At 40.2% G+C, this 72,089-nt stretch overlaps 3 non-coding genes across 3 annotated transcripts; all 3 read right to left on the bottom strand.

The window, feature by feature from the left end:
- Positions 1-35,999: 35,999 nt before the first annotated feature.
- On the bottom strand, positions 36,000-36,103 carry LOC112760226 (small nucleolar RNA R71). The gene has a single exon (XR_003180676.1). It is a non-coding gene; the product is annotated as a small nucleolar RNA R71 (small nucleolar RNA).
- Positions 36,104-42,553: 6,450 nt separating this feature from the next.
- Positions 42,554-42,661, bottom strand: LOC112760965 (small nucleolar RNA R71). Its single transcript, XR_003181377.1, has one exon. It is a non-coding gene; the product is annotated as a small nucleolar RNA R71 (small nucleolar RNA).
- Positions 42,662-50,715: 8,054 nt separating this feature from the next.
- LOC112760596 (small nucleolar RNA R71) lies at positions 50,716-50,823 on the bottom strand. Its single transcript, XR_003181029.1, has one exon. It is a non-coding gene; the product is annotated as a small nucleolar RNA R71 (small nucleolar RNA).
- Positions 50,824-72,089: the final 21,266 nt, after the last annotated feature.

The raw sequence follows: 72,089 nt of genomic DNA, 5'->3' as shown, positions 1-72,089 counted from the left end.
CTCAAAGAATCAACAGGTTGAGAGCTGAGGTACAAACCTTCAGGCAACAAGATGGTAAAATTCTCTATGAAGCATGGGAGAGGTTTAAGGACTTGACAAGAAGGTGCCCGCCAGATATGTTCAATGAATGGGTGTAGTTACACATTTTCTATGAAGGTCTTTCTTATGAATCAAAGAAGGCAGTAGACCACTCATCCGGGGGATCTCTGAACAAGAAGAAGATTATTGAAGAAGCCATAGATGTCATTGAGACTGTAGCTGAGAATGACTACTTCTATGCTTCTGAAAGAGGCAACACTAGAAGAGTGATGGAGCTAAGCAACGTGGATGCACTACTGGCTTAAAACAAGATGATCACCAAGCAGCTGGCTGACCTTACCAAGAAGATGGAAAGGAACCAAGTAGCAGTAATCACCACCTCATCAGCAGCTCAAGAAAGAGTGAATGCAGAGGCAGAGGGTGATCAAGAACAAGCCAACTACATTGGAAACTCACCTAGGCAGACCCATGATCCATACTCCAAAACTTATAATCCTGGTTGGAGGAACCACCTAAACTTTGGGTGGGGAAATCAACAAGATAAAGGCCAAGATCAGAGACGTCACAACCCTAACAACAATGCAGCTCACCAACATTCCACACAGAGATCATATCAGCACCCACCTAACAACACCCCTTAACATCCATATCAAAACCAAAATGGCCCTTCTCATCCCTCCAACCCCAACTCATTATCATCCGAAGATAGACTTTCAAGGATTGAGACTCTACTTGAACGTATATGCAAAGAAGTTCAAGACAGTAAAATGTTCCGAGAGGAAGTGCGGTCCAATATGCAGAATCAAGATGCTGCCATCAAAAAACTTGAGACACAAATTGGCTACCTATTTAAGCAAATTCCTAGCCATAACCTATGCAGCAACACTGATCCAAACCCAAGGGAGGAATGTTAGGCTATCACCCTCAGAAGTGGCAAGGAATTGAAGGAAACTTCCAAGAAACCACTAGAGAAGAACTCAAATGAAGGGGAAGAGGAACAAGATGAAGTTTAAGTTCCCACTCCTCATTCACATCAAAAAGGAGAAATGTCGAGGCCAGATGTTCCAAAAGCTCCATATCCCCAGCAATTGAAAAAGAAGGGGGATGACAACCAATTCTCAAGATTTTTGGAAATCCTCAAAAATCTACATATTAACATACCCTTTGCTGAAGCAATGGAGCAAATGCCACTCTATGCCAAGTTCTTGAAGGAATTAATGACCAAGAACAGAAGCTGGAAGAGCAACGAGACTGTTATACTAATCGAAGAATGCAGTGCCATCATTCAGCACAAACTACCCCAGAAATTGAAGGATCCTGGTAGCTTCCAGATTTCTTGTATTATAGGGGAAATCATAGTGAAAAAGGCCCTATGTGATTTAGGAGCCAGCATCAATCTGATGTCCGTAGCTATGATGAGAAAAATGGCCCTACAACTGGCAGACTGATGAGCGAATATTTTATACGCTTTTTGGGGTTAATTTCATGTAGTTTTTAGGATGTTTTAGTTACGTTTTTAGTATATTTTCATTAGTTTCTAGGAAAAATTCATATCTCTGGACTTTACTATGAGTTTGTGTGTTGTTCTGTAATTTCAGGTATTTTCTGGCTGAAATTGAGGGAGCTGAGCAAAAATCTGATTCGGGCTGAAAAAGGACTATTGATGCTGATGGATTTTGACCTCTCTGCACTCGAAATGGATTTTCTGGAGCAACAGGAGTCCAATTGGCGCGCTTCCAATTGCATTGGAAAGTAGACATCCAGGGCTTTCCAGTAATATATAATAGTTCATACTTTGCTCAAGGATAGATGACGTAAACTGGCATTCAACGCCTGTTCCATGTTGCAGTCTGGCGTCCAGCGCGAGAAACAGGTTACAAGTTGGAGTACAACGCCAGAAACAGGTTACAACCTAGAGTTGAACGCCCAAAACAGCCCAGGCACGTGAGAAGCTTAAGTCTCAGCCCCAGCACACACCAAGTGGGCCCCAAAAGTGGATTTCTGCACTATCTATCATAGTTTACTCATTTTCTGTAAACCTAGGTTACTGGTTTAGTATTTAAACAACTTTTAGAGATTTATTTTGTATCTCTCATGACATTTTAGATCTGAAATTTGTACCTTTTGGCAGCATGAGTCTCTAAACCCCATTGTTCGGGGTGAGGAGCTTTGCAGCGTCTCGATGAATTAATGCAAGTATTTCTATTTTCGATTCAAACATGCGTGTTCCTATCTAAGATATTCGTTCACGCTTAATTATGGAGAAGGTGATGATCCGTGACACTCATCACCTTCCTCAACCCATGAACGTGTGCATGACAACCACCTCCGTTCTATATTAGATTGAATGAATATCTCTTAGATTCCATAATCAGAATCTTCGTGGTATAAGCTAGAATTGATGGCGTCATTCAGGAGAATCCGGAAAATCTAAACCTTGTCTGTGGTATTCCGAGTAGGATTCTGGAATTGGATGACTGTGACGGGCTTTAAACTCGTGAATGCTGGGCGTAGTGACAGACGCAAAAGGATAGTAAATCCTATTCCAGTATGATCGAGAACCTCTAGATGATTAGCCGTGCTATGACAGAGCATTTGGACCATTTTCACTGAGGGGATAGGAAGTAGCCATTGACAACGGTGACACCTTACATAGAGCTTGTCATGGAAGGAACTTTGCACATTTGCATGCATGAGGGAATTACTTGGACGACCCAGTGCACTTGCTGGTTAGTTGTGCGGAATTACTTAGTGTGAAGTAATTTTCGTGCACCAAGTTTTTGGCGCCGTTGCCAGGGATTGTTCGAGTTTGGACAACTGACGGTTTATTTTGTTGCTTAGATTAGGAAAAAAAATTTCTTTTAAAATTTTCGAAATTTGTGTTCTTTTCTCTTCCTTCATCTTCAAGTTGTTCTTGTTTATTTTTCTTGTTTGATCTTTAGTTTTTCCTGTTCTGTTTCTTTTCCTGTTTTTCATGTGCCTTTTCAAAATATTAGTTTTCAAAAAAAATTTTATTCTTAGTTATTAAAAATACTTCTTCAAAACAAGTGTTACATTTACTCCCCAATTGGCTAGAGCATTGGTCTATGTTCTTGGTAATTGGGTATCTTCTTTTTAAATTCTTTTTTCAAAAATAATTTTTCTATTAAATCTTGTGCCAAACTTTAAGTTTGGTGTTTTCTTGTTGATTTCTCTTTGGTTTTCAAAAATTTTATTTTGGTTTTCTGAAAATTTTAAGTTTGGTGTTCTACCTTCATGTTCTTGTTGTTCTTATGATTCTTCAAGGTGTTCTTGAGTCTTTCTTGTGTTTTGATCTTAAAATTTTTAAGTTTGGTGTTCCTTGGTGTTTTCCCTCCAAAAAATTTCGAAAACAAGGAGCTTTAGATTTAAAAATTTTAAGTTGTGTGTCTCTTTTGTGTTTTTCTCTTTCATCATAAAATTCAAAAATAAAAAAAATATATTTTCTTCATTCCACTCATAAATTTCGAAAAAATTAGCATTAAATTAGTCATCAAATTTAAAAATCATATCTTTTTCAAATCATATCTTTTCCAATCAAATCCTTTCAATCATATCTTTTTCAAAACTTCCCAACCATAATTTTTTTCTTTCTCTCCCTTCACTTTTCGAAAATCTTCACCCATTTTATATTTATTTTATTTTAATTTATTTTATTTTCAAAATAAATAAATAAATAAATAAATAAATAAAAATATTTTTTCTATTTTATATCATCTCCCTTTCTCCATCATGAATCTAAGTGGAAATGAACAGTCCAGAAGGACTCTGGGGTCATATGCTAAACCCACTACTGCTTCATATGGGAGTAGTATCAGTATACCCTCCATTGGAGTCAGTAGCTTTGAGTTGAATCCTCAGCTCATTATCATGATGCAGCAAAGTTGCCAGTATTCCGGTCTTCCACAGGAAGAACCTACAGAGTTTCTGGCACAGTTTTTACAGATTGCTGACACAGTACATGACAAGGAAGTAGATCAGGATGTCTACAGACTATTACTGTTTCCATTTGCTGTAAAAGATCAAGCTAAGAGGTAGTTAAATAACCAACCTAAAGCTAGCATAAAGACATGGACGCAGCTGTCAGAAATATTCCTGAATCAATACTTCCCTCCCAAGGCTTTAAACAAGGAGATAATGAATCTCTTTATGATGCTTGAGAGAGATACAGAGAGATGCTAAGAAAATGCCCCTCTGAAATGTTTTCAGAATGGGTGCAGTTAGACATCTTCTATTATGGGCTTATAGAGAGAGCTCAGACTTCTCTAGACCACTCAGCCGGTGGGTCTATACATATGAGAAAGACAATTGAAGAAGCTCAAGAGCTCATTGATACAGTTGCCAAAAATCAGCATCTGTACCTAAGCGGTGAACCTTCTATGAAAGAAGAGGCTAGAATAGTGACTGCTGAACTGAGTTATGCAGAACAAGCAACTGAATTCAATCAGCAATTGGATTTTCTAACAAAACAATTAGCCGAATTCAAGGAGAGACTACAAGAGACAAGAATGGCTAATATAAATATGGAAGTACAATTAAAGCAAACAAAGCAGCAGCTGTCAAAACAAATAATAGAAGAGTGCCAAGTAGTTCAATTGAGAAGTGGGAAAACATTAGATGCCCCACCTCAAGGTAGCAGGAAGCCAAGAAATGAGCAAACTACCCAAAATCCATCTGAGGACAGTAAGAGCCCGGAGAGGAATAATTCTGGCAATCAAACGCCAAAAATTGGGTGGAAAGTTGGCGTTGAACGCCCAAACCATGCTCAGTCCTGGCATTCAACGCCAGAAACAAGCAAGGAAATGGCGTTGAACGCCCAAAAGAAGCACAGTTCTGGCGTTCAAATGCCAGGAACAAGTAAGGAGTTGGCATCCAACGCCACTCTAGCTTCTGACTCTGGCAATCAAATGCCAGTGAGGGATTAGACACACACCAATGCTGATAACAACCCCTCTAAAAAGGCTTCTCCAAGCACCTCTGTAGGAAGTAAACCTGCAGGAACTAAGGTTGAGGAATATAAAGCCAAGATGCCTTATCCTCAAAAACTCCACAAAGAGGAGCAGGATAAGCAATTTGCTCGCTTTGCAGACTATCTTCAGACTCTTGAAATAAAAATTCCGTTTGCAGAGGCACTTGAGCAAATACTTTCTTATGCCAAGTTTGTGAAAGAAATCTTGAGTCATAAGAAGGATTGGAGAGAAACTGAAAGAGTTCTCCTCACTGAAGAATGTAGTGCAGTCATTCTGAAAAGCTTTCCAGAAAAGCTTAAGGATCCCAGGAGCTTTCTGATACCATGCACACTAGAGGGTAATTGCACCAAGACAACTTTATGTGATCTTGGAGCAAGCATCAATCTAATACCTGCATCCACTATCAGAAAGCTTGGTTTAACTGAAGAAGTCAAACCAACCCGGATATATCTCCAACTTGCTGATGGCTCCATTAAATATCCATCAGGCGTGATTGAGGACATGATTGTCAGGGTTGGGCCATTCGCCTTTCCCACTGACTTTGTAGTGCTGAAAATGGAGGAGCACAAGAGTGCTACTCTCATTGATGTCCAAAAGGGGAAAGTCACCCTGAGAGTCAATGAGGATGAGTTTAAGTTGAATGCTGTCAATGCCATGCAGTATCTAGACACACCAAAAGACTGCATGAAAGTTGATCTTATTGACTCTTTGGTAGAGGAGGTCAACATGGCTGAGAGTCTCGAATCAGAGTTGGAGGATATCTTTAAAGATGTTTAGCCTAATTTTGAGGATTCAGAGGAATTGAAAGAGCCTCTGAAATTTCCTCAGGAAGAGGAAATACCTCCTAAACCTGAGCTCAAACCATTACCACTATCCCTGAAATATGTATTTTTGGGAGAAGGTGACACTTTTCCAGTGATCATAAGCTCTGCTTTAAATCCACAGGAAGAGGAAGCACTAATTCTAGTGCTAAGGACACACAAGACAGCTCTTGGGTGGTCCATAGGTGACCTTAAGGGCATAAGCCCAGCTAGATGCATGCACAAGATCTTATTGGAGGACAATGCTAAGCCAGTGGTTCAACCACAGAGGCGGCTAAATCCAGCCATGAAGGAAGTGGCGCAGAAAGAGGTCACCAAATTACTGGAGGCTCGGATTATTTATCCTATTTCAGATAGCCCCTGGGTGAGCCCTGTCCAAGTTGTCCCCAAAAAGGGAGGCATGGCAGTGGTTCATAATGAAAAAAATGAACTGGTTCCTACAAGAACTGTTACAGGGTGGCGCATGTGTATTGACTACAGAAGGCTCAATACAGCCACCAGAAAGGATCATTTTCCTTTACCATTCATAGACCAAGGAATTGGAATCCAATCACTTAAGATTGCCAAGGAGATCAATGAATGCATTGATTGAGGAAGATATGAGAATGAACTTGATCCGGAGAATACGACATCTCCTTAGCCCGATGAATCCCCCATTTCTAATCTTACCCATTCTCTTTACTTTTTGCCATTTACTTTCATGTTCATTTCCCCAATTCCCCATTTAAGATTCTGCAATTTACTTTCCGCCATTTACATTTCGCTCTTTATTTCCAACAATTACACTTTCTGTTATTTACTTTCCCACCATTTACGTTTCTGCAAATATCAACTCAATTTCTGCCTAGCTCAACTAGAATATTCCTCTAATTAAAGTTGCTTGACCAATCAATCCCTGTGGGATTCGACCTCACTCTATTGTGAGTTTTTACTTGACGACAATTCGGTATACTTGCCGAGGGAAATTTGTTGAGAGACAACTTTCCGTGCATCAAGTTCCAAGCCCACCTTATTAGGGTTCGGACCAACTAGCCAATAAAAGGCATTCTACAAAAAATAGATTTATCAGGAAGAATCTTACAATGGGAAGTCGAGTTGTCCGAATTCAACCTTCAATATGAAGCTCAAACAGCAATCAAATCGCAATATTTGGCCGATTTCATTGCAGAATTTACAGACACCCCAGAAATCCCTACAGAATGGAATTTCTATGTAGACGGTTTCTCAAACAAAACTGGTAGTGGCGCGGGTGTGATAATTGAAAGCGACCAGAGAACCCAAATCAAACTTTCCCTCAAATTCGGGTTCCCTGCCTTAAACAACCAAGCTGAGTATGAGGCTCTACTAGCTGGTTTGAAGCTGGCTAAGGAGGTTGGAGCTCAAAAGCTCATCATTTTCAGCGACTCACAAGTGGTCACTTCACAAATAGCATGGAGTTACCAAGCCAAGGATCCCACCATGAAAAAGTACTTGGACAAAACCAAGGAACAACTCAGACAACTCGGGGAATATGAGGTCCGCCACATACCACGAGAACAGAATGCCCGAGCTGATGCACTCTCAAAACTAGCTAGCACCAAACCAGGGGGCAACAATAGAAGCCTCATCTAAGAGATCTGCAGAACCCGTCAATCTCGGAAGAAGAAAAGGTCCTAGCCATAACAGGTCTGGATCAAGGATGGATGACTCCTATAATTAATTACCTCAAAACAGAAATACTCTCTACAGATAAAAAGGAGGTAAAGAGGTTAAAACGGGAAGCACAATACTACACCATCCTAAATAATACTCTATACAAGAGAGGGATTTCAATACCACTATTAAAATGCGTGCCAACTTCCAATACAAAGGAAGTTTTAGAAGAAGTACACAGTGGCATCTGTGGCAACCATCTCGGGGCACAAGCACTCACCAAGAAAGTACTCCGAGCTGGATTTTATTGGGCGGCGTTACAAAAAAAAGCAACAGAATTCATGAAGACATGTCCACCATGTCAGAAACATGCCAACTTTCACATCGCTCCGCTAGAAGAGCTCATCAGCGTAACCTCACCCTGGCCATTCGCAATGGGGACTCGATCTTCTTGGACCCTTCCCTCAAGGATCAGGACAAGTCAAATTCCTCATAGTGGGGATAGACTATTTCACTAAATGGATCGAGGCAGAACCCCTAGTTAACGCCATTGCTCAAAGAAGTTGAAAATTCCTATATAGAAACATTGCCGCAAGGTTTGGGGTTCCATACTCTATAACCACATACAATGGCACTCAATTTACAGATGCAGGCTTCAGAAAGCTGGTGGCCGATCTAAACATAAAACACCAATTCACATCCGTAGAACACCCCAGGCCAATGGACAAGCAGAAGCTGCTAACAAAGTCATATTAGCCTGGCTAAAATGGAGATTACAAGATGCAAAGGGAGCCTGGGCCGAAGAGCTTCCACAAGTCCTATGGGCATATCGGACAACTCCACACTACACCACAAAGGAGTCACCCGTCCGATTAGCTTACAGAATGGATGCAATGATCCCAGTGGAGGTAGAAGAAGGGTCGCCCAGAGTAATCCACTACAACAAAGAGGCCAACTCCCAACTTCAAAGGGAAGAACTCGACCTACTCCCAGAAATCCGAGAAAGAGCCCGGATCAGGAAAGAGGCATTAAAACGTCAAATGGCTTCAAGATACAATCAAAAGATAGTGCCGTGCGGTTTTGCCGAGAACGACCTCATCCTAATCTGAAATGATATCGGAACAACTCGACCTGGAGAAGGAAAGCTGGCAGCAAACTGGAAAAGACCCTACCAAGTCATAGAAGTACTTGGAAAGGGCTACTACAGGTTGTCCGAACTCGAAGGCCGAGAGCTTCCAAGGTCATGGCACGCCTGCAACCTACGAAGATATTATAGTTAGAGGTAATAAGGATCTTAGGATAAGGTGCACTCTTTTTCCTGAAAAGGTTTTTTAACGAGGCACTAAGCCAAGATCTACAAACCGCCCCGACTTAAAGGGAAAGACACCCACATGTATATATTTGCATATTTCCTATCTTGAAAAAAAAATTTTCAGATTCTCTACAAATCCTTTTTTATAAGACACATTAATCTGAAAACGCAAAAATTCATTGCCCGATTATAAAGCTACAGATCAGCAGAAATTGAAAATCAAATTCACTGCACGATCAAAATAAAGACCAACAAAGATGAAAACCAAATTCATCAAAAGGTCAACCAAACGGGGATCAAACCCAATTTCTACGAAATTGGCAAAGATGAAAAAGTGACAAAAACAGAATAATGCAAGAAGTTATCAAAAGTGATCCATAGAAAGGACCTGACGAGGTCTTAATAAAATGGGTCGCTATAAATAACTTAAAAGATAGGCTGATGTAAAGAAGTCAGACCATTCGACCATAATAACCAAAGTTATAAAAAGTAAATCCCTGGAAAGAGGCCTGGCCAGCCCTAATAAAAGAGGATTACTAAAAATAACTTAGAAGGGACAGACGTAAAGAAGTCGGCCCAGCATAAAAAGTTATAAAAAGTAATCCCTGAAAGAGACCTAAACAAGGTTCAAAAAAGAGGATTACTAAAAATAACTTAGAACGGCCCGACAAGATGAAGTCGGCCCAGTATAAAAAGTTATAAAAAGTAATCCCTGAAAGAGACCTGAACAAGGTCCAAAAAAGAGGATTACTAAAAATAACTTAGAAAGACCCGACATGATGAAGTCGGCCCAGCATAAAAAGTTATAAAAAGTAATCTCTAAAAGAGACCTGACAAAGGTCCACAAAAGAGGATTAATAAAAATAACTTAGAGGGGCCCGACATGATGAAGTCGGCCCAGCATAAAAAGTTATAAAAAGTAATCCCTGAAAGAGACCTGAACAATGTCCAAAAAAGAGGATTACTAAAAATAACTTAGAAGGGCCCGACATGATGAAGTCGGCCCAGCACAAAAAGTTATAAAAAGTAATCCCTGAAAGAGACCTGAACAAGGTCCAAAAAGAGGATTGCTAGAAATAACTTAGAAGGGACCAACATGATGAAGTCATCCCAACAAAGCCATAAAATTATAAAAGAAATCCATAAAAAGAGATCAGACAAAAGATCCAAAAACGTATTGCTAGAAGTAACTCAGAAGAGGCCGACGCAACAAAGTCGACTCGGCAAGCTAAAACACGACCAAATCTAAGAAGTCGGACAATAGATGGCAAGCACTATAAGGGACCCAAGTCGGATCCAGAAAGCCATGACTTCACAAAATCAAATTACTGGCATCATATCAAAAAGCGTAAAAGAAGACTAGTTGCACAAGGTTAGCTTCAACCCAGATGGAAAACAAAACACAAAGGCAATTGATGAGCGGATAATTTATACGCTTTTTGGCATTGTTTTTAGGTAGTTTTTAGTATGATTTAGTTAGTTTTTACTATGTTTTTATTAGTTTTTATGCAAAATTCACATTTCTGGACTTTTCTATGAGTTTGTGTATTTTTCTGTGATTTCAGGTATTTTCTGGCTGAAATTGAGGGACCTGAGCAAAAATCTGATTCAGAGGCTGAAAAAGGACTGCAGATGCTGTTGGATTCTGACCTCCCTGCACTCGAAATGGATTTTCTGGAGTTACAGAAGCCCAATTTGTGCGCTCTTAATTGCGTTGGAAAGTAGACATCCAGGGCTTTCCAGAAATATATAATAGTCCATTCTTTGCCCAAGTTTTCATGACGCAAATTGGCATTTAACGCCAAGTCTTTACCCTATTCTGGCGTTAAACGCCAAAACTGGCATAAAAACTGGAGTTAAACGCCAGAAACAGGCAGCAACTTGGCGTTTAACTCCAAGAAAATTCTCTACACATGGAAGCTTCAATGCTCAGCCCAAGCACACACCAAGTGGCCCCCAGAAGTGGATTTCTGCACTATCTATCTTAGTTTACCCATTTTCTGTAAACCTAGGTTATTACTTTAGTATAAAAGCTACTTTTAGAGATTTATTTTGTACCTTATGACATTTTTACACGTTTCATATTGTATTTTTGATGGCATGAGTCTCTAAACCCCATGGTTGGGGGTGAGGAGCTCTGCTGTGTCTCGATGAATTAATGCAATTACTTATGTTTTCCATTCAAACACACTTGTTTCTGTTATAAGATATTCACTCGTACTTAACCATGATGAATGTGATGATCCGTGACACTCATCACCATTCTTAACCTATGAACACGTGCCTGACAACCACTTTTGTTCTACCTTAGATTGAGTGTGTATCTCTTAGCCTCCTGGTTCATGATCAGAGTCTTCGTGGTATAGGCTAGATTATCGGCGGCCATTCCTGAGATCTGGAAAGTCTAAACCTTGTCTGTGGTATTCTGAGTAGGATCTAGGAAGGGATGACTGTGATGAGCTTTAAACTCGCGAGTGTTGGGCGTAGTGACAGACGCAAAAGAATCAACGGATTCTATTCCAACATGAGTGAGAACCGACAGATGATTAGCCGTGCGGTGACAGCGCATTTGGACCATTTTCACTGAGAGGATGGATGGTAGCCATTGACAACGGTGATCCACCAACATACAGCTTGCCATGGAAGGAGCCTTGCGTGCGTGAAGAAGAAGACAGTAGGAAAGTAGAGATTCAGAAGACAGAGCATCTCCAATACCTCAACCTGTTCTCCATTTCTGCATAACAAGTATTATGTAATCCATGTTCTTTTACTCATTCCTATTAAAACTGAGAATTATTGTTGATATCCTGACTAAGAATTACAAAATAACCATAGCTTGCTTCAAGCTGACAATCTCCGTGGGATCGACCCTTACTCACGTAAGGTATTAGTTGGACGACCCAGTGCACTTGCTAGTTAGTGGTACGAGTTGTGAAAAGTGTGATTCACAATTCGTGCACCAAGTTTTTGGCACCGTTGCCGGGGATTGTTCGAGTTTGGACAACTGACGGTTTATTTTGTTGCATAGATTAGGAAAAATTTATCTTTTCTGTTTAGAGTCACTAAAATTTCGTCTTCTATTATTGTTTTTGGTTGAAACTTTTTTTTTCAGAATCCTTATTTTCTTTTTTATTTTTTCCGAAAAATTTTATAAACTAATAATTGAGTTTAATTTCATATTTTAAGTTTGGTGTCAATTGCATGATTTTATTTGTCTTTCATTTTTTTGGAATTATTAGTGCTCAGAATATAAAAATTTTTAAGTTTTGTGTCCTTTGTGTTTCTGTTTTCTAAAAATTTTTTCAGAAGTTATTCTTAGCGTTCATCGGGATATTCAAAGTTTTCCTATTTATTTCCTTTATTTTGATCTAAAAATTTAAGTTTGGTGTCATTTTTACTGTTTTTTCTTTCTTCATTAAATTCAAAAATATCTTTTCTCTTTATTTTAATTAATTTTCGAATTTTCCTTTAAAAAATTCAGATTTTTATTTTTAAACTTTCTATTCTATCTTATTTTAGTTTTGAAATTTCAAAATTCAAAATCTTTTCAAAAATCAAATCCAAAATTTTTCAAATCTTCTTAATTAAGTAATTATTTTCGTTTTCAAATTTATTTTTCTCTTAGTTTTCGAAATTTACATTTTAATTTCTAATTATTTTATTTTATCTTATTATTTTTATTTATTCTTAATAATTCGGTTTGTTTCTACTTAAATAAAATAAAAACAAAAATATATTTTGTTTGCAATTCATATCAATTCCATTTTATCGATCATGGACCTAAATGGAAATGAACAGTCCAGAAGGATTCTGGGGTCATATGCTAACCCCATTACTACTGCATATGGGAGTAGCATCTGTATACTTCCCATCAAAGCAAGCAGTTTTGAGCTAAATCCTCAGCTCATTGTCATGGTGCAGCAAAATTGTCAGTATTTAGGTCTTCCATAGGAAGAACCTACTGAGTTTTTGGCGCAGTTCTTACAAATTGCTGACACAGTGCGTGACAAGGAGGTAGATCAGGATGTATACAGGCTGTTATTGTTTCTGTTTGCTGTAAAAGATCAAGCTAAGAGGTGGTTATATAACCAACCCATAGCAAGCATAAGAACATGGAAACAGTTATCAGACAAATTCCTGAATCAATATTTCCCTCCAAAAAGGATGACACAGCTAAGGCTGGACATCCAAGGCTTTAAACAAGAGGATGATGAATCCCTTTATAACGCCTGGGAGAGGTACAGAGGGATGCTAAGGAAATGTCCCTCTGAAATGTTTTCAGAGTGGGTGCAATTAGACATCTTCTACTATGGGTTTACAGAAAAAGCTCAGATATCTCTAGACCACTCAGCTGGTGGATCTATACACATGAGAAAGACTATTGAAGAGGCTCAGGAGCTTATTGATATAGTTGCTAGAAATCTGCATCTGTACATAAGTAATGAGTCCTCCATGAAAGAAGAAGCTAAGGCAGTATCAACTGACTTTAGTCCTCAGGAACAAGTTGCTGAACTCAATCAACAACTATCTTCTATAACAAGGCAGTTAGCAGAATATAAGGAGATGCTACAAGAAACCAAAATTGCTAACAAGGATATGGAATTACAATTGAATCAGACAAAATAGAAGTTATCAAAATAGATAACAGAGGAGTGTCAAGCAGTTCAATTAAGAAGTGGAAAAACGTTAAATACCTCAACTCAAAGCAGCAGAAAGCTAAGAAAAGAACAGCTGATAGAGGATGAGCAACCTGCTACCCAAAATTCCTCTGAGGACAGTAAGAGCCCAGAGAGGAACAAGTCTGGCGTTCAAACGCCAGAAAAGGGTGAAAAATTGGTGTTAAACGCCCAATCCATGTCCAGTTCTGGCGTTCACACGCCAGAAAAGGATAGGAATCTGGCGTTAAACGGCCAATCCATGTCCAGTTCTGGCATTCAAACGCCAGTGAGGGATCAGACACCTGCAAGTGTTGATAATAACTCCCTCAAGAAGGCTTCTCAACCTGCCTCTGTAAGAAATAAACCTGCAGCAACTAAGGTTGAAGAATATAAAGCCAAAATGCCTTATTCTCAGAAACTTCACCAAGCGGAACAGGATAAACAATTTGCCAGCTTTGTAGACTATCTCAGGACTCTTGAAATAAAGATTCTATTTGCAGAAGCACTTGAGCAAATACCCTCTTATGCTAAGTTCATGAAAGAGATCTTAAGTCATAAGAAGGATTGGAGAGAAACAGAAAAAGTTTTTCTCACTGAAGAATGCAGTGCAGTCATCCTAACAAGCTTACTAGAAAAGCTTAAGGATCCGGAAGCTTTATGATACCATGCACATTAGAGGGTACTTGTACCAAGACAGCTCTATGTGACCTTGGGGCAAGTATCAATCTAATCCCTGCATCCATTATCAGAAAGCTTGGCTTGACTGAAGAGGTCAAACCAACCCGGATATGCCTTCAACTTGCTGATGGCTGCATTAAATATCCATCAGGCATAATTGAGGACATGATTGTCAAGGTTGGGCCATTTGCCTTTCCCACTGACTTTGTAGTGCTAGAGATGGAGGAGCACAACAGTGCAACTCTCATTCTAGGAAGACCCTTCCTAGCAACTGGACGAACCTTCATTGATGTCCAAACAGGGGAAGTGACCATGAGAGTCAATAAGGATGAGTTTAGGCTGAATGCTGTTGAGGCAATGAAGCATCCAGACACATCAAAAGAATGCATGCGTGTTGATATTATTGACTCCCTAGTAGAGGAGATCAACATCGCTGAGAGTCTCGAATCAGAGCTAGAAGACATCTTTAAAGATGTTCAGCCTGATATGGAGGAATCAGAGGAAATAAAAAGCCTCTGAAAATTCCTTAGGAAGAGGAGAAACCTCCTAAACCCGAGCTCAAACCACTACCACCATCCCTGAAATATGCATTTCTAAGAGAAGGTGACACTTTTCCGGTGATCATAAGCTCTGCTTTAAATCCACAGGAAGAGAAAGCACTACTTCAAGTGCTAAGGACACACAAGGTAGCTCTTGGGTCCTCCATAAGTGATCTTAAGGGCATCAGCCCAACAAGATGCATGCACAAGATCCTGTTAGAGGATGATGCTAAGCCAGTGGTTCAACCATAGAGGCGGCTAAATCCAGCCATGAAGGAGGTGGTGCAGAAAGAGGTCACCAAGTTACTGGAGGCTGAGATTATTTATCCTATTTCTGATAGCCCCTCGGTGAGTCCTGTCCAAGTTATCCCCAAGAAGGGAGGCATGACAGTGGTTCATAATGAAAAGAATGAACTGGTCCCTACAAGAACAGTTACAGGGTGGCGTATGTGTATTGATTACAGAAGGCTCAATACAGCCACTAGGAAGGATCACTTTCCTTTACCATTCATAGACTAGATGCTAGAAAGATTAGCAGGTCATGAATACTACTGCTTTTTGGATGGCTATTCAGGTTACAACCAAATTGCAGTAGATCCTCAGGACCAAGAGAAAACAGCATTCACATGTCCTTCTAGAGTGTTTGCCTATAGAAGGATGCCTTTTGGTCTGTGCAATGCACCTGCAACCTTTCAGAGGTGCATGCTCTCTATCTTCTCTGATATGGTAGAAAAATTTCTAGAAGTCTTCATGGATGACTTTTCAGTATTTGGATACTCATTCAGCTCCTGGCTTGACCATTTAGCATTTGATTTGAAAAGATGCCAATAGACCAACCTAGTTTTAAACTGGGAAAAATGTCACTTTATGGTGACTGAAGGGATTGTCCTTGGGCATAAAATTTCAAACAAGGGAATAGAGGTGGATAAAGCTAAAGTGGAAGTAATTGAAAAATTACCACCACCTGCCAATGTTAAGGCAATCAGAAGCTTTCTGGGGCATGCAGGATTCTATATGAGGTTTATAAAGGATTTTTTAAAAACTGCAAAACCTCTGAGCAATCTGCTGGCTGTTGACATGCCATTTGTGTTTGACACAGAGTGTCTGTAGGCGTTTGAAACTTTGAAAGCTAAACTGGTCACAGCACCAGTTATTTCTGCACCAGATTGGAATTACCATTCGAACTGATGTGTGATGCCAGTGACCATGCCATTGGTGCAGTATTGGGACAGAGGCATAACAAGCTTTTGCATGTCATTTATTATGCTAGCCGCATTTTAAATGATGCACAGAAAAATTACACAACCACAGAAAAAGAGCTGCTTGTAGTGGTTTATGCCATTGACAAGTTTAGATCATACTTAGTAGGATCAAAAGTGATTGTGTACACTGACCATGCTGCTCTTAAATATCTACTTACAAAGCAGGATTCAAAACCCAGGCTCATAAGATGGGTGTTGCTTCTGCAAGAGTTTGATATAGAAATAAGAGATAGAAAAGGGACGGAGAACCAAGTGGCTGATCATCTGTCTCGGATAGAACCAGTAGAAGGGGCGTCCTTTCCCTTTATTGAGATCTTTGAAACCTTTCCGGATGAGCAATTATTTGCCATTCAGGAAACACCATGGTTTGCAGACATTGCAAACTATAAAGCTGCAAGATTCATACCCAAGGAGTACAGCAGGAAACAAACAAAAAAGTTAATTACTTATGCAAAGTACTACTTGTGGGATGAACCATATCTCTTTAAGAGATGTGCAGACGGAATAATCCGTAGGTGTGTGCCAAGAAAAGAAGCACAGAAGATCCTATGGCATTGTCATGGATCACAATATGGAGGACATTTTGGAGGTGAGCGAACAGCCACAAAAGTCCTCCAATGTGGCTTCTACTGGCCTACTTGATAAACCCATGATTTGTGTGTTATGTTGTATATTTTATGTTGTATTTTGTGCACAATTCAAGTGATTTATTCAATCCCTCACCCACTTATTCATGTAAATTGCATGATTTTACCTTCCCTTCCTTATTATGTGATATATGAGAAAAACATGTTTCCCATGCTTTAAAAATATTAATTTTAATTACCCTTTATTACCATTCGATGCTGTGATTTGTGTGTTAATTATTTTTAGATCTCCTAAGGCAGGAATGGCTTAGAAGACAGAAAGGAAACATACAAAATTGGAAGGAAAGCACAAAAATGGAGTTTTGAAGAAAAAGGCAGCGACGCGAACGCGTGACTGACGCGGACGCGTGCCTTGAGCAGAACGGAATTGACGTGTACGCGTGATCGAAGCGAACGCGTGACAAGAAAAACTCCCAGATGACGCGACCGCGTGACCCACGCGGACGCGTAACTGACGCCACGTGCAGAAACTGCAGAAAACGCCCCCAGCGATTTCTGAAACCCTTTTTGGCCCAGATCCAAGTCCAGAAAACATAGATTAGAGGTTATAAAGTGGGAGAATACATCCGTTCAAAGGGATGTCTTCTATTATTCACTTTTCATAATTTTAGATGTAGTTTTTAGAGAGAGGTTCTCTCCTCTCTCTTAGAATTAGGATTTCTATTAGGAGTAGGATTTCATCTTCTTCAATTACAGGTTTAATATTCCTTTTATTTATTTTCTCAATTTAGTTTATGAACTCTTTATGTTTAAATTGATTCCTTTTATTAATGCAATTTGAGGTATTTTAGATCTATGATTTTTATTTAGCTTTTTATATTCTTAGTTTTAATTGATTAATTGGAGAATCTTGAGTTATCAAACTCATCGTGATTGATAATTGTTATATTTGCTAATTGAATTGAATTCCAATAACTCTAGCCCTTTCTTAGGAATTGGCTAGGACCTGAGGATCAAACTAATTAGTCTATTTGACCTTCCTTTACTTTAGTAAAGGTTAACTAAGTGGGATTAGAACTCAATTCTCATCACCATCGATAAGGATAACTAGGATAGGACTTCCAAATTTTCATACCTTGCCAAGACTTTTATTATTATTATTTTATTTTTCTTGTCATTTAAATTACCTGTTCCTCATTTTAAAAACCTCCCAATTTATAAGACTCATAATCAATAATAAGAACACCTTCCTGCAATTCCTTGAGAAGACGACCCGAGGTTTAAATACTTCGGTTTATAAATTTTATTAGGTTTGTTACTTGTGACAACCAAAACTTTTGTAAGAAAGGATTTTCTGTTGGTTTAGAAGCTATACTTGCAACGCAATAATAGATTTGTGAATTTCTTTACCGATAGGAAATCCGGTTCTTCAAAATGGCGCCGTTGCCGGTGAATTGCAAACGTGTGCCTTATTATTGGTTATTCTAAATATTTTTCTTTTGCTTGTTTATTTGTTTCTATTTTCATTTTTAATTTTTATTAGCTACCATGAGTTCTCACCCCTCTCGCTTTGAGTTTGGTTCTAATATTGTTGAAGGGAATGAAAGCTATAGCAGGAATATGCATCAAGGTCAGAGCAATCAAGGATGGATGGAGCCACGAGGACTTGATCAACCCTTTAGGCAATAACACCCTCCACAGTATCACAGACGATGACCATTCTACAATGCATACCAAGTTGATAGATATGGTGGACCCCCTTGTAGTTACCAACAAGTTCCACCCTATGCTTATGAACCACCCTCTCAACATAGCTTTGAACCACCACACTCACAAGTTCCTTTTCACCATTCACCACCATATGACCCTTACCCACCATAATTCCAATCCAATTACTCCCAAGAACCACCACATTCTTATTATGAACCCTCTTCCCCAACCAATGAACCCTCATATCCACACCAATCTCCAATGGATGACAAATTTCGTGTTCTTCTTCAAGGACAAGTGAAGATGCCAAGGGACGTACTGGAACTCACTACTGCCTTAACCAAGGTGGTAAATAAATTAGCTTCCCAACATCTGAGCACTCAGAGTACTCCCATGGCTACATGTGGAGAATCAAAAGAAGAGCGTAGTATGAAGGAGACACTAGAAACTTCGATGGACAATGAGGAGCATGGCTTTGTATTGGAACAAATGGAGGAAGCCATAAAAGTTGTAGAGGAAGAAGTGGTTGAAGATTTAGGAGATGCTGAACCTCCATGGAAATCGAGAACTGTAAAGGATTCCGCTGATAAGTTCGAATTTGATGCCAAGGAGGATAGTGCACAACCTCCAAAGCATATATCTTGTGAAAAATTGGACGGAACAGACCAAGAAATTGATTCTTTAGGCAGTGATGATCATGAATCAACCTCTCTTAGTCATGAACTTGCATCTGCAACTGAACTCCTTGAGCCTGAAGAACTTTACCCAAGTGAATACAAAGATGATGTCGAAGTAGATTTCTCTCAACCTCCAACTTATGATTTGAGTGACGAGGAAGACATTGAAGACTTTGATCAAGATGCAGTTGCAGTTGAAGAATTTTGCAAAGAAGTAGAGGAATTCACCAAAGAATACAAGGGAGTAAAGCTTACAGAACCACTGGAAACACCTATCCCAAGGCCATTACCACCTAACACAAGCTTCAAGTAGGTACAATCCTTAACCTTTGTCTTTAATTTTCCACTTGAATATGGTTTTCTTGAAATAGATGGCCAGCTTAGAGCTCTCTGCGGCTTTAAGAGTAAGAAGGAAATGGCTCGTACTCAGAGCTGGTGTGCAAGATTCAATAAGGTTCCACACTTCAATTCGAAGTGCAAGGATTGGTATCAAGTTCAATTGAATGGGTCTCGGAAGGTGTTTGGTCATCTTGGTGAGAATACAATTTCTAAACAGCCCGGATGGAAGAATATAGATCAAGACAAAGGCGGATTTAAAAGAAAAGTTTGGGATCCTGGAATCTATTATGACATTCGTCACCCCGGGAGCCTGAGAATCTGTTTGAAGCTGCTCAAAAGCTTTACATGCCTAGTCTGGGACCCCGGAGGCTGCTGGCATTCTAAACACTAGTGGAGATTTCTGGATGAATTTAAGCACAAGCCACCATAACAGGAAGCTCATCAAATGTCCAACTTAAGGACTTTAACTAAAAGTGCTAGGTGGGAGACAACCCACCATGGTATGATCGTTTCTTTTTCAATTTTATTTCGTGTTGTTTGTTTTTATTCTATTTTATTTTCATTGAACTTGGAAGTATTCATAGCATCTACATTAGCACTGCATATTGCATACTACATAATTGCATAAAAAAAAAATTTCACCCCACGCGAGCGCGCAGGCCATGCGTGGGCGTGGGAAGGAAATCGGCGTAAAGATCCAATGCCTAGAAAGTTGGGCTGGAATCGTGCGGCTGGTGTGCGTTTAGCATGAAATGGCCCACGCGTTCGCGTCCCTGATGCGAACGCGTCCCTTGTAAAACACTCATCCCACGCAAAAGCGTGAGCGACGCGTCCGCGTCGCGTGGATATTATGGCCCCCTAAATGGAGACAGAGAGTTGCGCTGAAACGATGGTGGAAGTGTGCGTCTAGCACGATTTTCAGCGATGCGGTTGCGTGCCTCATGTGTCCGCGCCACCCATCTTTTACCCAACCCATGCGATTGCGTTAATCACGCGACCGCGTCGAAACCATTTCACCCTAGTCACCCGATCGCGTGCTCTACGCGTTCGCGTGGATTCAAAAATACTAACCCCCTTCACGCGAAACCCTACCCGTCGCGCCCCCATACCCCCCCTTCTCCTTCTCTTATCTGCAACCCCCTCCCTCCTCAACCACCCAACCACCACCACTCCCAGCCACCACCGCCGACCACCGCGCCAAGCCACCACCGCATCCCACCACCGAAACCCACCCTCTCTCTTTCTCTTCTTTCTCTTTTCCCCCCATCACTCTCCTCCACCCCTCTCACCCACTGCTGCCCTCCTCCGCCACTGCCCCCCCACTGCGGCCAACCTCAGACCGTCGCCACCACCGACCACCACCACAGCAACACCGCCCTCGCCCCCTTCTTCCTTCCTTCACCCCTCACCCAACCCTAATCCAACACCTCGCCCCTGCCACCGAACCACCACCACCGCGCCGCCGTGCTCCCTCCCAGCACCACATTGTCACCACCACCATCTCTCTACCCTCACCTCTGTTCATACACATACCAGGTTCCGCCATACTGCGATTCCTCTTTTCGATTCCCTAGTTAGTTTTTCAATTTTTGTTCAGAATATGATAGTTAGAAATGCATGTTTGTAGTGGATTTTAGGTGGTTAGGTAGCTAGGATGTGGTTAGTGGATTTAGGCCTGATAATTGTGCTGTTCTTGTTACCTGTTTTACCTATTTTGCAATTTTGCTCTGGCTGTGATGTTCATACTGTTCATATGCTATTCCTTAATGTTTAACGATGATATTGGACTATTCTTTACTGTTCCTACTGTTTGTGACTCTTTGCAGCACTCTTTTATCTCATACGAACTGTTTTTCTTGCTGTTTATTACTCGGGAACATCCAATTTTAGCCGGAATGCTGCCCAATTTTCTACAAATTGTTTTCATGTATTGAGTTTGGAAACTTACTATTTTTCCTTACTTAGCTATAACCAAACCAATTCATGAATGCACAGGCTAGCATTCTTATTCCTTTTGATCCCCTAGTTAATAACCTGCACTATTGATGATTTCATGTTAGTTTTACAACTTTTATATCCTTCTGAATTATCATCAATACCCTGAAATTTTTGCTTGAATATGAGTTGACTATTCTTAAAATTTCTGAATCTCTTGTTACAATAGAAACCATTAATCATGCCACTTACTTTAACCTTCTTTCTACTAACTCACTGCTTTCACTTTCTAATTTCCTTTTCACCTAATACCCACTTTTAACTTTCTAACTTCTCTTTTTGCTTTTTAACTAACTACTTTCACTCTCTAACTCAAGGCATGATTATTGTTTTTCCTAATTAACATGTATTCTACTTATAATATATTCTGGATTGTGATTTTTCATCTCAAATTTTTAACTCAAATACAATCCATAATGCACATATATTTAACTCATTTCATAATTCTATTGCTCTTTTGCCACTATGTGCCTATATTGCTATTATTCTATTTGCCTACTTGTTTTCCTGCTTTTATTCTTCAATTATATCCTGGAATTTCTACTTTTCAGGATGTCTGACGCTCAACGAAAAGGAAAAGGCAAAGCAACCACTGGTAAAAGGAAAAGAGGCGCATCCTTTAGGTCCATCCTGGAAATTTTGCATGATGACTCCTGGCAGGAAAAGCACTTTACCCCGCAGGAGAAGGCTGACCAGCTCCTCATTGCCACAGATCCAGTTAAATTTAAAAACAGATACTGTGAGCTGAAGTATCCGGTGTTTGCCACTTCCAGAAACCTGTACCTGGAAAGAACTCTAAAAATTCCAGAAGAACTACAGCAATACACCTCCGAATAGATAAAACAGAGAGGCTGGTTCATCTTGGAAAGAAACTTGACAGAGGTCAATGCTTCCTGGGTCAGAGAGTTTTACTGCAACTATTTCAAGACTTTTCTGGATGCAGTGCACCTTAGAGGGAAACAGATTTTGTTCATTGAGAAAGCTATTGAGGACATCCTCCACCTTCAGCCTAAATCAGATCTGCCTGACGGTTACCAACAGGCTGAAGAGGATATGCAATTTATGAGATTTGACTGGGATGCTGTCAAGCAGAGGATAGCCCTTGATCCTACTATCCCATGGGTCATGGGAAAGAACACAGTGATGCCTAAGGGTATCAAGCTGATTTACCTGAATGATGAGGCTCAGTTCTGGCACCAGATTCTGAGCAACTATGTGATGCCGAGCACTCATGAGACAGAGCTGCCCACTGCTATGATCACCCTTATCTGGTGTGTGCTGGAGGGTAAGGACCTGTATCTTCCACGTTTCATCAGGCATTACATGGCCAGGGTCCATGCTAGAGGCACTCTCCCTTTCTCTTATCTGATCACCCAGCTAGGCCGCCGAGCTGATGTGCCTTGGGAGCTGGCTGCTACGAAGCCGACTGCTGTAGACTGCAAGAAGATCATTCCTCACAGCAGGAAGTTTCAGGCTTTAGGTTACAGACCTCCATTCCTCACCGCTTCTGATGAGATAGCCACACCTTCAGCTGCCCCTTCTTCATCCACTGCTGCACCAGCTACCACCACTGCACCCCCGCTTGCCTCAGAGCCCATCTACCACTTTGTACACCGCCTATTTCAGCAACTAGACCAGATAGAGCGCCGTAACCAGCGGCGTTATGAGAGATCTAAGCGTCGCAACAAGCGGCGCTATGAGCACCTTAAGTTGATGATCCGATCCGGCAGTGACATCCCCTCTGAGTCTGACACACCATCTGAGCCATCTGAGGAGGAGGCAGACGAGCATGAGGAGGAGACACATGCACAGAGAGAGGCTGAGCAGGCAGGACCAGAGCAGGCTGCGCCGCATCATGAGGAGCACCACTAGCTACAGGCCGCAGACCCAGAGATTCTGATACAGTCAGAGCCTCCACTGCAGCAGACAGATCCTCCTACACTTATCCAGTCTGCAGACCCTCAGACCACCACAGAGACACCAACAGCCTATCCTTCCGGTGATGACACTTCTTCACACCTAGCTTGAGTGAGCATCGAGGATGATGCTATATTTTAAGTGTGGGGAGGTCACCATCCCTGGCTTATCTTTTTGGTGAACCACTACAGACTCTTCTATCTTATTTTGCTTATTTTTCTGTATTTTTATATTTATTTTTATTCTTCAGTTTTTGCACATTGTTCTTTTGTTGTATTTTTTTACCTTATTTCCGCATTTTGCACTTTAGTTTATATCTTAGACATTTAGTTCAGTTTGCAATTCTAAACTTATTAGTTATAGAATATGTGGATTAATTAGTATAGTTTACCCTTTTAGCATATATTAGTTTGGTTTAATTGAAAATAAAAAGGAGTAAACTAGAAACTTTAGTAAATTAAAACAATCCACACACCTTGTATATATAGCATTACATGTTAGTTAGTTAACAACATTTTATCAAGGAGGAACACTAAGATTTTAAAAGCCACCCAAATATTTACATTGAGAATAATGGGAACTCTTGATTTCTACTTGCATGACATACATAACTGATATATGATTTTTTGAGCTGGAGAACACACAGCCTGTGAGTTTTGAGCTTAATTGTATGGTTACATTCAAACCATAAATTTTATTCCTATGTGTTTCGCCCTTCTTTTTCATTCTGATGTTCTTTACTTTGTTTTAATCTATATATCCAATATAGAATATAGATACATACCAAGAGATGATTGAGGCCATCATTTGATTTTTCCTTTACTTACCCTAAATTTAGCCTACCTTTTACATCACCCTTGTTAGCCTCCTTGAGCTTTTTAATCCCCTCTTGTTCTATAACCACATTACTAGCCTTAAGTAGAAAAATAAAATAAAAATCCCAAGTTGAATCCTTGGTTACCTTAGGATAGATATTGTGTACAATTTAAGTGTGGGGAATTTTATGGGAACATGGGATGATAGAAACAAAGTAGGGATTTGAAATGAATAAAGTTATTTCAGAATTTTGGGAAGCATGCTCATGTGAAATCAAAATAATTAAATTACCATGTGCATTCAAAAAAAAATTTTCAGTATTTAAATAAGGGGATACAAAAATTCTCCAATTGCAAAAAAAAAAAAATCAATGCACATGGGACAAAATTTCAAAATTGAAACTAATGGATGAGCTTGTAATACAAAGTGGGAAAATTTGGGTAAATAGGTAAAAGAACTTTAAATTCTATAAAGTATGTATGTTAGGTGAGACCTTAGACTAATCAAGGATTCACTTTGTAGCCTTATACATATACCCTTACCTTTACCTTAGCCCCATTTACAACCATGAAAAAGACCTCATAATTTTTGTATGTCTATATTCCATAGTTGTTGATTGGTTAGATGAAGAACAAAGTTTTAGAAAGCAAGGATAAAAAGAAGAATAGAGTGATTAACCCAATAAACACTGAGTGACTAGAGAGTAAACACATAATCCAGTAAGGGTTCAATAGCTCATCACCATATATCTATGTTTAAATTGTTAATTGTCTTGCAAGTTTGTGAAATACTTTTACCCATCTCAATTGTAAAAGTGCTTTAACATTATCTAGGGTTTGGCTATGCATATATGATTCCTTGAGGATATGAATTAACTTAATTACATGTAAGCTATATATACAAGAAAATAATAACTAGAATTGCATGACTCATTTAGGTAGTTTGCATTTAGAATAGAATGCATTGCATGAGATTCCACCACTTTACCTTACTCTTTCTCTTGGATTTAGCATGAGGACATGCTATTGTTTAAGTGTGAGGAGGTTTATAAACCTATATTTTATGATGTATTTTTTGTCCAATTCAAGTGATTTATTCAATTCCTCACCGACATATTCATGTAAATTGCATGATTTTACCTTCCCTTCCTTATTATGTGATATATGAGAAAAACATGTTTCCCATGCTTTAAAAATATTAATTTTAACTACCCTTTATTACCATTCGATGCCGTGATTTGTATGTTAAGTATTTTCAGATCTCCCAAGGCAGGAATGGCTTAGAGGACAGAAAGAAAACATACAAAATTGGAAGGAAAGCACAAAAAATGAGTTTTGAAGAAAAAGGCAGTGACGCGAACGCATGGACGACGCGGCTGCGTGCCTAGCGCGAAAAGGCAACGACGCAAACGCGTGACTGACGCGGACGTGTGCCTTGAGCAAAATGCAATTGATGCGTATGCGTGACCGAAGCGAACGCGTGACAAGGAAAACTCCCAGATGACGCGACCGCGTGACCCACGCGGACGCGTGACAGATGCCACATGCAAAAATTACAAAAAACGCCCCCAGCGATTTCTGAAACCCTTTTTTGGCCCAGATCCAAGTCCAGAAAACATAGATTAGAGGTTATAAAGTGGGGGAATACATCCGTTCAAAGGGATGTCTTCTGTTATTCACTTTTCATAATTTTAGATGTAGTTTTTAGAGAGAGAGGTTCTCTCATCTCTCTTAGAATTAGGATTTCTATTAGGAGTAGGATTTCATCTTCTTCAATTACAGGTTTAATATTCCTTTTATTTATTTTCTCAATTTAGTTTATGAACTCTTTATGTTTAAATTGATTCCTTTTATTAATGCAATTTGACATATTTCAGATCTATGATTTTTATTTAGCTTTTTATGTTATTGGTTTTAATTGATTAATTGGAGACTCTTGAGTTATCAAACTCATCATGATTGATAATTGTTATATTTGCTAATTGAATTGAATTCCAATAACTCTAGCCCTTTCTTAGGAATTGGCTAGGACCTGAGGATCAAACTAATTAGTCTACTTGACCTTCCTTTGCTTTAGTAAAGGTTAACTAAGTGGGATAAGAACTCAATTCTCATCACCATCGATAAGGATAACTAGGATAAGACTTCCAGATTTTCATACCTTGCCAAGAGTTTTATTATTATTATTTTATTTTTCTTGTCATTTAAATTACCTGTTTCTCATTTTAAAAACCCCCAATTTACAAGACTCATAACCAATAATAAGAACACCTCCCTGCAATTCCTTGAGAAGACGACCTGAGGTTTAAATACTTCGGTTTATAAATTTTATTGGGTTTGTTACTTGTGACAACCAAAACTTTTGTAAGAAAGGATTTTCTGTTGGTTTAGAAGCTATACTTGCAACGCGATAATAGATTTGTGAATTTCTTTACCGATAGGAAATCCGGTTCTTCACTACTCTCTATAAAGACTCCCGAGAGTTTGTGCGTAACTGTGACAGCTGCCAGAGAGTTGGTAATTTGCCTCATGGTTACGCCATGCCTCAGCAAGGGATCTTAGAGATTGAGTTGTTTGACGTATGGGGTATTGACTTCATGGGGCCTTTCCCACCATCATACTCAAATACTTATATTCTGGTGGCAGTCGACTATGTATCCAAATGAGTAGAGGCCGTTGCAACACCCACTAATGATACTAAGACAGTGCTGAAGTTCCTCCAAAAACATATCTTCAGCAGGTTTGGTGTCCCTAGAGCACTAATCAGTAATGGGGCACTCACTTCTGCAATAAACACCTTTACTCTACTATGGTTCAATATGGAATTAGCCACAAAGTAGCAACTCCATATCATCCACAGATAAATGGGTAGGCTGAAGTCTCTAATAGAGAATTAAAAAGAATCCTGGAACAGACTGTAAGTATCCGTAGAAGGGATTGGGCAAGAAGCTTGGATGAGGCTCTGTGGGCATACAGAACAGCATTCAAGACTCCTATAGGAACCTCTCCATACCAACTTGTGTATGGTAAGGCATGTCATCTGCCCGTGGAACTGGAGCATAAGGCCTACTGGGCAACCAGATTCCTAAACATGGATGCTAAGTTAGCTGGAGAGAAGAGATTACTCCAGTTAAATGAGCTAGAGGAATTCAGACTCAATGCTTTCGAAAATACAAAAATTTACAAGGAGAAAGCAAAAAGGTGGCATGATAAGAAACTGTCATCCAGAGTCTTTGAACCAAGATAAAAGGTTCTGCTGTTGAACTCTAGGCTCAGATTATTCCCCAGGAAACTGAAATCCCGGTGGAGGGGACCATATGTGATTACAAGTGTGTCACCATATGGCTATATGGAACTTCAAGACATTGATTCTAATAAGAAGTTCATTGTTAATGGACAGAGAGTCAAGCATTATCTTGAAGGCAATGTTGAGCAAGAATGCTCAATGCTAAGACTAGATTAAAAGCTCAGTAAGGTCCAACTAAAGACAATAAAGAAGTGCTTATTGGGAAGCAACCCAATTTTTACTTATCTATGTTAATTTTCTATTTTCCATTTTTATTTTATGTTTTCTTTAAGATGATGATCATGTGGAGTCACAAAAATCAAAGCAAAATCAAAAATAGCATTAAAAATAGCTCACCCTGGAGGAAGAGCTTACTGGCGTTTAAATGCCAGTAAAAAGCATCAGACTGGCGTTTAACGCCAGATAGAAGCATCAAGCTGGCGTTAAATGCCAGAAACAAGCTACAGTCTGGCATTTAACGCCAGAAACAAGCAGCAACCTGGTGTTTAACGCCAGGATTGCACTCTATGGGCGTTTTGCACGCCTAAATGGAGCAAGGATGATAAGTCCTTGACCCCTCAGGATCTGTGGACCCCACAGGATCCCCACCTACCCCACCTCTCTCTCTCTCTCTCTCTCTCTCTCTCTCTCTCTCTCTCCCATATTTTCATAACACTCTTTCCCAAATACCCCTATATAAACCCCTCACCACTCCTTCATTTTCACGCATTACAACCACTACTTCTACCCCTTGGCCGAACCACATATCGCCCTCAATCTCCTCTATTTTCTTCTTCTTCTACTACTTTCTTTCTTCTTTTGCTCGAGGACGAGCAAACCTTTTAACTTTGGTGTGGTAAAAGCATTGTTTTTTGTTTTTTCATAACCATTAATGGCACCAAAGGCCGGAGAAACCTCTAGAAAGAGGAAAGGAAAGACAATTGCTTCCACATCCGAGTCATGGGAGATGGAGAGATTCATCTCACAAGCCCATCACTAAGAAAAGGATGGAGCAAAGAAGAGAGCCCACTCATGGACCTCAACAAGAGCATGAGAAAATTCTTCATCATGAAATCCCTGAGATGCCTCAAGGGTTGCACTTTCCTCCACAAAACTATTGGGAGAAAATTAACACCTCCCTAGGAGAATTGAGTTTCAACATGGGACAACTAAGGGTGGAGCACCAAGAGCATTCTATCCTCCTCCATGAAATTAGAGAAGATCAAAGAGCTATGAGAGAGGAACAACAAAGGCAAGGAAGAGACATTGAGGAGCTAAAGCACTCCATAAGATCTTCAAGAGGAAAAACTAGCCGCCATCACTAAGGTGGACCCATTCTTTAATTTCCTTGTTCTTTATTTTTCTATTTTTCATTTACTATGCTCTATGTTTATTCATGTTTGTGTCTTTATTACATGATCATTAGTGTTCAAGTGTCTATGTCTTAAAGCTATGAATGTCCTATGAATCCATCACCTTTCTTAAATAAAAAATACTTTAATTACAAAAGAACAAGAAGTACATGAATTTTGAATTCATCCTTGAGATTAGTTTAATTATTTTGATGTGGTGACAATACTTTCTGCTTTCTGAATGAATGCTTGAACAGTGCACATGTCTTTTGAATTTGTTGTTTATGAATGTTAAAATTGTTGGCTCTTGAAAGAATAACGAAAAAGGAGAAATGTTATTGATAATCTGAAAAATCATAAAATTGATTCTTGAAGCAAGAAAAAGCAATGAAGAACAAAGCTTGCAAAAAAAATAATAAAAAATAAAAAAAATAAAAGAAAGAAAAAGGAAAAGCAAGCAGAAAAAGCCAATAGCTCTTTAAACCAAAAGGCAAGAGCAAAAAGCCAGTAACCCTTTAAACCAAAAGGCAAGGATAATAAAAAGAATCCAAGGCTTTGAGCATTAATGGATAGAAGGGCCCAAAGGAATAAAATTCCGGCCTAAGCGGCTAAACCAAGCTGTCCCTGACCATGAGCTTGTGGCGTGAAGGTGTCAAGTGAAAAGCTTGAGAGTGAGCGGTTAAAGTCGTGATCCGAAGCAAAAAGAGTGTACTTAAGAACCCTGGACACCTCTAATTGGGGACTTTAGCAAAGCTAAGTCACAATCTGAAAAGGTTCACCCAGTTATGTGTCTGTGGCATTTATGTATCCGGTGGTAATACTGGAAAACGAAGTGCTTAGGGCCACGGCCAAGACTCATAAAGTAGCTGTGTTCAAGAATCAACATACTGAACTAGGAAAATCAATAACACTATCTGGATTTTGAGTTCCTATAGATGCCAACCTTTCTGAACTTCAAAGGATAAAGTGAGATACCAAAACTGTTTAGAGGCAAAAAGCTACTAGTCCCGCTCATCTAATTGGAGCTAAGTTTCATTGATATTTTAGAATTTATTGCATGTTCTCTTCTTTTTATCCTATTTGATTTTCAGTTGCTTGGGGACAAGCAACAATTTAAGTTTGGTGTTGTGATGAGCAGATAATTTATACACTTTTTGGCATTGTTTTTAGGTAGTTTTTAGTATGATTTAGTTAGTTTTTACTATGTTTTTATTAGTTTTTATGCAAAATTCACATTTCTGGGCTTTACTATGAGTTTATGTGTTTTTCTATGATTTCAGGTATTTTTTGGCTGAAATTGAGGGACCTGAGCAAAAATTTGATTCAGAGGCTGGAAAAGGACTGCAGATGCTGTTGGATTCTGACCTCCCCATACTCGAAATGGATTTTCTGGAGTTACAGAAACCCAATTGGCACGCTCTTAATTGTGTTGGAAAGTATACATCCAGGGCTTTCTAGAAATATATAATAGTCCATACTTTGCTCAAGTTTTGACGACGCAAATTGGCGTTTAACGCAAGGTCTTTACCCTATTCTAGCGTTAAATGCCAGAATTGGCATAAAAACTGGAGTTAAACGACAGAAACAGGTAGCAACTTGGTGTTTAACTCCAAGAAAAGTCTCTACACATGGAAGCTTCAATGCTCAGTCCAAGCACACACCAAGTGGGCCCCAGAAGTGGATTTCTGCACTATCTATCTTAGTTTACCCATTTTCTGTAAACCTAGGTTATTACTTTAGTATAAAAACTACTTTTAGAGATTTATTTTGTACCTCATGACATTTTTACATGTTTCATATTATATTTTTGATGGCATGAGTCTCTAAACCCCTTGGTTGGGGGTGAGGAGCTCTGTTGTGTCTCGATGAATTAATGCAATTACTTCTGTTTTCCATTCAAACACGCTTGTTCCTGTTACAAGATATTCACTCGTACTTAACCATGATGAATGTGATGATCCATGACACACATCACCATTCTTAACCTATGAACATGTGCCTGACAACCACTTCCGTTCTACCTTAGATTGAATGTGTATCTCTTAGCCTCCTGGTTCATGATCAGAGTCTTCGTGGTATAGGCTAGAATTATCGGCGGCCATTCCTGAGATCCGGAAAGTCTAAACCTTGTCTGTGGTATTCCGAGTAGGATCTGGGAAGGGATGACTGTGATGAGCTTCAAACTCGCGAGTGTTGGGCGTAGTGACAAACGTAAAAGAATCAACGGATTCTATTAAAACATGAATGAGAACCGACAGATGATTAGCCGTGCGGTGACAGCACATTTGGGCCATTTTTACTGAGAGGATGGATGGTAGCCATTGACAACGGTGATCTACCAATATACAACTTGCCATGGAAGGAGCCTTGCGTGCGTGAAGAAGAAGACAGTAAGAAAGTAGAGATTCAAAAGACAGAGCATCTCCAATACCTCAACCTGTTCTCCATTACTGCATAACAAGTATTATTTAATCCATGTTCTTTTACTCATTCCTATTAAAACTGAGAATTATTATTGATATCCTGACTAAGAGTTACAAAATAACCATAGCTTGCTTCAAGCCGACAATCTCTGTGGGATCGACCCTTACTCACGTAAGGTATTACTTGGACGACCCAGTGCACTTGCTGGTTAGTGGTACAAGTTGTGAAAAGTGTGATTCACAATTCGTGCACCAGCAATCAAAAGAGATTGGACAACAAGACTCCAACACTCTCAAGATTCCCTAAGTTTTCAAAAAAACATAGAAAAGCATATCTCAAAGAGAAAACAAGGTTGTTATAAAAGGCCACCTAAAGTCGACCCGAAAGGACTTGAAAAACTACCTTTGTTTTTTCAAAATAAAGTTGCTAAAAAAGCAACTAAAAGTATCCAGAAGTTAAGAGCATAAACTACAAAATAAAAAGAGTTCAAGGCCCACAGACCGGGCAATACACAAATACATCAGAAACAATCAAAGAGAATCCACATACTTCCCAGCAGCTGCATCCCAAGGTGAAGGAGGACGAGTCTGAAGAGGCACTGCATCTACTGTCCCATAATCTCTGTTCAGGATCTGACAGTCAGGATTCGACGCGGGAGGACCATCTGCATGAGTTGAAGAAGTGGGCGCAACAGAGACATTGGCAGTAGGCACAGGAGGAGGCTCGACATCGTCATCATCATCTGGATCATCAGGGACATTTTTACCGTCCTTCACAATGTTGTCCAAGCTGAAGAGCGTAAGGTCAAGCTCGGGCGCAAGAACTCGAACTTGCTCCTTCAAATTCTCATAAGCAGCAGTAACACTGCCTACAAACTGACCTTGAAGTTCGGCATAATCAGCTCGGACAGACTCCAAACTTTCCCTGAGATCCATCATCTCCCTATATGTGGTGACATAGCTCTCCTTATGCTTCAACGCCGTATCTTCAGCCAACTTTGCAGAAGCCGCCAAGGCGATAGCTTTAGTTTTTTCACCCTCCAGCTCTTTCTCCAACTTGGTCACCTTCACCTTGAGCTCTTCCTTTAAACCCTTCATCCGGTTGAACTCCAGCTTACCCTCCTCCATAAAGGCCTTTGTAGCATGAATAGGAAGATCTTGGGCAGTCCGATATAAAGCTGCCCCCATGTGTGCCATCTTGATGCTACTCCAAGTAATAAAATCCAGATGGCGAAGAAGAGAAACATCGTCAGTAGGGATAGTACCATAAGGACCAATTTGCTGGTCCACAAACTCGACAACATCGAAGTCAGGGGCATCAAGGTTAAAAGGCTCAGCTGTTTTTTTATTTTTTCGGAGGAGGAGCGTCGGTTGGAGAAGAGGTCGCAGCAGAAGTTTGTGGAGGATCGAACAAATGAACTCGAGGGGTAGGAATCGTCTTCCTCGGTCCAAGAGAGCTCAGTACAGATGGCTTCAGTAAAACATGAGAGGATCCTTCCCCAGCCACCTTGGCCGAGATGTTTAGGGCCGCAGTCGCCTTCCTCGCCTTTTTAAAAGCATTCATGGAATCATTGTTTTTAACCATCTCTGGAAAAAATAGCAAAAACCCCGTTACAAATTGAGAGAAAAAGAACAAGCTCAACAAAATGAAACAAAACAAAAACAAAATAAGTCAACCACTGCTAAAAACCTTTTGGTGTCAAGATAAGGAGGTTGTCCCCAGTTCTCCTCCAACACGTTAAGAAAGGCCTGTTTGACCTCGTCCAACATCTCTGATGCCAGGGCATCTTGGCCAGTTTCACTGACCTTTTCTTTACTGCTTTTACGATAGTTTCATACATTTCTTTAGGAAATAAGCTAGTTTTGGGTAAATATTCACTTATGCCTTGATTCAAGCATACATTGTGCATTTTACATAATTTCATGAGGATTTTGCATAAGTTTAGTGACAAATATTATGTTGCATTACTCATGACTTAGACTAGAGCTTTGATGCACTTTATTGCTTGATTTCAGGACCAAAAAGGAAGCAAGAAAAGGGGAGGTAACTTGCAAGATTAATGAGAAAAGTGATTGCCAATAACATTCTCAAAAAGCCATCAATGCCCACGTTAGAGAGTCACGTTAACTAAGTTAACGTGAACTCTAACGTGGAGAAGAGAAGTTGAGCCAACGTTAGTGACACTTAACATTGTCACTAACGTTGGCAATTACTCATAAGTGGCCACGATAGAAGCCACGTTAACCTAGTTAACGTGGCCTCTAACGTTAAGGGGGGAAGAGAAGCCAACGTTAGTGACACTGAACATTTTCACTAACGTTGGCCTATGGTGCAAAGTACCACGTTAACTCCCACGTTAACTTGGTTAACGTGGGAACTAACGTAAAGGATGAAGAGTTGTCGACAACGTTAGTGACACTCAACATTGTCACTAACATTGAAGCAACCACACAACCCCCAAGAGTCACGTTAACCTCCATGTTAACTTAGTTAACGTGGAAGCTAACGATGAGGAATGAAGGATGAGCCAACGTTAGTGACACTCAACATTGTCACTAACGTTGGGATGGCTAAAGATGGCCACGTTAGAGGCCACGTTAACCTAGTTAACGTGGAATCTAATGTGAGACCCAAGGGCACATTGGAACGTTAGTGACAATGTTGAATGTCACTAATGTTCTCGAAGGTTGGCAAGGACCACGTTAGAAGCCACGTTAACCTAGTTAACGTGGGCTTTAACGTGAAACAAGAAGGGGCACACTGGAATGTTAGTGACAATGTTGAGTGTCACTAACATTCTCGAAGGATTAATAAGGCAACGTTAAAAGCCACGTTAACCTAGTTAACGTGGGTTTTAACGTAAGGCAAAGGGGTGCATTGGAACGTTAGTGACAATGTTAAGTGTCACTAACGTTCTCGAACTTATATTCTCACTAAATATTAACACCCCTAACGTCCTGAGCTGAAGTCTCTGCCCACTTAGCACTTTCTCTCTGCAAGTAAAGCCAAGCCCAAATGAAGAAAAGAACTGTTTCAAACTCAAGATCCAAAGGCCCAAGACTTGAAGAGTAAACTAGAAGCTGAGAAGAGTAGTATATATAGGAGTAGCTTTGAATTGTAAAGAAGCTCTGGAGGCTGGGAAAAAGAGAACTACTCTCTGTATTTTACTTTCTTTGCAAATTCTAGTTTTATGATGTATTCTCCATCTTTGTTTTCATTTTCAAGAGCTATGAACAACTAAACCCCTTTCATTGGGTTAGGGAGCTCTGTTGTAATTTGATGGATCAATACTAATTTTTATTATTCTTCTTCTATCTTTCCTCTTGATTTTACTTGAAAGCTTTCGATCTTCATCCAATTGAGTAGTTATCTTGGAAGAGAAGCTATTCAAACTTGGATCTCCTTTGAACCTTGAAAGAGGAATGAAGAGATCAAGCTAGAAATGCTTTCTCATGCTGGACCAAATTGGGTTTGGATGGGTATATGACTATAACCCTCTCAATACTTGATTTGGAAAATGCATGTGGTATAATCAGTGACCATACTTCATCTCTTCTCATGAGCAATTGACCAAGGAATTGGCTATTGATCAAGATTTGAGAGATTGAATTGCAAGAAATTGTAATTCAATCACTTAAGATTGCCAAGGAGATCAATGAGTGCATTGATTGAGGAAGAGATGAAAATGAACTTGATCCGGAGAATTGCAACATCTCCTAAGCCCAATGAACTCCCCATCTCTGATCTTACCCATTCTCTTTAATTGCTGCCATTTACTTTTATGCGCAAATCCCCCATTCCCATTTACAATTCTGCAATTTATTTTCAGTCATTTACTTCCAGTCCTTTAATTCTAGCATTTACTTTTCTGTTATTTACATTCCCGCCATTTTATTTTCTGCAACTCTCAACCCAAATCCTGGATTTGTTCAACTAGAACATTCTTCTAATTAAAGTTGCTTGATCAATCAATCCCTGTGGGATTCGACCTCACTCTATTGTGAGTTTTTACTTGACGAAAACTTTGGTACACTTGCCGAAGGGAGATTTGTTGAGAGACAAGTTTTCCGTGCATCAAGTTTATGGCGCCGTTGCCGGGGATTGATTGTGCATCAACAATGATGAGATTGGAAGATCACTAGATTGAGCATTTTATTTTGTGAATTTCATTTTCTGTTTGAGTGATTTACTTTTTGTTTTAATTATACTTCTTCCCTTCTCCCTCTACTCTTTTGTTTTTTTTTTGTTATTTTTAATTCTGTTTGCTAACCCACTAACTGTTTGATATATTGCATCACCCACAACTAACAGCAATTTTGACACAAATACTGTCTGCACCTATTTTCTCTGCTTGTACTTGTTGGTTGTATGACAGGGAGAAGAAGCGGGGCTTCAACTTCCTTTGATTCTGAACCAGAGAGAACCTTCCTTAGACTAAGGAGGGAGGCAAAAGAAAAACGAGTAGTTGGTGCTGAAGAAGAGGAGGAACAGTTTGAGGAATACTTTGAACCAAACATGGAAGAAAACATGGAAAATCATCATGAAGAAGAGACTCACAACCATGGCAGAGGAGGTGGAGCAAATCATGCTGGGGAGGATAGAAGAGTTTTGGGCTCTTACATTAATCCAAACCCAGGCAATTGTGGAAGTAGCATCCAAAAGCCAACAATCCATGCCAACAACTTTGAACTTAAACCACAGCTCATCACCCTTGTTCAGAACAACTGTTCGTTTGGAGGAGGTGTTCAAGAAGATCCCAATCAACATTTGACCACCTTGCTGAGAATATGTGACACAGTGAAATCTAATGGTGTTCATCCTGACGCCTATAGACTGCTCTTATTTCCCTTATCACTCAGAGACAAGGCAGCCAAGTGGCTGGAATCCTTCCCAAGGGAGAGCTTGACAACTTGGGAGGATGTGGTGAACAAGTTCTTAGCAAGATTCTACCCTCTTCAACGAATCAATAGGCTGAGAGCTGAGGTTCAAACCTTCAGGCAACAAGATGGTGAGACTCTGTATGAAGCATGGGAGAGGTTCAAAGACTTAACAAGGAGGTGTCCACCTGACATGTTCAACGAATGGGTCCAGCTGCACATTTTCTATGAAGGGCTCTCTTATAAGTCAAAGAAGGCAGTAGACCATTCATCTGGAGGATCCTTGAACAAGAAGAAGACCATTGAGGAAGCCATAGATGTTATTGAAACAGTAGCAGAAAATGACTACTTCTATGCTTCCGAAAGAGGGAACACAAGAGGAGTGATAGAGCTAAACAATGTAGATGCTCTGTTGGCCCAAAACAAGCTCATTACCCAGCAGCTGGCTGACCTCACCAAGAAGATGGAGAGGAACCAAGTAGCAGCAATCTCATCTTCATCAAGAATCCAAGAAGGAGTGAATGAAGAAGCAGAGGGGAGTCAGGAGCAAGCTAACTACATTGGGAATTCACCAAGGAAAAACTATGATCCATACTCCAAGACTTACAACCCTGGATGGAGAAATCACCCGAACTTTGGGTGGGAAAGTGAGCAAGATCAAAAGCAATTCACCCAGAGGACATCTCAACACCCCCACAACAACACTTCTCCACATACTTATCAAAACCAAAATAGCACGTCTGCTCCGAATCACTCATCAATTGATGACAAGCTCTCTAAGATTGAAGCCTTACTTGAAAGAATATGCCAAGAGATTCAAGAAAATAAGGTGTTCAATGAGGAGGTGCGAGCCCATATTAAGAACCAGGGAGAGACCATCAGGAAGCTGGAATTTCAGGTGGGATATTTAGCTGAGAAGATTCCCAAACCTACTGATAGCTTCCCAAGTGACACGGAGAAAAACCCCAAGGGAGAAGCAAAGAAAGTAAGATGGGAAGATTGCAAAATGGTCACTACAAGTGATCAAGAGATTGAAGACAAGCAAAGCAAAGTGTGCAAACAACCTGAAGACAACTCAACAAAGGAGGAGGATAGAGATCACAAAGAACCAGAAATCTCACAACAAGAGCTGCTGAAGCTCTATGCACCATTCCCTCAACTGCTCAATGGTGCTGTGGGAAAAAGAATATACTCAAGGTTCCTAGACTTATTTGCATCTCTGCATGTGAACATACCATTCATCAAGGTAATTCAACAAATGCCTGCATTCATCAAGTATATGAAGGAACTTCTTCCCAGGAAAAGCTCACTCAAGGGAGGGCAGACTATAGTGATGAACAAGGAATGTAGTGCCCTTATTCAACCTGAGTTGCCTACAAAAAGAAGAGACCCAGGAAGTTTTCATATACCTTGTGCCATAGGTGAAAACATGTTCGACAGAGCACTATGTGATTTAGGGGCCAGCATCAACTTACTGCCCTTATCCCTGGTGAAGAGGCTGCAGATCAATGAGATAATGCCCACAGATGTCATTATCAGACTGGCTGATAAAACTCAAAAGCAAGCAATAGGAGTGGTGGAAAATGTGTTGCTAAAAGTTGGGAAGTACTTTCTCCCAACAGACTTTGTCATTCTGGACATGGAATAGAGTCACACTTATCCAATCATATTGGGAAGACCATTCCTAGCTACGGCCAGAGCACTTATTGATGTAGAGAAAGGGGAGCTAATATTGAGAATCCATGATGAACGACTCAACTTCAATGTTTTCAAACTCTCACAAGAAACAGATCAAGAGGACAAGGAACTAAGCACAAATGATAATGAGACACTGAAGGAGGAAACAAGCACTGAAGCACAGCCAGTTCATTCTGAGATCCCCTTAGCTGACAAACAAGGAAAACAGTAATTGCCACAGCTCAAGGAAAAGTTGGAGGAACCTAAACCTCTAGAGGCAGGTGAAGACAGCACCACAGCTCCTTTAGAAAAAGAGGTCACCAAGGGGAAGGCAACCTCAAAAGAAACAAAGAAGAAGGTACCAAGAGGGTGGAAGAACAAGAAGATCCCTACGGAAGACTTCTCTCCAGGGGATAGAGTTGTCTCAGCCTACTTCCCTGATATTCCCCCTAATCTCCCTACTGTGCCATCTCAATTACCCAAGGTTTTCACTATCAACAGAGTTCTTTCCCTGGAACATGTGGAGATTATTGATCTAACCAATGAATACAAGTCCACCGCAAGAGGGGAGGACTTTAAGCACCACCAACCATCATGATGAAGGAAAACCGTCAAGCTAGTGACGCTAAAGAAGCGCTTCATGGGAGGCAACCCATGTTTTATATGCTTTCAGATGATAATGAATAAGTCAATCTTTATGAGCTTCAATCTAAACTTAACAAATAATTGGTGAAAATCTTCTTATGCAAAATATAGTGGGGAACAAGTTTGGTGTTCAAAGCAAACCAAGATGCATGCTAGTCTTGGAAGCTTTGAACAAAACTTTTCATCACATTACTTCAAACTAAGTTTGGTGTCACCCCATGGTGCCACCAAAATGCATATAAGGACCCACCAATAGTTAGTTAGTTAGTTGGAATTCATAAACAAATAATCAAATCCTTTCTTTCATTTTTTCTAGCCGTAGATTTTTTTTATGATATTAATTTCCTTGTTTCAAATCTTTATAGAAAAGGAAAAGAAGCATAAAAAGGGATTGATTGGACAATTAAATGGTGGAGATTTTGCCACTTAATGAAGAGCACTACACACATGTCTCAAGAGGAAACGCATGGGAAAACGCTGCCATGCAACATTGGAGAAAGAAAACCCTTGAAGACCGAACCAATCACTATCATTAAAGTGATGATCCTTGTCTTTCCTTCATATACAACCCCATCCGTCCATCTAGTAAACATTCATGCAATCCACACCCTTCACTCACTCATGATTTTCTTATATAAGTGAACCTTAGTGCATGCTCACTCCTCACATCCAAATCCCCACTCTCCACACTTCTATTGGCACACTAAACTCTTCATCACAAATTGCTTTAACCAACCCACTCTTCATCTATCGGAAGCCCCAAATCCCCTCAAACAACAATTCAAGTCATGGCATCATCAAGCTCAAAGAGGCAAAAGAGGAAAGGGCCTATGGAGAGTGCTCCTTTTGATGACAAGAGATTCAAGACTGCCTTTCATGAGTATGAATTTGAGCAGATAAGTGCCAGAAGGATATTGCCAGAATTAATCTTCCAAATCAATGCCAATGAATCACCACAGATTTGGAGAAAAATCGAACAGAGGGGGTGGCAATTGCTCACCAGTCCAGAGGGGAAGATCAATAAAAACCTCATCAAAGAATTCTATGCAAATGCAGTTAGAGAGGATAAGACCAAAGCCCCAACCTTCAAAAGCTATATGAGAGGAAGGGAGGTGGACTTCAGCCCAAGTGCCATAACAAGAGCTCTTCACTTGAAATCACCTCATTTTGATGAGGAGAGTTATCAGGCAAGGATAAGTAGAAGCCCCGATAAGGATGAGCTCTCAAAAATAGCATCAGATATCTGTGTCATAGCCGCTGACTGGGAGAGGTATTCAGATGGGAGACCAAAATTCATAAAAAGGGGAGACCTTCACCCTGAGGCCAAAGGGTGGTTTGAGCTTGTAAGGAGGTCCATCCTACCAGCTGCTAATAATTCAGAGGTTAACATCAATCGAGCCACTATGGTACAATGCTTAGTGCAAGGTGGGGAAATCAAAGAGCATGAGCTCATTGCCGAAGGGATTCAAGAGTCAGCTGAGAAAGCTGACTCAGGTGCCAGACTTTGGTACCCCAGCACCATTCTCCGCTTGTGCAACAACGCCAAGGTAATATTTGAGGACAGCAGCCCAGACTGGGTGAACCCAGGGAGGCCAGTCACACTCGAGCGAATGGTCTATACCACACTGGCTCAGCAACTAAGAAGGTCACATATAGGAAGGCAAAGGGCCCAGGAAGAAGCTCATTGATGAGCGGATAATTTTTACGCTTTTTGACATTGTTTTTAGTATGTTTTTAGTAGGATCTAGTTACTTTTAGGGATGTTTTCATTAGTTTTTATGTTAAATTCACATTTCTGGACTTTACTATGAGTTTGTGTGTTTTTCTATGATTTCAGGTATTTTCTGACTGAAATTGAGGGACTTGAGCAAAAATCAGATTCAGAGGTTGAAGAAGGACTGCTGATGCTGTTGGATTCTGACCTTCCTGCACTCAAAGTGGATTTTCTGGCGCTACCGAATTTGAAATGGCGCACTCCCAATTGCGTTAGAAAGTAGACATCCAGGGCTTTCCAGAAATATATAATAGTCTATACTTTGGCCAAGAATAGATGACGTAAACAGGCGTTCAACGCCAGCTTTCTACCCAAATCTGGCGTCCAGCGCCAGAAAAGGAGCCAAAACCAGAGTTGAACGCCCAAACTGGCACAAAAGCTGGCGTTCAACTCCAAGAAGGACCTCTACACGTGCAACACTCAAGCTCAGCCCAAACACACACCAAGTGGGCCCAGGAAGTGGATTTATGCATCAATTACTTACTCATGTAAACCCTAGTAGCTAGTTTATTATAAATAGGACCTTTTACTATTGTATTAGGTATCTTTGGTCTCAGTTTTAATCCATTGTTCATCTTTGGAGACTATTGATCACGTTTTAGGGGGCTGGCCATCTCGGCCATGCCTGGACCTTCACTTATGTATTTTTAACGGTAGAGTTTCTACACTCCATAGATTAAGGTGTGGAGCTCTGCTGTTCCTCAAAGATTAATGCAAAGTACTACTATTTTCTATTCAATTCATCTTATTTCGCTTCTAAGATATCCATTCGCACCCAAGAACGTGATGAAGGTAATGATTATGTGTGACGCTCATCACCATTCTCCCCTATGAACACGTGCCTGACAAACACCTCTGTTCTACATGAAATAAGCTAGAATGAATATCTCTTAGATCTCCTAACCAGAATCTTCGTGGCGTAAGCTAGAATGATGGCGGCATTCAAGAGAATCCGGAAGGTCTAAACCTTGTCTGTGGTATTCCGAGTAGGATTCAATGAATGAATGACTGTGACGAGCTCCAAACTCGCGATTGCAGGGCGTGAGTGACAGACGCAAAAGGATAGTAAATCCTATTCCAGCATGATCGAGAACCGACAGATGAATAGCCGTGCCGTGACAGGGTGCGTGAGCATATTATTCACTGAGAGGATAAGATGAAGCCATTGACAAGGGTGATGCCTCCAGACGATTAGCCGTGCCATGACAGGGCATTGGATCATTTTCCCGAGAGATGACCGAAAGTAGCCATTGACAATGGTGATGTATCACATAAAGCCAGCCATGGAAAGGAGTAAGACAGATTGGATGAAGATAGCAGGAAAGCAGAGGTTCAGAGGAACGAAAAGCATCTCTATTCGCTTATCTGAAATTCTCACCAATGATTTACATAAGTACCTCTATCCCTATTCTATTATATATTATTCGAAAACACCATTATCAATTTATATCTGCCTAACTGAGATTTGCAAGGTGACCATAGCTTGCTTCATACCAACAATCTCCGTGGGATTCGACCCTTACTCACGTAAGGTATTACTTGGACGACCCGGTGCACTTGCTGGTTAGTTGTATCGAAGTTGTGAACCATGGTATTGGCACCATGTTCTTGGCGCCATTGCCAGGGAAAGAAAGAGCCATGAATTTTACACAATTAAAGTGTAATCACGATTACCCGTACCAAGTTGCTCACGTTGCCAGGGATTGTTCGAGCCTGGACATCACAATTTCGTGCACCAAGTTTTTGGCGCCGTTGCCGGGGATTGTTCGAGTTCGGACAACTGACGGTTCATCTTGTTGCTCAGATTAGGTAATTTTCTTTTTTGTTTTCTTTTCAAAATTTTTCAAAAAAAAAAAAAATATTTCTAAAATATTCTCATCTGTTTTCGAAAATAATATAAAAATGTTTTCAAAAATTTTATTCAAAAATTTTTAAGAATGAATTCTAGTGTTTTTTCTGTGGTATAAAGGATCTCTATTATTATTATTATTTTTCTGTGCCTTCTTCTTTGTCATATGAGCAGGAGCAAGGATAAGAACATTCTTGTGGAAGCAGATCCAGAACCTGAAAGGACTCTGATGAGAAAATTAAGAGAAGCTAAAATACAACAATCCAGAGATAACCTTTCAGAAATTTTCGAACAGGAAGAGGAGATGGCAGCCGAAAATAATAATAATGTAAGGAAGATGCTTAGTGACTTTACTGCACCTAATTCCAATTTACATGGAAAAAGCATCTCCATTCCTGCCATTGGAGCAAACAACTTTGAGCTGAAACCTCAATTAGTTTCTCTGATGCAGCAGAACTGCAAGTTTCATGGACTTCCATCTGAAGATCCTTTTTAGTTCTTAACTGAATTCTTGCAGATATGTGACACTGTTAAGACTAATGGATTAGATCCTGAAGTCTACAGGCTCATGCTTTTCCCTTTTGCTGTAAGAGACAGAGCTAGATTATGGTTGAATTCTCAACCCAAAGACAGCCTGAACTCTTGGGATAAGCTGGTCACGGCTTTCTTAGCCAAGTACTTTCCTCCTCAAAAGCTGAGTAAGCTTAGAGCTGATGTTCAAACCTTCAGACAGAAAGAAGGTGAATCCCTCTATGAAGCTTGGGAAAGATACAAACAGTTGACCAAAAAGTGTCCTTCTGACATGCTTTCAGAATGGACCATCCTGGATATATTCTATGATGGTTTATCTGAGCTATCAAAAATGTCACTGGACACTTCTGCAGGTGGATCCATTCACCTAAAGAAAACGCCTGCAGAAGCTGAAGAACTCATTGACATGGTTGCTAATAACCAGTTCATGTACACTTCTGAAAGGAATCCTGTGAGTAATAGGACGCCTATGAAGAAGGGAGTTCTTGAAGTTGATACTCTGAATGCCATATTGGCTCAGAATAAAATATTGACTCAGCAAGTCAATATGATCTCTTAGAGTCTGCATGGAATGCAAGCTGCATCCAACAGTACTCAAGAGGCTTCTCATGAAGAAGAAGCTTATGATCCTGAGAACCCTGCAATAGCAGAGGTGAATTACTTAGGTGAACCTTATGGAAACTCCTATAACTCATCATGGAGAAATCATCCAAATTTCTCATGGAAGGATCAAAAGCCTCAACAAGGCTTTAATAATGGTGGAAGAAACAGGTTTAGCAACAGCAAACCTTTTCCATCATCCACTCAGCAACAGACAGAGAACTCTGAACAAAATACTTCTAATCTGGCAAACTTAGTCTCTGATCTGTCTAAGGCCACTGTAAGTTTCATGAATGAAACAAGATCTTCCATTAGAAATTTGGAAGCACAAGTGGGCCAGCTGAGTAAAAGGATCACTGAAATTCCTCCCAGTACTCTCCCAAGCAATATAGAAGAGAACCCAAAAGGAGAGTGCAAGGCCATTGACATAAGCACCATGGCCGAACCTACAAGGGGGATTGGAGGACGTGAATCCCAAGGAGGAAGACCTCCTGGGACGTCCAGTGATCAATAAGGAGCTTCCCTCTGAGGAACCAAGGGACTCTGAGGCTCATCTAGAGACCATAGAGATTCCATTGAACCTCCTTATGCCCTTCATGAGCTCTGATGAGTATTCCTCTTCTGAAGAGAATAAGGATGTTACTGAAGAGCAAACTGCCAAGTTTTTTGGTGCAATCATGAAGCTGAATGCCAAATTATTTGGCATTGATACTTGGGAAGTTGAACCTCCCTTGTTCATCAATGAACTAACTGATCTGGATCAACTGACATTGCCTCAGAAGAGACAGGATCCTGGAAAGTTCATAATACCTTGTACCATAGGCACCATGATCTTTAAGGCTCTGTGTGACCTTGGTTCAGGAATAAACCTCATGCCCCTCTCTGTAATAGAGAAACTGGGAATCTATGGGGTGCAAGCTGCTAAAATCTCACTAGAGATGGCAGATAATTCGAGAAAACAGGCATATGGCCAAGTAGAGGACGTATTAGTAAAGGTTGAAGGCCTTTACATCACTGCTGATTTCATAGTCCTGGATACTGGAAAGGAAGAGGATGAATCCATCATCCTAGGAAGACCTTTCCTGGCCACGGCAAGAGCTGTGATTGATGTTGACAGAGGTAAAATAGTCCTTCAATGGAATGAGGACTCCCTTGTGTTTAAAACTCAAGGATCTCCCTCTGCAACCATGGAGAGGAAGCAGAAAAAGCTTCTCTCAAAGCAGAGTCAACCAGAGCCCCCACAGTCAAACTCTAAGTTTAGTGTTGGGAGGCCACAACCAAACTCTAAGTTTGGTGTTGAACTCCCATATCCAAACTCTAAGTTTGGTGTTGGAGAGTCTCAACAAAGCTCTGCACATCTGTGAGGCTCCATGAGAGCCCACTGTCAAGCTATTGACATTAAAGAAGCGCTTGTTGGGAGGCAACCCAATTTTTATTTATCTAACTTTATTTTTCTTAGTTATATGTCTTTGTAGGTTCATGATCATGTGGAGTCACAAAATAAATATAAAAATTGAAAATGGAATAAAAAACAGCAGAAGAAAAATCACACCCTGGAGGAGCATCTGCCTGGCGTTCAAACGCCAGAACAGAGCATGGTTCTGGCGCTGAACGCCCAAAATGGGTAACATCCTGGCGCTGAACGCCCAGAACAAGCATGGTTCTGGCGTTCAACGCCAGAAATGGCAACAAATGGGTGTTGAACACCCAAAATGGGCACCAACATGGCGCTAAATGCCCAGAGTTGTGTGCAAGGGCATTTTGCATGCCTAAATTGGTGCAGGGATGTAAATGCCTTGACACCTCAAGATCTGTGGACCCCACAGGATCATCTCAGGATCTGTGGACCCACAGGATCATCTCAGGATCTGTGAATCTCGCAGGATTCCCACCCACCACTCACATCCACCACTCACATCCATACACACATCCCTCCATCTCCTCCATATCTTCTTCTTCTTCTATTCCTTCTTCTTTTGCTCGAGGGCGAGCAACATTCTAAGTTTGGTGTGGTAAAAAGCATAGCTTTTTTTGTTTTTTCCATAACCATTGATGGCACCTAAGGCCAGAGAAACCTTTAGAAAGAGGAAAGGGAAGACAAAAGCTTCCATCAAGGGTCTATAGCTCAGTGGTAGAACATTTGACTGCAAATCAAGAGATCCCTGAGATACCTCAGGGGATACATTTTCTTCCACACAATTATTGGAAGCAACTAAGGGTGGAACATCAAGAGCACTCCATCATGCTTCATGAAATAAGAGAAGATCAAAAAGCAATGAGGGAGGAGCAACAAAGACAAGGAAGAGACATAGAAGAGCTCAAGGACATCATTGGTTCCTCAAGAAGGAAACGCCACCATCACTAAGGTGGATTCATTCCTTGTTCTTATTTCTTCTGTTTTTCATTTTCTATGATATGTGCTTATCTATGTTTGTGTCTTCATTACATGATCATCAATAGTAGTAACTATGTCTTAAAGTTATAAATGTCATATGAATCCATCATCTCTCTTAAAAAAATGTTTTAAATCAAAAGAACAAGAAATACATGAGTTTCGAATTTATCCTTGAACTTTGCTTAATTATATTGATGTGGTGACAATGCTTCTTGTTTTCTGAATGTATGCTTGAACAGTGCATATGTCTTTTGAAGTTGTTGTTTAAGAATGTTAAATATGTTGGCTCTTGAAAGAATGATGACTAGGAGACATGTTATTTGATAATATGAAAAATCATAAAAATGATTCTTGAAGCAAGAAAAAGCAGCAAAGAACAAAGCTTGCAGAAAAAAAAAAAGGTAGGAGAAAAAAAAATAGAAAGAAAAAGCCAATAACCCTGAAAACCAAAAGGCAAGGGAAATAAAAAGGATCCCAAGGCTTTGAGCATCAGTGGATAGGAGGGCCTAAAGGAATAGAATCCTGGTCTAAGCGGCTAAACCAAGCTGTCCCTAACCATGTGCTTGTGGCGTGTAGGTGTCAAGTGAAAACTTGAGACTGAGCGGTTAAAGTCAAGGTCCAAAGCAAAAAAAAAGAATGTGCTTAAGAACCCTGGACACCTCTAATTAGGGACTTTAGCAAAGCTGAGTCACAATCTTAAAAGGTTCACCCAATTATGTGTCTGTGGCATTTATGTATCCGGTAGTAATACTGGAAAACAAAGTGCTTAGGGCCACGGCCAAGACTCATAAAGAAGCTGTGTTCAAGAATCATCATACTGAACTAGGAGAATCAATAACACTATTCGAAATCTGAAGTTCCTATAGATGCCAATCATTCTGAACCTCAATGGATAAAGTGAGATGCCAAAACTATTCAAGAGGCAAAAAGCTATAAGTCCCGCTTATATGATTGAAGCTATGTTTCACTGATATTTTGGAATTTATAGCATACTCTCTTCTTTTTATCCTATTTGATTTTCAGTTGCTTGGGGACAAGCAACAATTTAAGTTTGGTGTTGTGATGAGCGGATAATTTATATGCCTTTTGACATTGTTTTTAGTATGTTTTTAGTAGGATCTAGTTACTTTTAGGGACGTTTTCATTAGTTTTTATGTTAAATTCACATTTCTGGACTTTACTATGAGTTTGTGTGTTTTTCTGTGATTTCAGGTATTTTCTGACTGAAATTGAGGGACTTGAGCAAAAATCAGATTCAGAGGTTGAAGAAGGACTGCTGATGCTGTTGGATTCTGACCTCTCTGCACTCAAAGTGGATTTTCTGGAGCTACAGAACTCGAAATGGCGCGCTTCCAATTGCGTTAAAAAGTGGACATCCAGGGCTTTCCAGAAATATATAATAGTCCATACTTTGGCCAAGAATAGACGATGTAAACTGGCGTTCAACGCCAGCTTTCTACCCAAATCTGCCGTCCAGCGCCAAAAAAGGAGCCAAAACCAGAGTTGAACGCCCAAACTGGCACAAAAGCTGGCGTTCAACTCCAAGAAGGACCTCTACACGTGCAACACTCAAGCTCAGCCCAAACACACACCAAGTGAGCCCAGGAAGTGGATTTATGCATCAATTACTTACTCATGTAAACCCTAGTAGCTAGTTTATTATAAATAGGACCTTTTACTATTGTATTAGGTATCTTTGGTCTCAGTTTTAATCCATTGTTCATCTTAGGAGACTATTGATCACGTTTTAGGGGGCTGGCCATCTCGGCCATGCCTGGACCTTCACTTATGTATTTTTAACGGTAGAGTTTCTACGCTCCATAGATTAAGGTATGGAGCTCTGCTGTTCCTCAAAGATTAATGCAAAGTACTACTGTTTTCTATTCAATTCATCTTATTTTGCTTCTAAGATATCCATTCGCACCCAAGAACGTGATGAAGGTGATGATTATGTGTGACGCTCATCACCATTCTCCCCTATGAACACGTGCCTGACAAACACCTCCGTTCTACATGAAATAAGCTAGAATGAATATCTCTTAGATCTCCTAACCAGAATTTTCGTGGCGTAAGCTAGAATGATGGAGGCATTCAAGAGAATCCGGAAGGTCTAAACCTTGTCTGTGGTATTCCGAGTAGGATTCAATGAATGAATGACTGTGACGAGCTCCAAACTCGTGATTGCAGGGCGTTAGTGACAGACGCAAAAGGATAGTAAATCCTATTCCAGCATGATCGAGAACCGACAGATGAATAGCCGTGCCGTGACAGGGTGCGCGAGCATATTATTCGCTGAGAGTATAAGATGAAGCCATTGACAAGGGTGATGCCTCCAGACGATTAGCCGTGCCATGACAGGGCATTGGATCATTTTCCCGAGAGATGACCGAAAGTAGACATTGACAATGGTGATGTATCACATAAAGCCAGCCATGGAAAGGAGTAAGACAGATTGGATGAAGATAGCAGGAAAGCAGAGGTTCAGAGGAACGAAAAGCATCTCTATTCGCTTATCTGAAATTCTCACCAATGATTTACATAAGTACCTCTATCCCTATTCTATTATATATTATTCGAAAACACCATTATCAATTTATATCTGCCTAACTGAGATTTGCAAGGTGACCATAGCTTGCTTCATACCAACAATCTCCGTGGGATTCGACCCTTACTCACGTAAGGTATTACTTGGACGACCCAGTGCACTTGCTGGTTAGTTGTATCGAAGTTGTGAACCATGGTATTGGCACCATGTTCTTGGCGCCATTGCCAGGGAAAGAAAGAGCCATGAATTTTACACAATTAAAGTCTAATCACGATTACGCGTACCAAGTTGCTCACGTTGCCAGGGATTGTTCGAGCCTGGACATCACAATTTCGTGCACCAAGTTTTTGGCGCCGTTGCCGGGGATTGTTCGAGTTTGGACAACTGACGGTTCATCTTGTTGCTTAGATTAGGTAATTTTCTTTTTTGTTTTCTTTTCAAAATTTTTCAAAAAAAAAATATTTCTAAAATATTCTCATCTGTTTTCGAAAATAATATAAAAATGTTTTCAAAATTTTTATTCAAAAATTTTTAAGAATGAATTCTAGTGTTTCATGAAGCACGTTGAAGCCTGGCTGGCTGTAAAGCCATGTCCTATTCCTTTGGGAATGAGTATGTCAGGCGTGTCATGTCAGAATTACATGCTGAAGCTTGGCTGGCCATTGGCCATGTCTAGTGTTTTGGACCGGAGCTTTCATTGAAAGCTTGGCTGGCTAGTGAGCCATGTCTAATTCCTGGACTGAAGCTTTAGACTAACATGGCAAGATTCCTGGAATTCATATTAAAAATATTGGAATCCTTATTTTTCTTTCCTTCCAAATAATTTTCGAAAAATATAAAATAAAAATCCAAAAAAATTAGAAAATCATAAAAATCAAAAAAATATTTTGTGTTTCTTGTTTGAGTCTTGAATCATATCATAAGTTTGGTGTCAATTGCATGTGCATCTTGCATTTTTCGAAAATTTCATGCATTCATAGTGTTCTTCATGATCTTCAAGTTATTCTTGGTAAGTCTTCTTGTTTGATCTTAATGTTTTCATGTTTTGTGTCTTTTCTTGTTTTTCATATGCATTCTTGAATTCTTAGTGTCTAAGCATTAAAGAATTCTAAGTTTGGTGTCTTGCATGTTTTCTTTGCAATAAAAGTTTTTCAAAATTGTGTCTATGATGTTCATCTTGACATTCATAGTGTTCTTCGTGTTCATCTTGACATTCATAGCATTCTTGCATGCATCACATGTTTTGATCTAAAAAAAAAAATTTCATGCATTGCATCTTTTTAGTGTCTTTCTCTTACATCATAAAAATTCAAAAATCAAAAAAATATTTTTCCCCTTTTCTCTCATCAAATTCGAAAATTTGAGTTGACTTTTTCAAAAATTTTAATATCAAGTTGTTTCTTATGAGTCAAATCAAATTTTCAATTTGAAAATCTTATCTTTTTCAAAATCTTTTTTCACAAATCAAATCTTTTTCAAATTTCTTAGTTATTTTCGAAAATTCCAAAAATCTTTTTCAAAAATCTTTTCTTATTTTTATACCAAATTTTCGAAAATAACAATAGCAATTAATGTTTTGATTCAAAAATTTCAAGTTTGTTACTTACTTGTTAAGAAAGATTCAAACTTTAAGTTCTAGAATCATATCTTGTGATTTCTTGTGAATCAAGTCATTAATTGTGATTTTAAGAATCAAATCTTTTTCAAAACTAATTTCAATCATATCTTTTCAAAAATATCTTCTTATCTTATCTTTTTCAAAAATATCTTTTCAAAATATCTTTTCTAACTTCCTAACTTCTTATCTTTTCAAAATTTGTTTCAACTAACTAACTAACTTTTTGTTTGTTTCTTAACTTTTTCAAAACTACCTAACTAACTCTCTCTCTCTAATTTTCGAAAATATCTTCCCTCTTTTTCAAAATTTCTTTTTAATTAACTAATTATTCTTATTTTTTATTTTTTGATTTCAAAAATTTTCGAAAATTACTAACATTTTTCAAAAACTATTTTCAAAAATCACTAACTCTTTTTCAAAAATATTTTTCGAAAATTATCCCTCCCCCATCTTATTCTATTTATTCATTCATATCCTAACATCTCATCTCACATCTCTACCATCCTCAAAGTTGTGTTTCTTCCATTATATTACATTCTTTGTCTCCCCCTCTTCTTCTACTCACACAGGGATCTCTATACTGTGGTATAAAGGATCTCTATTATTATTATTATTTTTCTGTGCCTTCTTCTTTGTCATATGAGCAGGAGCAAGGATAAGAACATTCTTGTGGAAGCAGATCCAGAACCTGAAAGGACTCTGATGAGTAAATTAAGAGAAGCTAAAATACAACAATCCAGAGATAACCTTTCAAAAATTTTCGAACAGGAAGAGGAGATGGCAGCCGAAAATAATAATAATCTAAGGAAGATGCTTGGTGACTTTACTGCACCTAATTCCAATTTACATGGAAGAAGCATCTCCATTCCTGCCATTGGAGCAAACAACTTTGAGCTGAAACCTCAATTAGTTTCTCTGATGCAGCAGAACTGCAAGTTTCATGGACTTCTATCTGAAGATCCTTTTCAGTTCTTAACTGAATTCTTGCAGATATGTGACACTGTTAAGACTAATGGAATAGATCCTGAAGTCTACAGGCTCATGCTTTTCCCTTTTGCTGTAAGAGACAGAGCTAGATTATGGTTGGATTCTCAACCCAAAGACAGCCTGAACTCTAGGGATAAGCTGGTCACGGATTTCTTAGCCAAGTACTTTCCTCCTCAAAAGCTGAGCAAGCTTAGAGCTGATGTTCAAACTTTCAGACAGAAAGAAGGTGAATCCCTTTATGAAGCTTGGGAAAGATACAAACAGTTGACCAAAAAGTGTCCTTCTGACATGCTTTCAGAATGGACCATCCTGGATATATTCTATGATGGTTTATCTGAGCTATCAAAAATGTCACTGGACACTTCTGCAGGTGGATCCATTCACCTAAAGAAAACGCCTGCAGAAGCTCAAAAACTCATTGACATGGTTGCTAATAACCAGTTCATGTACACTTCTGAAAGGAATCCTGTGAGTAATGGGACGCCTATGAAGAAGGGAGTTCTTGAAGTTGATACTCTGAATGCCATATTGGCTCAGAATAAAATATTGACTCAGCAAGTCAATATGATCTCTTAGAGTCTGCATGGAATGCAAGCTGCATCCAACAGTACTCAAGAGGCTTCTCATGAAGAAGAAGCTTATGATCCTGAGAACCCTGCAATAGCAGAGGTGAATTACTTAGGTGAACCTTATGGAAACACCTATAACTCATCATGGAGAAATCATCCAAATTTCTCATGGAAGGATCAAAAGCCTCAACAAGGCTTTAATAATGGTGGAAGAAATAGGTTTAGCAACAGCAAACCTTTTCCATCATCCACTCAGCAACAGACAGAGAACTCTGAACAAAATACTTCTAATCTGGCAAACTTAGTCTCTGATCTGTCTAAGGCCACTGTAAGTTTCATGAATGAAACAAGATCTTCCATTAGAAATTTGGAAGCACAAGTGGGCCAGCTGAGTAAAAGGATCACTGAAATTCCTCCCAGTACTCTCCCAAGCAATATAGAAGAGAACCCAAAAGGAGAGTGCAAGGCCATTGACATAAGCACCATGGCCGAACCTACAAGGGGGAGTGGAGGACGTGAATCCAAAGGATGAAGACCTCCTGGGACGTCCAGTGATCAATAAAGAGCTTCCCTCTGAGGAACCAAGAGACTCTGAGGCTCATCTAGAGACCATAGAGATTCCATTGAACATCCTTATGCCCTTCATGAGCTCTGATGAGTATTCCTCTTCTGAAGAGAATGAGGATGTTACTGAAGAGCAAACTGCCAAGTTTTTTGGTGCAATCATGAAGCTGAATGCCAAATTATTTGGCATTGATACTTGGGAAGTTGAACCTCCCTTGTTCATCAATGAACTAAGTGATCTGGATCAACTGACATTGCCTCAGAAGAGACAGGATCCTGGAAAGTTCATAATACCTTGTACCATAGGCACCATGATCTTTAAGGCTCTGTGTGACCTTGGTTCAAGAATAAACCTCATGCCCCTCTCTGTAATAGAGAAACTGGGAATCTATGGGGTGCAAGCTGCTAAAATCTCACTAGAGATGGCAGATAATTCGAGAAAACAGGCATATGGACAAGTAGAGGACGTATTAGTAAAGGTTGAAGGCCTTTACATCCCTGCTGATTTCATAGTCCTGGATACTGGAAAGGAAGAGGATGAATCCATCATCCTAGGAAGACCTTTCCTGGCCACAGCAAGAGCTGTGATTGATGTTGACAGAGGTGAAATAGTCCTTCAATGGAATGAGGACTCCCTTATGTTTAAAACTCAAGGATCTCCCTCTGCAACCATGGAGAGGAAGCAGAAAAAGCTTCTCTCAAAGCAGAGTCAACCAGAGCCCCCACAGTCAAACTCTAAGTTTAGTGTTGGGAGGCCACAACCAAACTCTAAGTTTGGTGTTGAACTCCCATATCCAAACTCTAAGTTTGGTGTTGGAGAGTTTCAACAAAGCTCTGCACATCTGTGAGGCTCCATGAGAGCCCACTGTCAAGCTATTGACATTAAAGAAGCGCTTGTTGGGAGGCAACCCAATTTTTATTTATCTAACTATATTTTTCTTAGTTATATGTCTTTGTAGGTTCATGATCATGTGGAGTCACAAAATAAATATAAAAATTGAAAATGGAATCAAAAACAGCAGAAGAAAAATCACACCCTGGAGGAGCATCTGCCTGGCGTTCAAACGCCAGAACAGAGCATGGTTCTGGCGCTGAACGCCCAAAATGGGCAACATCCTTGCGCTGAACGCCCAGAACAAGCATGGTTCTGGCGTTCAACGCCAGAAATGGCAACAAATGGGCGTTGAACGCCCAAAATGGGCACCAACCTGGCACTAAATGCCCAGAGTTGTGTGCAAGGGCATTTTGCATGCCTAAATTGGTGCAGGGATGTAAATGCCTTGACACCTCAAGATCTGTGGACCCCACAGGATCATTTCAGGATCTGTGGACCCACAGGATCATCTCAGGATCTATGAATCTCACAGGATTCCCACCCACCACTCCCATCCACCACTCACATCCATACACACATCCCTCCATCTCCTCCATATCTTCTTCTTCTTCTATTCCTTCTTCTTTTGCTCGAGGGCGAGCAACATTCTAAGTTTGGTGTGGTAAAAAGCATAGCTTTTTTTGTTTTTTCCATAACCATTGATGGCACCTAAGGCCAGAGAAACCTTTAGAAAGAGGAAAGGGAAGACAAAAGCTTCCATCAAGGGTCTATAGCTCAGTGGTAGAACATTTGACTGCAAATCAAGAGATCCCTGAGATACCTCAGGGGATACATTTTCTTCCACACAATTATTGGAAGCAACTAAGGGTGGAACATCAAGAGCACTCCATCATGTTTCATGAAATAAGAAAAGATCAAAAAGCAATGAGGGAGGAGCAACAAAGACAAGGAAGAGACATAGAAGAGCTCAAGGACATCATTAGTTCCTCAAGAAGGAAACGCCACCATCACTAAGGTGGATTCATTCCTTGTTCTTATTTCTTCTGTTTTTCGTTTTCTATGATATGTGCTTATCTATGTTTGTGTCTTCATTACATGATCATCAATAGTAGTAACTATGTCTTAAAGTTATGAATGTCCTATGAATCCATCACCTCTCTTAAAAAAAATGTTTTAAATCAAAAGAACAAGAAATACATGAGTTTCGAATTTATCCTTGAACTTTGCTTAATTATATTGATGTGGTGACAATGCTTCTTGTTTTCTGAATGTATGCTTGAACAGTGCATATGTCTTTTGAAGTTGTTGTTTAAGAATGTTAAATATGTTGGCTCTTGAAAGAATGATGACTAGGAGACATGTTATTTGATAATATGAAAAATCATAAAAATGATTCTTGAAGCAAGAAAAAGCAGCAAAGAACAAAGCTTGCAGAAAAAAAAAAGGTAGGCGAAAAAAAATAGAAAGAAAAAGCCAATAACCCTTAAAACCAAAAGGCAAGGGAAATAAAAAGGATCCCAAGGCTTTGAGCATCTGTGGATAGGAGGGCCTAAAGGAATAGAATCCTGGTCTAAGCGGCTAAACCAAGCTGTCCCTAACCATGTGCTTGTGGCGTGTAGGTGTCAAGTGAAAACTTGAGACTGAGCGGTTAAAGTCAAGGTCCAAAGCAAAAAAAAAGAGTGTGCTTAAGAACCCTGGACACCTCTAATTAGGGACTTTAGCAAAGCTGAGTCACAATCTGAAAAGGTTCACCCAATTATGTGTCTGTGGCATTTATGTATCCGGTAGTAATATTGGAAAACAAAGTGCTTAGGGCCACGGCCAAGACTCATAAAGAAGCTGTGTTCAAGAATCATCATACTGAACTAGGAGAATCAATAACACTATTCGAAATCTGAAGTTCCTATAGATGCCAATCATTCTGAACCTCAATGGATAAAGTGAGATGCCAAAACTATTCAAGAGGCAAAAAGCTATAAGTCCCGCTCATAGGATTGAAGCTATGTTTCACTGATAGTTTGGAATTTATAGCATACTCTCTTCTTTTTATCCTATTTGATTTTCAGTTGCTTGGGGACAAGCAACAATTTAAGTTTGGTGTTGTGATGAGCGGATAATTTATACGCTTTTTGACATTGTTTTTAGTATGTTTTTAGTAGGACCTAGTTACTTTTAGGGATGTTTTCATTAGTTTTTATGTTAAATTCACATTTCTGGACTTTACTATGAGTTTGTGTGTTTTTCTATGATTTCAGGTATTTTCTGACTGAAATTGAGGGACTTGAGCAAAAATCAGATTCAGAGGTTGAAGAAGGACTGCTGATGCTGTTGGATTCTGACCTCCCTGCACTCAAAGTGGATTTTCTGGAGCTACAGAACTCGAAATGGCGCGCTTCCAATTGCGTTAAAAAGTGGACATCCAGGGCTTTCCAGAAATATATAATAGTCTATACTTTGGCCAAGAATAGACGATGTAAACTGGCGTTCAACGCCATCTTTCTACCCAAATCTGGCGTCCAGCGCCAGAAAAGGAGCCAAAACCAGAGTTGAACGCCCAAACTGGCACAAAAGCTGGCGTTCAACTCCAAGAAGGACCTCTACACGTGCAACACTCAAGCTCAGCCCAAACACACACCAAGTGAGCCCAGGAAGTGGATTTATGCATCAATTACTTACTCTTGTAAACCCTAGTAGCTAGTTTATTATAAATAGGACCTTTTACTATTGTATTAGGTATCTTTGCTCTCAGTTTTAATCCATTGTTCATCTTAGGATACTATTGATCACGTTTTAGGGGGCTGGCCATCTCGGCCATGCCTGGACCTTCACTTATGTATGTTAAACGGTAGAGTTTCTACACTCCATAGATTAAGGTGCGGAGCTCTGCTGTTCCTCAAAGATTAATGCAAAGTACTACTGTTTTCTATTCAATTCATCTTATTTCGCTTCTAAGATATCCATTCGCACCCAAGAACGTGATGAAGGTGATGATTATGTGTGACGCTCATCACCATCATCCTTATGAACACGTGCCTGACAAACACCTCCGTTCTACATGAAATAAGCTAGAATGAATATCTCTTAGATCTCCTAACCAGAATCTTCGTGGCGTAAGCTAGAATGATGGCAGCATTCAAGAGAATCCGGAAGGTCTAAACCTTGTCTGTGGTATTCCGAGTAGGATTCAATGAATGAATGACTGTGATGAGCTCCAAACTCGCGATTGCAGGGCGTTAGTGACAGACGCAAAAGGATAGTAAATCCTATTCCAGCATGATCGAGAACCGACAGATGAATAGCCGTGCCGTGACAGGGTGCGTGAGCATATTATTCACTTAGAGGATAAGATGAAGCCATTGACAAGGGTGATGCCTCCAGACGATTAGCCGTGCCGTGACAGGGCCTTGGATCATTTTCCTGAGAGATGACTGAAAGTAGCCATTGACAGTGGTGATGTATCACATAAAGCCAGCCATGGAAAGGAGTAAGACAGATTGGATGAAGATAGCAGGAAAGCAGAGGTTCAGAGGAACGAAAAGCATCTCTATTCGCTTATCTGAAATTCTCACCAATGATTTACATAAGTACCTCTATCCCTATTCTATTATATATTATTCGAAAACACCATTATCAATTTATATCTGCCTAACTGAGATTTGCAAGGTGACCATAGCTTGCTTCATACCAACAATCTCCGTGGGATTCGACCCTTACTCACGTAAGGTATTACTTGGACGACCCAATGCACTTGCTGGTTAGTTGTATCGAAGTTGTGAACCATGGTATTGGCACCATGTTCTTGGCGCCATTGCCAGGGAAAGAAAGAGCCATGAATTTTACACAATTAAAGTGTAATCACGATTACGCGTACCAAGTTGCTCACGTTGCCAGGGATTGTTCGAGCCTGGACATCACAATTTCGTGCACCACTCATCAAGAGGAATATCATCAAGAAGAATATCATGACCCAGCCAACTTGAATATGACTCACCTTCTAAGAGCCATTGAAGATTTGGGACAGAGACATATGGAAGGACAAGAGCAAATGCTGAACCTTCAAACCAACTGGCTGAGCCAACAAGAAGCATGGCAAAAACAACAAATGGAACAGCAGCAGGAACACTACTCCCGGCTCACTCAAGCCATCAACCAAGTGAATGAGAGGCAAGAACATCAAGAGAAGCACTTGCAAGAACTCAACCAGCGGCAGATAGCCCAAATGAAAACTTTCAATGAGTTCAGTGTACTCAATGAAGGAAGGCAACTACATAGGGAGGAGTTCTATGTAAATACTCAAGCCAAGTTGAACTACATGACCAGTAATATGCATCAGCTACACTATGCCATCCCTACATATGATGAGGTCCAAAAAGATTTTGTAGAACAAGAAGAGAGGAAGGTGAAACAGCAAAAGGAGACACTCAAAAAGAAGATGGAAGATGGTAGTTTCTGGAAGAAGCTGCTTGGAAAAGGCAAAGGAAGTGGAAGCACAAGCATTCAAGAGAGACACAATGAGGACAAGCAAGGAGGGGAGCAGGGACATCCACATGAATGAAAGGTGGTGGAGTTCTTTTTAGTCCATTGTTTTATATGCTTTAAATAAGGAAGATCTTGTATGAAATAGAACCTGCTTCCATGTTATGTTTAAACTTTTTAAAATTCTGTCTTTTAAATTGTCCTTCTGAATAGGTCCATGATTTCTGGTTTAAGTGTCACTGCATCATTCCCTTATTTACTTGTAAGCTTGTCCCTTTTGAATCAAATTAAAGAAGAGAATGTTTATGTTTTTAAAAGACCAGAGTAGGGTTCCTAATGTGGAGGTGCATTCATGAATCTTTGGGGTAGTCATAAGTTAGCTAAGTTGGTTCAACCACAAGGTTAGGAGGACAACTATCTATCCTGAATACTTGACTTTGGATATACTCATGAGACTAAGTTAATAACAAGATCCTAAGAAGAGAAAAGGGAAAGAACAATGGAAGTGAAAAACAAAAGAAAAAGAGTAAGCAATAAGGCTAGGCATCAATGGTTTTACCCTTGAGGCAAGTGTCTGTGGTGCTCCTGTGTGAGGGATCTACTTGAATGAATAAGCTCTTAGGGGTGCTTTATCACTTGGTAACTTGGGTTAACTAACCCGAGATTATCAGTTGAAAATCCATTATCAAGAGTAACCCTCACTACAGAGCATTTAGTAACCCAAAGAGGTGCTGGACACCAAGGTCTCAAGAAAAGAAAATAAATAAACTATATGCCTGTGGTGTGTATGTATGGGGGAGAGACTTGAGGGAGTAAGTCCTTAGGGGTGCTTCAACACCTAGCACCTTGAACCAACTGGTTCGGGAGTGTTGGCTGAAAGCTTATCTTAAAGAGTTGCCCCCTTACAGAGCACTTAGCCTAAATAACACAAATAACCCTTGAAATAACAATAAAAGGATCAATGAATAAAAGTCTCATGAGATATAAACAAAGTAAGTGTTTAGGGACATGATAAAGGTCTGAAAGCCAGTAATGGAATGAACCTAAGTTGCTATGCATGAAACCACCATAAAATCAGTAATATGACTTCCACAAGGATGACTCATTCCTCTGGATATTCCATTCATCATTCTCTTGTTCCAGTACTTGCTTAGGGACAAGCAAGCTTTAAGTTTGGTGTTGTGATGCCAGGGCATCTTGGCCAGTTTCACTGACCTTTTCTTTACTGCTTTTAGGATAGTTTCATACATTTCTTTAGGAAATAAGCTAGTTTTGGGTAAATATTCACTTATGCCTTGATTCAAGCATACATTGTGCATTTTACATAATTTCATGAGGATTTTGCATAAGTTTAGTGACAAATATTATGTTGCATTACTCATGACTTGGACTAGAGCTTTGATACACTTTATTGCTTGATTTCAGGACCAAAAAGGAAGCAAGAAAAGGGGAGGTAACTTGCAAGATTAATGACAAAAGTGATTGCCAATAACATTCTCAAAAAGCCATCAATGCCCACGTTAGAGAGTCACGTTAACTAAGTTAACGTGAACTCTAATGTGGAGAAGAGAAGTTGAGCCAACGTTAGTGACACTTAACATTGTCACTAACGTTGGCAATTACTCATAAGTGGCCACAATAGAAGCCACGTTAACCTAGTTAACGTGGCCTCTAACGTTAAGGGGGGGAAGAGAAGCCAACGTTAGTGACACTCAACATTGTCACTAACGTTGGCCTATGGTGCAAAGTACCACGTTAACTCCCACGTTAACTTGGTTAACGTGGGAACTAACGTAAAGGATGAAGAGTTGTCTACAACGTTAGTGACACTCAACATTGTCACTAACGTTGAAGCAACCACATAACCCCCAAGAGTCACGTTAACCTCCACGTTAACTTAGTTAACGTGGAAGCTAACGATGAGGAATGAAGGATGAGCCAACGTTAGTGACACTCAACATTGTCACTAACGTTGGGATGGCTAAATATGGCCACGTTAGAGGCCATGTTAACCTAGTTAACGTGGACTCTAACGTGAGACCCAGGGACGCATTGGAACGTTAGTGACAATGTTGAGTGTCACTAACGTTCTCGAAGGTTGGCAAGGACCACGTTAGAAGGTTAACGTGGGCTTTAACGTGAAACAAGAAGGGGCACACTGGAACGTTAGTGACAATGTTGAGTGTCACTAACGTTCTCGAAGGATTAACAAGGCAACGTTAAAAGCCATGTTAACCTAGTTAACGTGGGTTTTAACGTAAGGCAAAGGGGTGCATTGGAACGTTAGTGACAATGTTAAGTGTCACTAACGTTCTCGAACTTATATTCTCACTAAATATTAACACCCCTAACGTCGTGAGCTGAAGTCTCTGCCCACTTAGCACTTTCTCTCTGCAAGTAAAGCCAAGCCCAAATGAAGAAAAGAACTGCTTCAAACTCAAGATCCAAAGGCCCAAGACTTGAAGAGTAAACTAGAAGCTGAGAAGAGTAGTATATATAGGAGTAGCTTTGAATTGTAAAGAAGCTCTGGAGGCTGGGAAAAAGAGAACTACTCTCTGTATTTTACTTTCTTTGCAAATTTTAGTTTTATGATGTATTTTCCATCTTTGTTTTCATTTTCAAGAGCTATGAACAACTAAACCCCTTTCATTGGGTTAGGGAGCTCTGTTGTAATTTGATGGATCAATACTAATTTTCATTATTCTTCTTCTATCTTTCCTCTTGATTTTACTTGTAAGCTTTCGATCTTCATCCAATTGAGTAGTTATCTTGGAAGAGAAGCTATTCAAACTTGGATCTCTTTTGAACCTTGAAAGAGGAATTAAGAGATCAAGCTAGAAATGCTTTCTCATGCTGGACCAAATTGGGTTTGGATGGGTATGTGACTATAACCCTCTCAATACTTGATTTGGGAAATGCATGTGATATAATCAGTGACCATACTTCATCTCTTCTCATGAGCAATTGACCAAGGAATTGGCTATTGATCAAGATTTTAGAGATTGAATTGCAAGAAATTGTAATTCAATCACTTAAGATTGCCAAGGAGATCAATGAGTGCATTGATTGAGGAAGAGATGAAAATGAACTTGATCCGGAGAATTGCAACATCTCCTAAGCCCAATGAACTCCCCATCTCTGATCTTACCCATTCTCTTTAATTTCTGCCATTTACTTTTATGAGCAAATCCCCCATTCCCATTTACAATTCTGCAATTTATTTTCAGTCATTTACTTCCAGTCCTTTAATTCTAGCATTTACTTTTCTATTATTTACATTCCCGCCATTTTATTTTCTACAACTCAACCCAAATCCTGGATTCGCTCAACTAGAACATTCTTCTAATTAAAGTTGCTTGATCAATCAATCCCTGTGGGATTCGACCTCACTCTATTGTGAGTTTTTACTTGACGATAACTTCGGTACACTTGCCGAAGGGAGATTTGTTGAGAGACAAGTTTTCCGTGCATCAATCTCCCACGTATACCTCGATACCACAACATTCTTTTGCCACTCTAAAGGAAAGGCAGCCTCGTCATTCTCATCCAGAAAAAAGGGGCGAGCTCCTTCAACAGCTCGAACTTTAAAGAAATAATTCTTGAAGTCTCTAAAAGACTCATCATACATCAAAAATACTTTCTTTCCTTGGGCAGACCAAAAAGAAACCCAGGAAGCTTTCTTTATGGCAGAAATCCCAGGCTTGGTCAAAACGAAAAGGTAAAGAAAGAGAGTTTGAGAAGGCCTAACATCCAGTTCCTGACACAACAACTGGAAAATCTTGACAAAACCCCATGAATTCGGATGAAGTTGGGATGGAGACACATTGCACGACCACAAGAAATCGGTCTCAAATGGGAAAGGTAATGTTCATTTGGCTGAAGAAATAGTCATAGGCATAAAAGAAGGGACGTTCCCCCTGGACCGAAGTAGGGAAACAGACCCTCTCATCAGACTCAGGTGCTACTAGCTCATAATTTTTCTCCTGCTCCCGATTACTACAAATCCTGTGATGTTTTCTCAGCTCCACACAGAATTCAAAATTTACCACAGAAACACACAGCAACACAAGGGAGTCCAACCAGTTAGACATCCCCTCAGGAACCTTAGAACACATCTCAATAACATTTTTGCAAGAAGACATGGCCAACTAGTCCTACAACAAGAAAAAGAAAAGGGATTACTAACCAAAATAGCTCGAGCGAAATCAAAACAACTCGACTCAGAGCAACGCAAGAAGTAAAAGGATAACCCCAAGACGCACACCAAGGTCTAGGGGCATCCTTTGGAGGCAGGGATAGAATAAGGACTCAGAAAAAGTCTATAAGGCTACACCCCAAGACTCTCGGCAAAGAAAAAAAAATCCCGTTTCAGACAAGCAACAACATGAGAAGAAAGTCAAAAGCAAACCATCAGAAAAATGTTATCTGCTACAAGTCTATCAGTAAAGAAAGCTACCAATATGGCAAATTCATCAAAGGCGCAATCCTTTTCAAAAATGAAACAGTTTATCAGCTGAAAACTCCAAATACGGAGATACAATCAGAAGCGGTAAAAAAAATGCAAAACCCTAAAAAGCGTCAACTATCAGGGAAAATGCCAAGAGCGTACATAAGGTCGAAAGAAAACCAGAAAACATGCATCACAGCAATAATCGAGCACGACGACGCAAAAAGGTTCAAGCTTTTCAACATATATTCAAGAAAAATCAAAACTTTACCAAGAACTGAATGCAAAACGACGAGGGAAGTAAAGAAGCAGAAAGAAGAACCAACCTGGAAAAAGGAGAAAAGCTTCGAAGAAATTGAAGACGGAAAGCTAGAATCTGGAATCGCCTTTCAAAGCAAAGAAAACACCAACAATCACCAAACCGAGTCACAGAGAGAAACGTGAAAATGCAAGTCTCAGGTAAAATAGAAAGATAGAAAGAAAAGGGGAAGTTACAGCAAAGAAATAGAGAGGAGAAACCAATTTTTGTGAAAAGTTCAAAATAAATGTAGGAGGCAAAAAAATGGCTCATTAAAAGAATTAATGAGGTTATTAAACCCTCGCGCATTCCCAAAGCAAGGAGACGCGCGTTCTTCAAATGAATTAAAATTCAAAGAAAAACGTTCCGCATTCAAAGGAGAACTCTACAAAGAAGAAGTCGACAAAATGCTCGAGTTCGGCTTCACCATAAAAGGATCGAAGTCCTAAAACTAAAGACTTGACCTCAAAAGAAAGACCGAGCTCGAGCAGGGGCACTGTTCATACCCTGGGTCAAGCTGTCTGACTCGGGATGTTTGGCGACAAGTCGACCGACCTCTTCAAGTCCGAATTACCCGACCTCTTCTCAAAGAGTTTGGCCCAATCACTACAGAGGCCCAAGAAGGCCCAAACGAAGGGAGACAGCCCAATCAAAAGGTAGTTAAAGCCTAGAAAGATAAGGGCGGTTCCCCAGAAGATAAGATGACCTCACTTAAAGATAAGATAAGATAAGATAACTATCTTATCTCCAGGAAGGTCACTCCACACCATTATAAATACACTGGAGCACCTAGGTATAACTCATATTCTGATTCTACTAAATACCTGCTTAATACCCTTGCTAACTTAAGCATCAGAGTCCCTTGTAGGTACCACCACCCTCCGGTGACAAAGGATCAGCATCACCCCCAGTCCAACAAGTCGGATGCAACAGCTCCAGCCGCCACCCACTAGCTGGACACGTCAGCTACGACCAGCACAGAAGATCTCGTCTGAGATCGACCTACAGTTTCAGGTAGCCCTCGGAACAGAAAACGATCAGGGAACCCAAATCGAACTCTCACTAAAATTTGAATTCCCTGCCTCGAATAATCAAGCTAAATACGAGGCATTACTGGCTGGTTTGAGGCTGGCTAAGGAGATAGGAGTTCAAAAGCTCAGCATTATCAGCGATTCACAAGTCGTTACCTCACAAATAAAAGGGAGCTACCAAGCTAAGGATCCCACCATGAAAAAATATCTGGACAAGACCAGAGAACAGCTCAGACAACTCGGGGAACATGAGGTCCAACATATACCTCAGGAACAAAATGCTCGAGCTGATGCACTCTCAAAACTAGCCAGCACCAAACCAGGGGGCAATAATAGAAGCCTGATCCTGGAAACACTGCAAAGCCCATCAATCTTAGAGGAAGAAAAGGTCCAAACCATATCAGGTCAGGATCAAGGGTGGATGACCCCCATAATCAAATACCTCAAAACAGAGACACTCCCCACAGATAAGAAGGAGGCAAATCGGCTAATACGAGAAGCACAATACTATAATATAGTGGGCGATGTCTTATATAGGAAAGGGATCTTGACACCTCTCCTAAAATAAGTACCAACTTCCAATACAAGGGAAGTCCTGGAAGAGGTACATAGTGGCATGTATGGCAATCACTTAAGGGCACGAGCTCTTTTCAAAAAGGTACTCCGAGTAGGGTTCTTCTAGCCGACCTTACAAAAAGAAGCAACAGAGTTCGTCAAAATATGTCCACCATGCCAGAAGTATGCTAATTTCCATATCGCCCCACCAGAAGAGCTAATCAGTGTAACGTCACCCAGGCCATTTGCAAAGTGGGGGCTCGATCTCCTCGGACCTTTTCACCAAGGATCCGGAAAAGTCAAGTTTCTCATTATAGGGATAGACTATTTCACAAAATGGATTGAGGCAGAGTCCCTAGCTAATGCCACCACTCAAAGAAGTTGGAAATTTCTATATAGGAACATTATTACAAGGTTCGGGGTCCCTTGCTCCATCACCACAGATAATGGCACTCAATTCACTGGTACAGATTTCAGGAACTTGGTAGCTGATTTGAAAATATAGCACCAATTCACATCCGTAAAACACCCACAAGCTAACAGACAGGCAGAAGCCACCAACAAAGTCATACTAGCTGGGTTAAAATGGAGACTACAGGAAGCAAAGGGAGCTTGGGTCGAAGAGCTCCCACAAGTCCTATGGGCATATCAGACAACTCCGTACTCCACCATAGGGGAATCACCTTTCCGACTTGCTTACGGAATGGAGGCAATGATCCTAGTGAAGATAGAGGACGGATCCCCCAGAATAATCCTCTACAATGAAGAGGCCAACTTCCAAAATCAAAGGGAAGAGCTCGACCTACTCCCAAAAGTCCGAGAAAGAGCTCGGATTAGAGAGGAGGCGCTAAAGCGCCGAATTACTTCAAGGTATAATCAGAGGGTAATCCAGTGAAGCTTCACCGACAATGATCTCATCCTAATCCAAAATGACATCGAAGCAGGTCGATCAGGAGAGGGGAAGCTAGCAGCTAACTGGAAAGGACCTTACCGAGTTGTAGAGATAGTAGGAAAAGGCTACTACAAGGTATCTGTTCATGCCCTGGGTCGAGCTATATGACCGAGGCTGATTAAAGACAAGTCAACCGACCTCTTCAGGTCAGGATTACCCGACCTCCTCTCAAGGAGTTCGGCCAAATTGCTACAAAGGCCCAAGAAAGGCCCAAACGAAGGAACATAGCCCAATCTAAAGGCAGCCAAAGCCTAGAAAGATAAGGGCAGTTCCCCTTAAAGAAAATATGACTTCACTCAAAGATAAAATAAGATAAGATAATTATCTTATCTTCAGAAAGGTCACTCCACACTACTATAAATACACTGGAGCACCCAGGTATAACTCATACTCTGATTCTACTAAAAAACTGCTTAAAGCCCCTACTAACTTAAGCATCGGAGTCTCTTGCAGGTTCCACTACCCTCTGGTGACGAAGGATCAGCAGCATCTCCAGCTCCACCAAGTCCAACAAGTTGGACATGTCAGCTCCGGCCACCACCGTAGATCCCGACAGAGATCGATCTACAATTTCAGGTAACCCCGAGGGTTACCTGAAGCTATAGGTCGATCTCGGACGAGATCCTCAGTGGTGGTCGGAACCGATGTGTCCGGCTGGTGAATGGAGGCCGGAGCTGGTACGCCCGACTTGTTTGGACTTGGACGTGCTGCTGATCCTCTGTCACCGAAGGGTGGGGGGTACCTGCAAGAGACTCTGATGCTTAAGTTAGCATGGGTATTAAACAGGTGTTATGTAGAATCAGAGTATGAGTTATACCTGGGTGCTCCAGTGTATTTATAGTGGTTGTAGAGTGACCTTTCTAGATAAGATAAGTTTGTTATCTTATCTTATCTTTATCTTTGAGTTGAGGTCAGCTTATCTTCAAGGGAACCGCCCTTATCTCTATAGGCTTGGACGGCCTGTGGATTTGGGTCGTGTTCCTCTATTTGGGCCCTTTATTGGGCTTTTCTGTCGATTTGGCCGACCTCTTTGAGAAGAGGTCGAATAGCCTGACCTGAAGAGATCGGTCGCTTTGTCGCCAATCATCCCGGGTCGGGTAACTCGACCCAGGGTATGAATAGTTGGCAAGGTGAAAACCAAATTCACCACCCAACTTCGACAGGGTCGGCCAAGTGAGAAACAAACTCACCGCTCGATTTCTACAAAATCGGCAAGATGAAAAAGCAATAAAAATATATTAATGCAAAAAGTTATAAAAAGTAATCCATAGAAAGAGGCGACGAGGTCTGAGAAAAAATAGATTACTAAAAATAACATAGGATGGACCAACATGAAGAAGTCAGACCAATCAACCGAAGCGACAAAAGTTATAAAAAGTAATCCATAGAAAGAGGCCTGACGAGGTCTGAGAAAAAATGGATTGCTAAAAATAACTTAGAACGGACCGACATGAAGAAGTCAGACCAATCAATGAAAGCGACAAAGTTATAAAAAGTAATCCATAGAAAGAGGCCTGGTCAGCCCTGATTAAAAATGGATTACTGAAAATAACTCAGGAAGAATCGACAAGAGAACTCGGACTAACAAAAGGCGTGCGCTAGAAGGGACACAGCTCGACCTAAAAAGCCACGACCTCACAAAATGCTATCAGAATTGTTCAGACTAAAAAGGTTCCATGAGAACACTAGCAAGTCATCAAGCAAAGCTAGCCTCAAAGGTCACTCCGACTAAAGCAGGAAACGAACAAACACAAAGGGAATCAAAAAAGGGCCGGACAGCAAAGTCCAACACTCTAAAGATTCCTGGAAGCATCAAAGGTTGCAAAAAAAAAACACCAAGAGAGACAAAGCTACTACAATAAAAACTCAGAAGGCCACCTTAAGGTCGACCTCAGGAGTTGCTAAGAAAAGCAACTGAAATGTCAAGGCCACACCAGGGCTCAATTACAAGAAAGCAAAGTTTAAAAGCCCACAGACCGGGCTATACAAAAATACATCAAAGAAAATTCATCAGTGGTTCAAACTCTCCCCAGCAGCAGCACCCTGAGTTGTAGAAGGAGGAATGGCCTTCAAAGGAGTCGCATCCACAGTTCCATCATCCCGATTTAAGATCTGGATCGGGATCGGACTCAGGGTGGCTGACCTCAGCTGCAGCAGTTGAAGAAGTCGTGGCAGTAGAAGCTTTGATCGGCGGCTCTGGGGGAGGACCTTCCTCTTTATCTTCAACCGGCGCAGGAAGAATCTTACCATTGTCAACGATATTATCTAAACTAAAAGGACTCAGGTCGAGCTCGGGAGCAAGAACTCGGACCTGAGCTTTTAGGTTCTCATATGCATCCGTCACGCTGCCCACAAGATGGCCCTGAAGCTCAGAATAATCAGCACGGGCCGAGTCAAGCCTCTCCCTGGTCTTCAACAACTCGCCATAAGTTCGAGTATAACTCTCCTTCTACTTCTTGGCCATCTCCTCGGCCAGATTCGCAGCAGCCTCCGCAGCAACAGCCCTGGATTTTTTTTCTCTACATTTAGTTCCAACTTGGCCACTTTGGCGTCCAGCTCATCTTTCAACCCCTTGATCCTGTCATACTCTGACTTGGCTTCTAGCATAAAAGCCTTCGTTGCATGGAGGGGAGAGTCTTGGACCGAGCGAAATAAAGCTGCACCCATGTGCGTCATCCGAACACTACTACTGGTGATGAAATCCAGGTGGTGCAGGATGGACACGTCGTCCATAGAAAGTTGGCCATAAGGGGCAATCTGGTTATCAACAAACCCCACAGCATCAAAGTCAGGGGCATCCAGATTATAGGGTTCAATATTCTTCTGCTTTTTGGGAGGAGGACCGGTAGCAGAAGGAGAAGCAGCACCAGAGGTTGAATGGGGAGGATCAGAAGAAGCCAGGCAAACATGGGGAGTCGGTATGATTTTTCTTGACCTAGAAGTATCCGAGGTCGACCTCTCATGAGTAGCCTTTGAAGATTTCTCCCTAAAATATTTAGTTGAGATGTTCTGAGCCGCGGTCGCCTTCCTCGCCTATTAAAGGCCTTCATGGAATCAGTAGTCTTTACCATCTCTGAAAACACAGCAAAAACCAGAATTGCAAGTGAAAAAGGGATGGACTGATAAAATAAACAAATAAAATAAGGAGAAAAAGCCAGCAAAGAAATCAGCAAACTACCCAATTCAGTTCGGAGAAGTGAGGGGTCCCCTAAAATCTTCTCCGTCTCCAGATGGGGAGGTTGTCCCCAATTCTCCTCCAACACATGCACAAAGGCCTGCTCGACCTCATCTAACATTTCCCATGAATAATTAGATACTACCACATTCTTTTGCCAGCATAAGGCGAAGGCAGGTTGATGACATGTCATCATGTAATATTTTTCTATGCTTTTTCATACAAGAAATTGATGATTAGTGCTTGAATATTGAATGCTTTTGTGCTTAAATGGTATATTTCTTTGATCTTTTGATTTGAAAAACTTTTTAGGAAATAAGTAGAAAAAGAAGCAAAGAAGTACAAATTAAGCTCAATTAAGCTCAAAAGAAGCAAAGAGGATTTGCAACCCTAACCTCTTCACACTCCAACAAGAATAACTCGAGCTACAAAGCTCCAAAAGAGATGATTCTAGTGGAATTGGAAAGTATGAATCTAGACCTTTCAAAGCATATATGGCACTGCATAGTGGACACTAAATCTGAGGAAGAAAACTTATCCCGAAAGTGCAAAGATGAACATAGTATCAACCTGCAGTAAGGCCAGCTGACCTCTTCATATTCCAAGGAGGATAACTTGAGCTGTAGAGATTTAAATGATGCAATATCAAATGCATTGGAAAGTAGACATCCAGGACTTTCCAACGATATATAATAGTATAGGGTGAATATTAAGCTTGGGCCTCAAAAGCTAGTGCTAACTTTCGCCTCCAATGTGGCGTTCACTTTGTGAACGCCACATTCACTAATTGAACGTTTTCGGCCTCCAAAACAGCATGACCATGACTTCTTCAAAGGACCATAACTTGAGCTACAAATGTCCAATTGATGCGCTTCCAGTTGCATTGGAAAGCTGACATTCGGAGCTTTCCAATGATATATAGAAATATTTGGCACGAAATTGAAGCACAAGTGAAAGGCATCTTTAAGGCCCAAAAACCAAGCTTAGGAACACAAACAGCTAGCGTTCACTTGGAAGTGAACGCCACGTTCACTTTCTTACCTTTTTTGTAACTTTCCAGCCAAGCAAGGGAGAGCGCTCAAGAAGTGAACTTGGAGTTCACTAATGCAACGCTAATGAAGGCCAGCCCAAGCACCAAATGGTGCTGCGCACCAAAGAAGCCAAGGGAGAAAGCTCAACAAGTGAACTTAGCGTTCACTAAATGAGCGCCAGGGAGAAAAAATTGGAACGTGAGGAAGCATGCAAGCAAAGTGAATATGGAGTTCACAAAGTGAACTTAATGCTCCATTGGGAGTAGACCTAAGCCACAAAATGCACCTTGATCCACTTGAATCAAGCCCACCCTGACCCACTCTCATTCAAATCCAAAGCAAGCAAAGCCCATTAACATGACTCAAAGGCACAAAGAGAAGCCAGATTAGGAATTTCATTTGTAATTTGTTTTCAATTTTAATTTCATTTTCATTTTGTAAAGCCTATATAAAGGCATCAATTTCATTTCATTAGGAGAGCTCGGTTAGGCTGCTAGGTAGCAGTAGGAGTAGGAGTAGGATAGAATAGAAAGCTCTCTTTGATACACTTTTATTTTTTTGCACTCTCTACATTTTAGTTACATTGAATTCAGCTTTATGCAATTTCCATTTCTTCTACTTCTCTGCTATAAATCACTTTTCTGTAATTTTACTTTCTGCAACTTTACATTTGAGATTGTTGAGATCCAAATTTACTTTTCCTGCATTTAAATTCTTCTGCAATTATTCTGAGATTTGATCTACTGCTTCATTTAATTTCCAACACCTAATTCCCTTTACATTTACTGCAATTTACATTTCTTGCTCTTTAAGCTTCAGCTAATTTACATTACTGCAATTTACTTTCACTTCAATTTACTTTACTTTAAATTCCTTGCAATTTACTCTCTGCTGCTCCAATTTTCATTCAATTTATCAATGTTAGCTTGACTAAACTAATCGCCTCACTAAAGTTGCTTGATCTGTCAATCCCTGTGGGATCGACCTCACTCGCGTGAGTTCTTACTACTTGATTTCACCCGGTACACTTGTTGGTGAGTTTTGTGTGGAATCATTTTTCCCTCATCAAGTTTTTGGTGCCGTTGTCAGGGATTGATTTAGATTAACAATGATTAAGTGGGTGAGAAGTCTAGATTAAGCATTTTCTTTGTTTTTGTGTTTTTAATTTTCTATTTTGAGTTGACACCAAGGTGTTTGTATTTTTTGCCTCACTAAGCAAATCTCATTTGAGATATGAATTTAAGTTTTCTTTGGTGGTGTGTTTTACAAAATTCAAATGGAGTTCAACTCATCTTATGAACAAACAAATTTTATGGGATATTACCCACCATCACCAATCTCTAATGGTGGTTGGAAATATCACCAAGAAAATACAAATTTTGAGCACTCCAATCAATGGAGATATGCTTTAGAGCCACAAGATGAGCAAGATAATTTCATGGGATATTGCCCACCATCACAATATGATTCAAATCATTATCCTAATGATGCCTGGGAATATCACCAAGAAATGATAGATGATGAAGCAATTCACATGAGATATGATCCAGAACCACAAGATGATTTATGTCATTACCCTCATGGTGTCTGGACATGTCAACAAGAGTGTGAACAATCAGTTGAAATGAGACACTTCTCAGAGACACAATATGATCCAGATTTTGATGAGTCTAACAATTACGCATATTGTGGCTGGGAAAGTCAAAATCAAAGAGATCTTGGTGATCCATACTGTGTTCATCAAGAGACATCTTCACTAGAGTGTATTTTCAATAAATTCATACAAGATTGTCCCCCAAGGCAACAAGATGATCCATACTGTGATGAGTTCCACAATTCTTCAAGTCGTGATTGGGAGGATCAAAATCAGAGAGCACTCAATGTGTCATACTCCATTAATCAAGAGTCATCATTGCTTGAGCAAACCTTCAATTCATTCATGCAAAATTGTCCAACCTCACCTCCCAGTTTCTCATATGAAAATCCTGCATCATTTGATGGTGCCTCAACATAAAGTTTCCTCCACAATCCATACCAACCACAAAATTTATTCCACAATTCACAAAATTCATTCCATGCCCCTCAAAACATCACCACAACACATCCATGCCCACAAAATTTCTCTCAACCTTCATCCCTTGAGCTAGCATTTAAACAATACCTACAAACATCCATAGGCTCTTGGAAAGAACAAGAAACCATCTATAATAAGATGGATGGATATTTGGAGCAAGCAAGGAGAAACAAAGAATTGCTAAGCAAGGAAGATGAGGACCACCGAGTGGATGTAAAGGAGGAAGTGAAGGAACAAGAAAGTGAGGAAGACAATCAAGGAAGCTCATACTCAAGTGAAGCACAGAATTACATAGATGAAGGGCTCATTGAACCACCAACTCAAAAGGCTTTTGATGAAGATAATGCTCCAACTATCACACAACCACCAAGTATTGATATCCAAGAAGTGAAGGCAACTAACAAAAGCACCAATCCTACCCCTGATCTAGCAAGAAAGCTCAATCAAGCCATTAACAAAAGAAATCTTGCTGAGGAGATACTAAGACAGGGGACAATAGCTGAATCTTCTCCCCTCTTGAGGTAATTCCTCTTAACAAACTGGAAGAAGAGGAAGAAAGTGAAGAACAACATGTCAAGCTAATGACACTAAAAGAGCACTTGGTGGGAGGCAACCCAACCTTAAGTAACATTTCATTCCTTTGCTTTGTCTATTTTCTCTGTCTGCTTTGTTTAAATTTCAATAAATTGGCATATGATTACATTCTAAGTTTAGTATTGCCATGCAACACTTTGTTTTCAATCCCTCTGGATGATTGCATCAATTCTAATTGAAAGTCTCACACTAAGATTCTAAGTTTGGTGTGCCATTTATTTTTCTATGCAAGTCATTCAGCAACACCACTTGTTTGCATAATCATAATGCCTCTGCAAAGTTATCTTTCTTTTGGTTTAACATTTTTATTGTAATCTTTGTTTTAGTCAATTCTTTGTTTTTTATGATTTCATTTATTTTGCTCTTTAAGGCCCAAAAACCAAGCTTAGGAACACAAACAGCTAGCATTCACTTTGAAGTGTACGCCACATTCACTTTCTTACCTTTTTCGTGACTTTCCAGCCAAGCAAGGGAGAGCGCTCAAGAAGTGAACTTGGAGTTCACTAATGCAATGCTAATGAAGGCTAGCCCAAGCACCAAATGGTATTGCGCACCAAAGAAGCCAAGGGAGAAAGCTCAACAAGTGAACTTAGCGTTCACTAAATGAATGCCAGGGAGCAAAAATTGGCACGTGAGGAAGCATGCAAGCAAAGTGAACGTGGAGTTCACAAAGTGAACTGAACGCTCCACTGGGAGGAAACCCAAGCCACAAAATGCACCTTTATCCACTTGAACTAAGCCACCCCTGACCCACTTTCATTCAAATCCAGAGCAAGCAAAGCCCATTAACATGACTCAAAGGCACAAAGAGAAGATATATTAGGAATTTCATTTGTAATTTGTTTTCAATTTTAATTTCATTTTCATTTTGTAAAGCCTATATAAAGGCATCAATTTCATTTCATTAGGAGAGCTCGGTTAGGCTGCTAGGCAGCAGTAGGAGTAGGAGTAGGATATAA

This window comes from Arachis hypogaea, chromosome 16, assembly GCF_003086295.3.
Source record: "Arachis hypogaea cultivar Tifrunner chromosome 16, arahy.Tifrunner.gnm2.J5K5, whole genome shotgun sequence".
Taxonomy (NCBI): domain Eukaryota; kingdom Viridiplantae; phylum Streptophyta; class Magnoliopsida; order Fabales; family Fabaceae; genus Arachis; species Arachis hypogaea.
The sequence above is the reverse complement of the archived record's forward strand: the minus strand, read 5'-3'. Positions and strand labels throughout refer to the sequence as shown.